Source organism: Sparus aurata, chromosome 1, assembly GCF_900880675.1.
Source record: "Sparus aurata chromosome 1, fSpaAur1.1, whole genome shotgun sequence".
In the NCBI taxonomy this organism is placed as follows: Eukaryota; Metazoa; Chordata; class Actinopteri; order Spariformes; family Sparidae; genus Sparus; species Sparus aurata.
The window spans coordinates 11,846,632-11,917,486 of NC_044187.1; the positions used below are offsets into that span (position 1 = coordinate 11,846,632).

The 70,855-nt window shown below is 42.9% G+C and overlaps 5 protein-coding genes across 5 annotated transcripts in view; 3 read left to right on the forward strand and 2 right to left on the reverse strand.

Annotated features, from left to right (window-relative positions):
• Positions 1 to 10,661: 10,661 nt before the first annotated feature.
• On the reverse strand, positions 10,662 to 40,349 carry dchs2 (dachsous cadherin-related 2). Its single transcript, XM_030423655.1, has 20 exons — positions 38,270 to 40,349; positions 34,884 to 35,075; positions 34,556 to 34,787; positions 32,384 to 32,620; positions 29,931 to 30,959; positions 29,569 to 29,756; positions 29,367 to 29,466; positions 29,098 to 29,267; positions 27,636 to 28,479; positions 27,268 to 27,507; positions 24,491 to 24,625; positions 20,777 to 20,986; positions 19,791 to 20,651; positions 19,590 to 19,703; positions 18,609 to 18,820; positions 18,356 to 18,507; positions 17,541 to 17,671; positions 17,168 to 17,454; positions 16,595 to 16,736; positions 10,662 to 14,762 (listed from the first exon to the last, which is right to left on the reverse strand). Exons 1-20 carry the CDS (start codon positions 40,013 to 40,015, stop codon positions 12,151 to 12,153), a joined length of 9,834 nt encoding a protein of 3,277 aa, XP_030279515.1. The 5' UTR covers positions 40,016 to 40,349; the 3' UTR covers positions 10,662 to 12,150.
• Positions 40,350 to 41,385: 1,036 nt separating this feature from the next.
• LOC115585359 (uncharacterized) lies at positions 41,386 to 44,193 on the forward strand. The gene is made up of 5 exons (XM_030423680.1): positions 41,386 to 42,112; positions 42,202 to 42,402; positions 42,505 to 42,710; positions 43,588 to 43,731; positions 43,949 to 44,193. Exons 1-5 carry the CDS (start codon positions 41,976 to 41,978, stop codon positions 44,155 to 44,157), a joined length of 897 nt encoding a protein of 298 aa, XP_030279540.1. The 5' UTR covers positions 41,386 to 41,975; the 3' UTR covers positions 44,158 to 44,193.
• plrg1 (pleiotropic regulator 1) lies at positions 43,779 to 49,035 on the reverse strand. The gene is made up of 15 exons (XM_030423668.1): positions 48,873 to 49,035; positions 48,550 to 48,656; positions 47,747 to 47,874; positions 47,401 to 47,454; positions 47,221 to 47,314; positions 47,001 to 47,091; positions 46,813 to 46,911; positions 46,605 to 46,697; positions 45,993 to 46,142; positions 45,800 to 45,901; positions 45,481 to 45,583; positions 45,264 to 45,372; positions 44,772 to 44,911; positions 44,429 to 44,622; positions 43,779 to 44,327 (listed from the first exon to the last, which is right to left on the reverse strand). The coding sequence occupies exons 1-15, from the start codon at positions 48,879 to 48,881 to the stop codon at positions 44,268 to 44,270; spliced, it is 1,533 nt and encodes a 510-aa protein (XP_030279528.1). The 5' UTR covers positions 48,882 to 49,035; the 3' UTR covers positions 43,779 to 44,267.
• Positions 49,036 to 50,945: 1,910 nt separating this feature from the next.
• Positions 50,946 to 55,535, forward strand: msmo1 (methylsterol monooxygenase 1). The gene is made up of 6 exons (XM_030434066.1): positions 50,946 to 51,030; positions 52,226 to 52,500; positions 52,597 to 52,745; positions 52,866 to 52,992; positions 53,106 to 53,260; positions 54,565 to 55,535. Exons 2-6 carry the CDS (start codon positions 52,246 to 52,248, stop codon positions 54,752 to 54,754), a joined length of 876 nt encoding a protein of 291 aa, XP_030289926.1. The 5' UTR covers positions 50,946 to 51,030; positions 52,226 to 52,245; the 3' UTR covers positions 54,755 to 55,535.
• Positions 55,536 to 57,400: 1,865 nt separating this feature from the next.
• Positions 57,401 to 70,855, forward strand: part of cpe (carboxypeptidase E) — a 16,333-nt gene continuing 2,878 nt past the window's right edge. Inside the window, exons 1-7 of the mRNA XM_030428692.1 lie at positions 57,401 to 57,820; positions 67,563 to 67,759; positions 67,984 to 68,151; positions 69,309 to 69,426; positions 69,793 to 69,975; positions 70,206 to 70,345; positions 70,834 to 70,855. The exon at positions 70,834 to 70,855 is cut by the window's right edge and continues 78 nt beyond it. Of these exons, the coding sequence (XP_030284552.1) occupies positions 57,580 to 57,820; positions 67,563 to 67,759; positions 67,984 to 68,151; positions 69,309 to 69,426; positions 69,793 to 69,975; positions 70,206 to 70,345; positions 70,834 to 70,855 (1,069 nt within the window). The 5' untranslated portion in view covers positions 57,401 to 57,579. The remainder of the gene's footprint in view (positions 57,821 to 67,562; positions 67,760 to 67,983; positions 68,152 to 69,308; positions 69,427 to 69,792; positions 69,976 to 70,205; positions 70,346 to 70,833) is intronic.

Consider the following 70,855-nt stretch of genomic DNA (forward strand, 5'->3'; position numbering starts at 1 on the left):
GGCTCTGCCTCACACTGCCAGAGGTTACGTATCCCCTATCAGGTGACACGCTCAGTGTATACGAGCTGGAATATAACATTTATTCTAATCCGTTCCATGCACGATGTCTGGGTTTTAACGCTGCCGTTACAGCTGAAATGGTGAGCAAAAAAAAAAAAAAAAAAGTGACGAATGTACTCAGTATCAAGACGATGACACTGCTTTGTTTGCTTTAATGCTGCTCTGCCAGAGGATCATAAGAGCAAAATGGCGACGAAATGTTTAAAACAATAGCTTCATTGTTTTCTGCAAAGTGATTTGTTGGCCTCCCAGATGATATGATATTCAAAATAAAGTTAGGTTCGGTGCATGTAAAATGGAGAATGAATAATAAAGTCATTGTTCTTCACAGAGAAGCTCTGGTGACCCACTTTTTTAGTTCGCTCTTAGGTTCAGACTTTAAGCCTGAAACGTCATAATAAAGGAGAAGTTAAACATTTTGTTTGATACGCTCATCACTTTCCGTTTGACACGCTTCAGAGTCAGGGCATAGTTACCTTAGCTTAGCATATAGAATGTAAGCAGGTGGAATTAGCTAGCTTGGCTTTGTTTCAGGTTTCAAGGTTTCAAGTTCAGAAATACACTTCTGGAGCTTTAAAGACACAATATCTCATTTATGCTGCAAAAGACGTCTGCTGACCTTGGTGTGTGTTGTTGCTGGTCAGCTTAATGTACAGTATATATACCACCCCCCCACACACACACACATGATCCTGCGGTCAAACTCACTACACTGGTGGTGAATACCATTAAACAACCACCACTGCTAAATCTCTCTGACGTGATTCAGGCACAATGTTAAGTTAATGTTAATCATGTTAAGTGTAGTCTCGTTCGCAGACGTCCCTGTCGGAAGGTTGAGAATGTTACAGACATGAAATGAGTCAAAAAAAACAACTAAAGTTCAAAATACGTGACAGCTGAAGAGTCATTGTTTTTGCAAATTATATTGTTTTTTTTACCTTCGACAAGACTTTTATTAGCTGCTGTCACTCACATGCAGCCAGTGTGTCTGCCTTTTTTTTTTTTTTTATGTTTTTCTGCACTGTATATAAGTACATTAAGAAACAGAGTCTACAATGTATATACCAGTAAACTAAATAGTCCAAATGCACACATGCTTTATGCTTCTACACGCTGCAGATTATCCTCAAAGTGAAGGGATAAAATGAGCTCCACATGGGACACTGTGCGTAGTCCTGCACGACCACTTTCATAGGCCTGGGAACCCCCAAACACACACACACACACACACTGAGCTTTTCCTTCTGTCTCCCACATCTGTGTCTATGGCCCTAATTGTTTAATACCTCTCCCCTTCCAACCTCCCTGTGCAGCCGAGGCACTAATAGGCCCATCAAAAAACCTGCCGGGGCCTCTGATTCCTGTTACCCTGAGCTAACTGATGGAGATTTCACTGGTCAGTGGATGAACTCGTGCTCCTCGCCACCTGTGTTTATGCCACATGGTTGTTGTGGCTGGACTGTGTGTCTGAGAGTGTGTAAAGGATGGTTGGGTGGTTGAAAAAAAACCCTTTGTTTGTGGCTTCTTGAGGGTAACTGGGAGAGAAAAAAAAAAGGTTTCGGTCTGTTTGTTTCAGTCTGTCTGCTCCTAATTTATGCATGATGTTGAAGTTCCCTTTGTTTCTGCTGTGTTTTTTTTTTTTTTTTGCACTGTACTTCATCAATCAACATCAGCTTGTCTTTGTTGAACAGGACACACACAAAGACTTAAAGCTGGCACCATGAAGTTTGACATTCTGCTTCGTTTGCTACCTGCACCGCTCCAGGTCGACACACGCTTGAGGGACAACCAGTGGAAAAAAAAAAAAAAGGAAAGACGACTAGGTTGGAAAAACTTGACCCTAGAGTTGTTTGAACCCCTTCATCCTCCTGACGTCCCCACAGACAAAAATGGATGGACTTCTTTTGGACATGGAAGGGAGGAAAGCTGTCACTGCCACTTCGTCTATGCAGTGTCAGACGCAGCCATTTGAACCTGAGGTTGGGGCATAAATCTCCATCCTAGGGCCGGCCTTGACATTCTGTTCCCAGATGGTGCCCCCCCTGCTGTGGACTCTGCCCCAAAGGGGCCTGGCATCCCAGAGAGTCCCATCCATCACAGGAGAACCAGGCCCCTTATACTGGGAGCGGAGGCCCCACTAGGGAGCACCTGCCCTCGTGTTTCCACCCTTGCGGCTAAAACAACTCCACCCCACCCGAGCGCACTTCATCCCCCGCTGCTTCCCTGAGGGGTTAGAGGTCGTTTGAGGGTGTGAGACAACTTTGCATGTCCAGAGACACTCGTCTAAGATGACATTCACACTCAGGTCCGTGGTTAAATCTATTAGGGCTCGTATTACAGGCAGGTCAAAGGTTGAGATATCGTTAATGTTAACAGGAGGCCACACAGACTATACAAAAAAAAACAAAAAAAACATGGAATAAGCAGCACTGGAGACAAACGTCGGAAAACCAGAAGGAGAGCAAAGATCAATCGCATTCAAAATAAAAAGAAAGGTACTTCTTCACTCCGAACAGCTTTTATACAAAAAGAAATGCACTCCTCCCATTTTTGGTCCATCTGTTTTATATATTGTGGCCAAAAAACATCACTGATTTGATTGGACCCAAATGTGATGCTTGAGGCTCCTTTATACATCCAAAGCCTGTCTGACCCTCCTTCTCCTGCCCTCCACCAACAAAGCTCCCTTTCCCTCTCCCCACTGGTCTCGTTCAAGGGGCTCCAGGCCTGGATGTGTGTGTGTGTGTGTGTGTGTGTGTGTGTGTGTGTGTGTGTGTGTGTAGTCTCGTCCCAGCTTAACTGGCTGCCAACCGTCTATACTGTGAGAAGTACTCGACAAAGAGCCTATGATTTAAGTATCAAGCCACCTGTTGAAAGGTGGCTAAGAGAAGTTTGAACTTTCTCATGCTTTCAACTAAATATGTCAAAACACGGCTAAATATGCAGCTTTCACTTGATGCAAGCACCGTTTGTCACGTGCAGCTACCTCTGCTAACATGGTGGCAGGTTATAGACAGAAACAGCTTAACTCCCTGGTGTCAAATAGAAGCTGTATATAAACATATTAAGGGGAATTCTTTTGATGCAGGTCATATATTAAACGTTTCTACAAAATGTGTCATATCTCGTCCACATCATATGTTTAAGACCTGACTTTAATATCGGGATGTGGAGGGGACGATGGTGGAGGTCCGGGGGGAGGGTCTGTTGAGCAAGAAAAGTTTGAGCTGCGTTTCACTGGATACTTTTAAGGAGACCACAGGAACATTTGTGGCGACCAAAACTGATATTTTAAGTCAAAACACCTTCTTCTCCTAACCCCAACCAAGCAGTGTTGTAAACTTAACCAGCATTTGTTCTGGTGATTGGGTTGCCATCCGATAGTTGTGCCGACCTCATGGCGGCATCAGAGGGACATGTCAGTGGATGGCTAAAATTCATTAGCGTTCATCCTCTGGGCACCTACATATCTGTACCATAATACATGACAATCCATCCAACACATGTTGAGATGTTTCAGTCTGGACCAAAATGGTGGATAAACCATTTTTATGTAGGTCTGGATATTTTTTAAAATACTTTTATGGCTGTAAAAATGGATCATCATTGCTATCCAGCTAATCCAACTCTAGCTGCATTCCTCCAGAAGCACTACAAAGAGGCACATTTTAAAGGAAAAGTTCACCCAAAAATTCAAATTTATTCATAATCTACTCAACCCCCGAGCCGATGGACTGTTGGGTAAAGTTTTGTAGTCCACCAAACATTTCTGGAGCTTTACAGCAAGACAGTGTTTGAACATTTTCCAAAAAAACAGAAGTAGATGGAGACTTGCTTTAAAACGTTAATAAACAACACGGAAAGAAAACCTCCTGGAGTCTCCGGAGTCTCATGACCCTAAATTGATCAGTGAAATCATCACTTTAGCCTCTAAGCTGGTAGCATTAAGCACATCCTGTCTGGAGCGTTTATCGAGTATGAAATTACCCGTATCTTCAGCATTTTGGGGCCAATACGTCGTGCGCAATAGAGACTTCCACCGCCAACCGAGCCGTCTAACTTGGGCGGTAATAAAACAATTTAATCTTGTGGCTCTTCTGGACTTTCCAAATGGATCAAATTACGAAATGAGTCATTTTGCGGGGGCTGTGAGGGTAAAAATAAATTCAGCTACCATTTTACAGATGCTTCTTTCACAATGTAAGCTTACGGGGGAATGTATTTTTGGGCCCGTGTCACGTGACGTTGTAATTTCAGAGGTTTGGCCAGTACGAAAGTTTGCTTCAAGGCCTTCCTGGGTTTGGAGCGAGAGTCAAAGGTGTAAATAATGTATTTTTTTCCAATCAATTTGGCATGTCTGTTTAGGAAAATGGCATGAGGTTGAGACTGAATCTGATATTTGGTTTTTCGGGTGAACCGACTGAACGAGCCTCGATAAGAGTCTGGAAGGAATTTAGCAAGCAACAAGTCACGCTGCATGTTACCGTCCCCACTTTAGATCCTTGTTCCTCGCTCTGCTCGGTTATCCCACATCATGTCTGTGTTGATTTCCATCAGGACCAGGCCCTGCACTGCACTCTGGCATATATCGTCCCACGCACTTGTCAAACATCTGAAAAGAAGATAGACAGGATGTCCCACATGGTTCTGATAAACACAGGGGTAAGCTGTAGTCAGCACAGTTTACTCATTCCTAATCTGTGATTAATTCTTTATGTAAAGTGCGTTGTGATTCGTCTGTGAAGAACGTATAGCTGAGGGAAAATGACTCCATTATAAATAATTGCTTAAATTGGTGCCTGTTATTAATAAATCACGATGGCTCACATTTCTTTCTTCGTCTGTCGAACGTGACCTCTTTTGTTTTGGGGGAAAGGAAAAGGTGGACGAGAGAGAAAACAGAAAACATTTGGATTGTTTCCAGCCTGCAAATGAAGCATAACACATGCTCTCAGTGTGACAATGTTTATACAATCTTTCAGCAACACAGCGTAGATGAACTTACAGATGTATGGAGAAATATCAGAACTCTGCACATATGTTGATTTTCTGGAGTCAAAGGACCGAGTGGTAATTTATGATTCTGAGCACGATGATTGATGTTTTCGCTGCAAATCTGCTGATAGACCATAAACAGATTGTGGCTCTGCTCTGAACTAAAGAAATGAATCTGAACTGTCTGAAAGTGCAGATATAATTCTCCTGCAACCACTTACTCTATAGTGACAAGAAACAGAACTGTAATTCCGTCGATCTTTTGTAAAAATAAATAAATTCAGTATTGGACTAAATTACTGAGTTGTGAAGTGGTTTCATTCAGTTCAGTCATAAACTGTGGCAAATCCCCCACTCAGCAAGTTTTTTTATTGTCACAAATGTAAAAATGCAAATCTAAAAGACTACTATCTTTGAAAAAGGAAACTATCTGGGTGTGAAGTTAGCTTGAAGCTATCTGCTCAAGGCTACATAAGATGCTAGTATGCGTGATTATCTGATTAAATATTATGATAATAAGCCAGAACGCCGCTACCACACAATGGGGACAAATGCTCACGATTTGGTGAGCTTGTTGCAAAAAATGCACAAGCAGAAAGATGAGGCCGTTGAGAATATCAACATTTTCCCCAGACTAATAAAACCCCTCACTGAAAAATGACTTCCATGGCTATTTCTGAAAACATGAGCAAACACAACAGAAGACGGGGGCGTTCATACGGACTCTTCTCAGAAATACTGGACTAAGAAAAGATATTATCGCCTCATTAACTCATCTTAAGACACACTTAATTCAAACTCGTCAAACAAAATAAAACAAACCAAAACAGTCCAAGTTTGTCTTTCCACATCACCTCTGGTTTGGTCAAAATAAATAATCAATTCACTGAATATGTGAAAATATATTATATATATAAAATAAAGCTCCCCTGCTAGCTGAGCTACTTGCTAACGGCAGCTTACATGGCAGCTAATCGCTACGGCAAAGAATAAATAGCATGTCCAGATTGTGCGTATGAAAATGTGCTGTTGCTGATCTCACTAAGATGCTAAACTTAGACCGTGAACAAGGTGAACAGTCCATCCGGCAAACTATCAGCATGCTAACATTGTCATCATGATTATCATCATCACTGCTAGCCTTTTTTTCTAATAAAGCTGGTTTTTATTTGACAAAAGACACAATTAGGTTCTCAAATATCAAAAGTTGTTTGAGCATAAAGTAATAGAAAGTCTTCATGTAATAAAGTAAATGGCAGTTCATCGAAATCAGGAATCTGATCAGAGAAACTATGATTTTGATGCTAGCTTTTGGTTCTTGACGCCTGGTGCACCGTAGTAGTAAAAGCACATTGAGGTTTAATATCTCTTCAGACCTGCTGTACAGTATAAAAACTAAATAGCAGGTAAAAAACATCTTAGTCCTGTTTTTCCTGGAAAAAGTTGAGGTAAAATTGTGATGGTTAAACATTTTCTTTTACTTAAAAAGCCGTAATACAAAAGAAATATGCACAATTAAGTGCTGTTTGAAGACAGGAACACCGCTGCTTATGCTGGTTTTTGTTTTCCAGTCTAAGTTCAGTCTATAATCTATACCATCTTTCATGAAAGGGAACTTCAGAGGAGTTTCTAGATGCGCATGTAGTTTTACTTACAACAGGTGGAATTTCTTATGAAAATCACATGCTACGAATCTGCATTACATAGGCCTACAAAAAAGGTTTTGTTTTACTGTTAGGTATAACAACCCGCTTTACCTCTGGCACCAAACATAACAAACCGAGATCAGACTGCTGCAATTACATTTAATTAGATTTTACATTTGTCAATGTTAAAATATGTGGGTAACACACAAGTAAACACAAAAAATGCTCTTCGTTTCGTATCTTCTGGTCCATCAATTCATATTTTTAGCCAAGAGAAGAATGAAGCATTCCATCACAACCGTAAAGACTGGATATGAAAATAGTTTCACAACAATTTATTATAAAATCAGTTGTCACCGCAACTACACTTTCCCGCTCCTCAACTGTTTCTCTGCCAAGCGAATGTAACCTAGATTCCTTCAGTGCATCGCACAGCCTCAAGTCCCCTGAGAAACAAGCCAGAAACCACAACGCAGAACGTGTTTAGAGGCCAGTACTTATCTCAATAGAATGCAAATAGAAATAAATACAAAATCTGATCCAGGATGAGAACACAGCTGCGTTTTATTTGCCACAAAGCCTCCTCTTCCAAGTGACTATCAGACTGAACTATCAGATGATAATCTCCTCTTCTTGTTCTGCAGGAAAATGCGGCTCAGGGCGAACATTGTGAGATCAGCCTTGACCAGATTTGACAAGTGATGATCTAATACAGATGTGTATTATTGCGGAGGATCTTTCATTGGACTGTGACTTTTTAACACTGCTCTTTACTGCAGTATTATCTGCTCACATGCTGACATACACGGGATCAAGGCTTGATTACCAACTGCAGAAGCAGGCAACTGCAGCTGGGCTCACAGACTCCACAAGTCCCAGGTGTGTCAAGTGATTTGTGTTCATTTAATCAACTGGAATTCTGTCGTCTCGGTGACATGACAGGTCGCGTGTTATTACCTGATCTTAATGAAAGGTCCCTGTGTTAGCCTGAAATTCAGCCCACATTCCACATTCAGTAATTTCAAGTTGTAGACACAGCTATACGGATTGTTTAAGTGAACTTACAGGTATAACAACTCTTGTTATTATACTTCATTTAAGTTTTGTGGGTGGCCGACAAGACCAATGTTATCAGCTTCTGTTTGGAACTGAAAATGACATTCACATCAACAGGTACAGTTGAAAACTTTCTGTGCATGTGGAGAGGCGAGCTCTGGCATTAAAATGGTTACGCTAGCTTGTTTACATTCTCACCGTTAGCGACCACGTTGGGAGCGTGCCTATGTTCCCACATTTCTAAGATTTTTTTCGAAATTAGGCCCTATGTTCCCACGTTCCTTTTTCATAAATTTACCCTAACCCTAACCAATTGCTCATTCATTCATTCATACATTCATTCATTAATTCATTCATTTATTATAAAGTGCTTCCAAATTGAAGGGAAATTTGGGAACACAAAACCTAATTTTGAAAATGTCCTAGAAATGTGGGAACATAGGGCCGACCCCACCAGTCGCTGCAATAAAATGTTGGGAATAAACATTTCTGCAAACCACTGATATGTTAAAACTTAAAATTTCTTTGTGAACGTCTGTGGTCTGCAGAAATGTACATTGCCAACATTTATTGTGGCGATTGTGTTGGCGTCACTTTCAATGCACAGGTTGCTAGCTTGGAGGTTGTTGATGGTGGCGGGGAGGAGAATGCGACCTGAAATAGGGGCCCGATGGTGGCGGGTTCAACCAACAATCTACATCTGGTGAGTCCAACTACACTGACACAAAACTGAGGATAAATGACCTCTTGTGATATGTAGCCTGTCGATGTAGACACACTAATTAATGAGGTGAATTAAACAACAATTCCTGCATCAAAATCTAGTGTAATGAGCTGCTTTTTCATACTGGAGATGATAATAATGGAGGGCATACCATACAAAGTGCACATACAGCGGGAAACCCAGCAGCTCATTTTTGCCCTAGAGCTCCCTAACAGGTTAATCCCACCATACTGGGGATTACAGTCAGTTTCCATGCCTTATTAAACTGTGAATAATCGCATTTATTGCACACAAATCCAAAAACATCTCCGTCCTCATAGAGCTGCCAAGGAATCTTTGTTGTACTTGAGACTTCCTGACCTCTCAGCAAATTGAGTTGCCTGACTGACAGGTAGTATCTGATAAAGATCCACTGAGCAGCTCTTTACTCCAGTTGTGTCGACTGGTGAGCGGCTGAGAACCAGAAGCTTGTTTGGCCAGCTCACCTGATATGGCGAGAGATCTCTTCGCTCACCGTGATCCCAAGGCCAAGGACCCGCTGAAATCACAAACACAGAGGAGCGCGGGGCTTGTCAAAACCCACTGAGGTGCAGAGGAGAGTCTGAACTGAGTCAATAAATAATTACGCACCTATCAGCGACTGCATGTAGGACACACTTGGCTGGTATGGTTCGAGGGCCAGACTGTTTATTATCTTTCATGAGAGTATCTGATAAAGACTTTAGCTCCTCAGCTTCCTCAGCTCATGTGTTCCCTGAGGGTAGCACATTTGGATTAACAGCAGACCAAGTGGAGCCATGTTGAATCACTTTGTATTTCTTTGCTGTTCTAAGAGAAGCACACTTCTGTGGTGTTCAGGTCACTTTTACAAGCAGCAAAAATAAAAACATTCTCTCTTCAGCTTTTTTCTCTCAAAACTGGGTGAAAGTGGTCGAGAGCAAATAATAATTAAATGACAGTTTATGTTAAAAATGGCTGCAATGATGGATACAGAGAAATAATGTTGCAATTAAGTGTAAAATAATGATGAAAAAATGCAAAATGTCTATTTGTGCATGTCAAATTAATATTTCATTCAAGTTTGAGTCTCACTGAAGCCTCAAAACAAGCTGATTGAATCAATTGAGATAGTTATGTTCTTCCACTTAATACATTTTATGATTTTATTATCAAACATAATAATGATAAACTGAGTAAGTATATTTATACAATTTTACTTTTTATTAATAAGCAAGTTTTTTAAGGGCTCTTTACAAGCCTGTTGTGGGACTGCTTACTGCTTTGATTTTGTTTGACTCGATTTTAATGTGAGGGTGATGGATTGATTGATTATTACCATTTTATTTAGCCACGAAGCTACTCAAGAAAATTAAGGAAAATGGTCAGATGCAATTAGTAGGGCATCACAACTTAACCAGTGTGGTTTCTGCGCTGTGACTGACTCTTACACCTGATTTGAAATCTTCATATTAAGTGACTAACTAGATATGGGTCTATGATTGGTTAAAACCTCTGGATCAAGTGCAGGCTTTCTATAAAGAGGTTTACTTACAGCTACTTTAAAAGGACTGTGGTACATTGCGTGTTAAATAGGAACAGATCAGTCATGTCGAGTAGACATGCTTACTAGATGTAGAGCTGCTTTAAGCAATTAAATTGGGATTGGGTTTGAGAAACTCTTTGTTAAAGTATGTTTTTAATCTGAAGTGATGAAAACCCTTGCTTCAATTAGGACACTTTAGAAAAACCACAGGAAAACAAGTCAAAATTGGAATCAGGAAGAAATGTCGAATTAAATTAAAATAGGCTTCTATCATTTTATAAAAAAGCCATCCAATTCTAATATTTAATGGGAAGCACGGCTGAAAAGTCGTGTGCGGTAAAAAATACATGATTTAATCAAACACATCATTATCTAATGATCATTGTCCTTGTTTTATTTTTGCTCCAGCCTGAAGAGTACTGTTTACATTACTGGTGCATTTTACTTGTGTTATATTCAAGGACAGGATTTCTTTAAGACATTATAATGGGCTAATAAATCACCATGAAAGGCAATTAAGTACCAAAACTTACCCCTTTTTGAATGCTGAACAGAAGAAAACACAGAACAAATTTTCTGTATTGCAAGTTTGTTTGCAAATTTATCAATATTTATCAACTCATACAGCTCTCGGGAAAGTGTACATAAAGTGCTGTTTATTAACAGGGTGTCCATAATTTACAGTCAGCACACACAAAAACAGTCATGAAGCGGAGAGACAATTTCTGTTCATGAGTCAAAATCAAGACTGTCAGAACCTGGAACTGGTTTATGAAAATCTCGCCAACACGCTGATCAGTGACAGCGGCAGAACACAATACCATCTCTTAAATCTGTACAAAATTAGTGTCAGTGAAAAATCCCCCATATTTCTGTAATATTTGGATGATGTCTCCATAAGCCTTGCCACTTATCTAGCTTTCAAAGGGTGAACAATATTATAATGATATTAAGAACTGTCCTAGATTTTAGGAGTGCTGCTCTCCACGGGATTTTATTGGCATTTTATTGGCAGAATATATTAAAGAAGAGGGAGGCAATATGGGTTTGTATTCAAAACACAGTTTTTTTATGATTCCAGGAAGACAGACCTAACCACAGAACAATGTTGCCTTTCTTTGGATATTAAAGTTAAACCAGCCTTGAAAACTTTCCATCTAGAAGCTGCAACCAACAGCAATAAGAAAGTGTTTCATTTTCTGCACATATAAACATGTTTACAATAAAGCACTCGATAATTAATTGCATACTCGAACATCTGCTCTTATTCAAGTGCTGCATTATAAGAATATAATGCAAGACTGAGTCCAGGTTTTTCCAGATATTAGTTTTATTACAGAAGCCGGTTATGAAATCAACCTCAATCTAAGTAATTAAATGACTACATTATGTTCAAATGACAAGTTTGCCCGGTATCGGCCCATTGAGACTAAACTCATGGCGCTCATGAGTCTATTACCATAGAAACAGGTACGACAATGGAAATAAGTCCAGGACTTTATAGTTCTATCTGAAAATAAGTTTGATATGATGCTTTTTATATATATATTAAAACTAAACTGTGCAATGTCACTTAAGCCTTGTTTCCACCAAGCAGTCCAGTTCAGTCGGTTCGTAACACATTAGTGTGGTTATTTTTGTGCTTCTATGAGGAAACTGGCGTACCTACCACACTGGTTGAAGGTGGAGTTAAAACACTGCACACCACTGATTGGTCGATAAGAACAACCAGAGTCCTCTCATCTACCTGCAGCATTTTCACATGCTCGGGAAAAGTCATTGACTTGCATGGTTCACATAAATGGCTACTTGAAATGTTGCTGATGCCACATTTTCCCCATTTTCTCTGAGCTTAAGTCTTATTTTACGTATCATTTTGATGTTAAACTGCAGAAGACAAGTTAGGTTGAAAGGTAGTGAGAAATGAAAACCATACGTTTTGCAGTTTCCCTGATGGACTGTAGTGCTGCTACACTCTGGAAACAAAAATCCCTTCTTGCAATTCAATAGGTGGGATGCAAATAGTACTTGAGTGGGAACAAGGATTTGAAGTCCCTTAAAATACGAGAGGAATTGCCTTCAGATGTCAAATGAAAGATGGAATTAAATGTGAAAGTTCATGTCTACACCTGGATTTCTGCCTCCAACAGGCTCGCAGTGAGGGGCCCTGAGTCAAGTCTTATACCCCCTATCCCGGTCTCAGAGACAACTGGTGAGGCACTGGGGGTCTTAATAGTAAGAGAAGAAAGTGATGGGGAAAAACTAGGCGTCATGGCTGACGGTGTAAGTCCTGTGTTCCTTGCTAAGGGGGAATATGCATATCTGCGGGACGAGTGCCTTCTGCTCAGGTTTGGTACACGCCCCGGCTTTCGTGGAGGCACAGTTCTGATGCCAGGCTGAGCCACTCCTGTTATAAGAGGCGGTGGGTGCATGAGGCAGCTTGCCTCTCCTGCCAAGTCCTCACGGCCACCCTCAAGCTCCTCATCAGGGAGCATCCCAATATCAGTGAAGACAGAGGCTAGAGATTGGTAGCTCGGCTCCCAGTCCAAAATGTATTCCCAGTTGTAGCTGCCCTGCAGCTGCTCCTCGGAACACATCAGTGAGGAGAGTGAATCTGCAGCACCCTGGGCCTCCGGGAGGGGAGCATACCCATTTGTCCTCATGCTCTCCTCCAAATCCCTCACTCTAAGTATTGCAGGAAGTAGTCCCTCACCTCCTCCCTCTTCTTTGAAGTGGTAGAGGCTTTCTGTGCTGGCCAACCCTGAGATTAAACATTTATTGACAGATAAAATGTGCTCTGGCCCTACATTGATAGAGTGGCAGGAGGTATTGTCCCCTGGTAAAGAAGGTTGAGGGATCTCAGTAGTCAGGTTGGCTTGCACAGGTTCGTCTCTTTTACGGCAGGGGTACTCATTAATCCACTTGATCTCCTGGTCCTCAGCGGTCTCACCTTCTGCTGATCCACGGCCACTTGAATCTGACTGATTGTATGAGTTCATTAAGTCTCTCGTGGTCACCAAGATGCCAGGCCGTTTCATCCGTTTTAGAGAGATTCCACTTTGCCTTTGGCCACTGGATCTACCAAACGAGCCTGTGCCGTGGTTCAAGTTTGCGGCAATGGCAGCAGCCTTTTTGATTGCGGCTTCCTTGATCTTGTACCTGAGAACCACGGCCACAAAAAATAGGAGGACAACTAGGAACATGATCAGTGAAACACTCAAACTGAGCATGTGTGCGGTAAGAGAGACCCCAGTGAGTGCCTCTGCTGAGCTGGAGATATTGATGAAAACTAGGCAGTTGCTAGTCTTGGAGGCCATTTTAGGACTACCTGCAGACACTACCAGCTTCACCATGTCCTCGCTAGCATGGCTGCCTCTTCTGCGGTATACAGGTTCTGATACAAAAATGGTGCCAATTGTTTTGTTTATTGAGAAAAACGGTGATGGATTCACAATGGAGTACTCCACCAGACCGTCCATCCCTGCATCATGGTCCATCGCCATAACATAACCGACTGTATCTCCACGCTTGGCATTCTCTGGCAGGAGGAAACGGTACTGCTTCTGGTTGAAGATGGGACTGAACTCATCCACACCCTTGATGGTCACCTGTACTCTCACTGTAGCTGCTTTGTCGCCTTTGTCCCTGGCCTCCACTACAAAGCAGTATTCACTCTCAAGTTCGTAATCAAAGGTCTGTCGTGTGTGAATGTCACCTGTAAGGGGGTCGATAGCAAAGGCCTCCTTCTTCTCAGGGCTGCCACTGCCGTAATCCATGAAGCAGGAGGACAAAATAGAGTAGGTGAGCTGTCCATAGAGGCCCAAGTCATTGTCAACAGCGTGGACAGAACAGGTGTGGGTAAACGCTGGAAGGTTCTCCAGCACCGAGCAGTTAACAGTCGGGAACATGAAGTATGGCGTGTTGTCATTTTCATCCAACACTGTGATGAAGACCACTGCAAAAGCCACCTTACGCTCTTCTGATGATTCACCACCATCGGATGCTCGGATGGTGAGGGTGTATTTTGAGTCCTCCTCAAAGTCAAGCGAGCGGTTGACGACCAGAAGGCCGGTCTGAGGGTCCAGCCTGTGGTGACCTTTGCTGTTCCCTGAGATAATGTCATACCGCAACAGACCGTTGGTTCCCAGATCAGGATCCTGAGCAGTGACCTGCACCAGCCTGGTACCTACGTAGCTGTTTTCACTCACCTGTGCGTGGTATTCTGTGCTGGAAAAGACAGGAGCATTGTCATTGCAGTCTGTGACAGTCACCATAACAACAGCGGAGCTGTTCAGTGGTGGCGTTCCTCGATCAGACACACTCACTGTCAGTGCGTAGCTCTCTGTGGTCTCACGGTCTAAAGGGTTACACAGGACAAGTTTTCCAACATTTCTCATCTGATTCTCAACCTGAACCATTTTTACTTCCAGGCAGAATCTCTTTTCCTCATTTCCCCCGATGATGGCATAGTCCAGATGGGTATTTTCAGGGCTCCAGTCTTGGTCCTCTGCAGACAGTGTCAGTAAGGTGATGTCTGTGGGTGTGTCCTCCGGGACGGTGAGCGTGTAGATGTCCTGGTGGAACACAGGTGAATGGTCGTTGGAGTCCAGAATCAGCACATCTATAGAAGTGACCGCAGACAGCACAGGATCGCCTTCGTCTTTGGCCTCAACCAGGAGATGAATCAGGTTGCTGTTGGTGATGGCCTTCAAGGGCTTATTGGTGAAAACAGACCCTACAAGACAAAAAAATAACAGACAGTTACAACCAATAAGCTTTATGGAGCTACTGGCTGCTTTTAGCTACTTGTTGTTGGGGTTCCATTGAAAGTTTCGGGCTGAGTAACATCGGTAATAACATCCAACGTTAATTTTAAGGTATCTGTACGTAAACCCTCATTTGGATTAAGAACAAAACAACAGCTATTTCTGTTGCAGGGATTCGATATGTGGCATTCTTTAACTGCAGAACTGGCATTTTTTAAAATGATTTCTTTCTGTCTGTATTTTCTTGTATGTATTTATTGTTGAGTTTGTGTTTGTATTGTCTTTTGTGTCTTTGTTGTTTTATGTATTTTAAAAGGCCCATCTGTATACGCTGTGGTTTGTGGCATCAGCTACACACCTGTCCATATACAAATACACATAAAATACGAAATAAATTAATTAAATCTACCTCAATAAAAGTACACAACTGCTTGCTTACACATTTACAATAAGAACTTTACAAGGAGATGATACTGTATATCAGATTTTAGTGGCCAACCCCAACCCCCCAATTTCTTAAATCTGTTTCCCCATTATCAAATCTTTATATTGCAGTCAGTCAGCCGACACACGTTGATTTAATCTTACACTGAAACCGCTTACAAGGTAAAGAATCTTTAGCAGACATCTGTTCTCGGCAATGTAAAACTATAAAACTCTCGTCAATTGATTTAACAGATGGTTTAACGAACACACAGATTGTTGGACTTGTTTCTCCTCAGAATAAGAACCATAAAACATGTCTGCCTGTATGACAACATACTGAGAGTTAAATCAAAATTGTCCTTGTCATTATGTGCTGCAATGCAACATCATTTCCTGTGAGACCATTCTTTAATGAATTCCATATGCATACTGTAAGAGCTTTTCTTTTTTCCAGTAAATGTTTGTCCATCCAATTTATTATTCCACTTCACTGCCACTTAAACTTTTCTACAGGACGACTATATTAATACTAAAGCTCTACTCCAAAGCGGCACTATTCATTGTTTGCGAAACAAATAGGCATTGAAGAATCTGGAAAGTTACCGCGCCGCAAAAAAGGCACCATATTAAATTTTGGGATTCCCTTTGGAGAGCTTTAGTCAACATTGATGCAAATTTCACTTTCCATTAGTGCTCGTCGCCACAAAACAGAGCAAATTCATTCCTCTGATATTAAACCTTGGAGTTCAAATATGATAGAAGCACATAAATCACAATGGAGTGGAAAAGACTGGCCAGAACTGAGGAGTGGTGGTTTCCTTTCAGCTCTGCAGGATTTATCTTCGTTCTTGGGTTGAGGGATTTTTAAAAGGGAGATAATAGGATAGGCATGGCTCCTCTGAAGCACTTTATCTCAATGACTTCTAATTACCACTCTGCTGTTTCTCTTTACCGCTGTCTGAGGAACTCACTGGCACATCCTAGACTACAAAAATATAAACAGAGAAGTGTACTGCTACTGGCAGACTCACAAGACTCTATAACTTCTGATCCTGCATGCTGAGAGAGACTTTCCCTGTGCCCTTTTCTTTGGCGTGTGCCCCTTTAACGATGCCAGAGAAACTGATTTTAATGGAGGGATGAATATGAAAATCAGCCCACCAGACAGCTATGAGTCATGAAACGTGTACAGCTTGAGTAAATGTCTTTTACAGAAGAGCTACAATACATTTTGGATCATTGTTTTATCCTTCTGGCGAATTCTTAACCTTTCTCTTATCAACGTAAACACAGACACAGCGATGGTTTGCTGTCAATGAGGCATTAACATGAGAGCACAGCAGGAAGTCTTTTCCATCAGTTAAGCCCCTCTCACCGTTGTCTGGCTCGATGTAGAAGCCTTGTAAAGGAGATGAAAGCAGTCTGTATGTGATCTTGCCATTCAGCCCAGAGTCTCTGTCGGTAGCGGACGCTGACTGAACTAATGTGTCTGCTGAAGCCAACTCTGACATCTCCACCTGAAACGAGAAAACAGATAATGAGTCACATATGCGTCTTGTAACAAAGGCTTGTTCACTTAAGAAACATTTATTGATGCTTTATAACTCATTACAAACATATGTATGAACAGCTTTTAGGTTGCCAGGTTTGAAAAATATCATTGGGTTGGATTATCTCTCAGCATGACTTGAGATCAGGTCTTTAGATAAGCCGTATTTTTACAGTTTAGCAAACAAAATGTTGTCCTCATTGATTATTTAATAATGCATCAATGAGAAATGTATATAATATATTTATTAAAACTCATAAATCTGGAATAAGCCCTGCCTTAGCAGAACTTTGTCCCTAGTAACAACAAGCCGAAACTGTTTTATTTATGGCTTGCTGACCCCAACCCGTTAACATATCGGCCTTCTACCCTTTTTATTGGTAAATATATCATCTGTACCTGGTAGGAGACCTTGGTGAAGACTGGAGCGTTGTCATTGACGTCAAGCACTTGAACTCTGACCTCTCCGCTGGTCTGGTGGAGGGAGTCGGACGCCCAGACTGTCAGCGTGTACTCCGTCTGCTCCTCATAGTCAAGGGCTCGAGTCAGGGTAACCACACCAGTGTATCGGTCGATGGCAAAGGGAACGTTGGTGCTGCTGTTGTCTGAAAAGCTGTAGGTGATGGTGGAGCTCAGGTCCACGTCGTTCGCAGTCACCTGGGTGACCATGTAGCCTGCAGGCAGATCTACAGACAAACGGAAGCTGTCAAAATAACTCACACAGACAAATAACATACAGAGCGTTTTTACATCCAGTGAGGGTTGGTCTTACTCTCTGCTATAACCACGGGCTCCATGGGGGGGATGGCAGGGCTGTTGTCATTGACATCCACCACTTGGACCCTGATGGTGGCGGTGCTGCTGAGAGGAGGGTTCCCCCTGTCTGCTGCCTGCAGAACCAGCCTGTAAGACGAAGTCAGGGAATAAATGACAACACTGACTCCAAATATTTAGTAATAGATAGCGTATTAATACATTGTTCTACAGAAGGTTGTAAATGTCATCTTCATAGGAGACTTGAGCAGATATTTTAGGCTTTTTCAGAACATCTTAAAGTCACTAATCCTCGTTTCACTTGAGCAGATTTTGTCTATCGTATTGAACATTAATTACAGAGTCGTCCACAGTTACGCAGCTACCAAAAAACCCCCAAAATAACAGGTTTTCCTTGATCTGTCATATTCTACGGGCTCCTGCTGACCCATCCTGGACTATAATGTTTCAACTCAAAACTGGTGTAAACGCAGACTGGTTAGCCAGATAGCACCAAAGTTCTGTGAATCTGGGACAGAATCGCACTGAGAACTGGATATAATTCAGTGGAAAAGGAGCTTTTGTGAAACTGGCCTCACATCGACTCTCCGACAGCGCAAGTTCACTTTCTATCTAAACTAAAATAAAAAGTATTCTTGCCTGAAGTTTCCACAAGGGTTTGCAGTGCGTCAGTGGCAATGACTCACAGGACATGTGTTTATTGAATGCTTAACAAAGTGATTGTTGCTTTGTGGATGGAACCTCCATTAGTAAAAAGGACTAATCTAGTTTTATCTCGAATAAACCCTTTGTTCATATGTGAGATGTGCTTACTTGTATGAGTGGGTGATCTCACGGTCCAGTACGACATTGGTGGCGAGAATCCCTCGAACAGAGTCTAAAATGAACGCTTCGTTAGGGTTGCCGGACACAATGGAGAACTCGATCTGCCCGTTCATCCCGCTGTCAGCATCAGACGCAAACACCTGCAGAATACGTGAGCACACATTACGTTATTAATACCATCTCATCACGACTAAATACACGATACACCTGCTGGGTATTTGAGAGTTTTAAATATTCATACCTGCATGATGTAGGTGTTGTGCGCTTGCCCCTCCCAGACAGCTGTTCTGTAGCCACTGTGTTCGAACACTGGCGCGTTGTCGTTCATGTCCAGCAGGCTGATGGAGACCCGGCAGTGAGCCGTCTGCAGCCCGCTGTCAGCCAGCACCACCAGTTGGATCTGAGGGCTTTCCTCGAAGTCCAGAGAGTTATCTTTCTGCACACGGATCTCACCTGGAGGAGAGGATTCAAAAACTGATGTATAACCCCAAAAGACTGAGACAACAGTCCCTCAGATTTTTATTTTACCCTTCATCAAAGTGTAATGTTTATTCAAATGATCTATCACAATTATAACATCCGTATTTTAATTGATTTTCCATTTTAGCTTCAGTCTTTTTCTAGTTGGCCTTGTGATGGGCTTTTTAAAAATCTGATCAGGGAGAGAAATGGAAAGAAAAGCTCAACTTTTAGACTTTTTAAAAAGGTGCTGAAAGAAGCTCTTTTAGGTTCAAGTTTTTGTGGTAACCCTACAAAAGAATCCACTATATCCACTGTCACTATAATATTGTGTCTCTGAGTCTGAACTGTGTCCACTTCATTGCTTTATGCAGACATGGATCCAGAAAAACAGTTTGTGGTGGAATATGATAAAATCAGGCAGGCAACGATCATAATTCTTTAGGAAATACTTGCATATAAACAGCCAGATGAACTTGATAAGCTGAAAAGGCATTTTGAGGAGAGACACAGGGCCTGAAATGGGCGGATTAGAAGCCCTGATTGATTTTACATAAACAATGGTGAGGACGGGAAGTCCAGCTATTTTTCTGGATACTTTCGTGGAAAATAAAACGGATGGACGAGAACGAGAATTTGTGCTATTAGCATAAATTAAGTGATGAAAGTAGGCGTGACGTTCCTGTAAATGAGAACCAGGGAACTCCGGTAACAGCTTTGGAAGGGGACAAAATAATGTTTCTGCGTGCAAAAAATGTGTTACCGGTGTGACGGTTGATGGAAAAAATGCGATCATCGTTGCCACTGAATATGGTGTATGTGATCCTTTGTCTGCTGTTGTTCTGGTCACTGGCCTCCACTTTTGCAATCCAAGTGCCTGAACAAAGAGAAAGTGGAAAAGTTAGCGAGGTTTTTAATGATGTCACTGAAAAAAATGAGAAGTGGAAGAGGAGGTTAAACGCACCGGCTCTACTGTTCTCCTTGACAGTCGCGTTGTAGACCTTGTTTGTGAACTGTAGCCCTTCTTGTTCACCCTTCAGGTGGATGAAAATCAGGCAGGTGGAGGTTAAAGCAGGGTGTCCTTGATCTGAAACCACCACCTGCAGCTTCCTCCCGGAGAAACCGGCTCTCACGCGCCTTCTCAGTGAAATCTCTCCTGTTTCGCTGTTGATGTCAAACAGATTTTCCTCATCCGTCAGCGTAAACCGCATCGTCCCGTTCTCGCCCTGGTCACCGTCTGTTGCCATGACCGTGGTAATGATCTGGTTCGGTAGAGTCCTCATGGAGACCCACGCATTGAGGGGATTCTGGTCACAAACCGGCATGTTGTCGTTCACATCCTCCACCTGTATGGTCAGCGACGCCACAGAGCTCAGCGGTCCCTGAGTGCAGCCGTCAGTAGCCACGGCTCTGAGGGTGTACTGAGCCCTGCTCTCTCTGTCCAGAGACCTGGTGGTGCTGATCACTCCTGTGACGGCGTCTATGGAGAAGGCCCCCTGGCTACTGTCCTCTGTCAGAGAGTAGGTCACGTCCCCGTTGGAGCCCTCGTCAGGATCCGAGGCGCTGACGCGCAGGACCTTGGCTCCTGCAGGTAGGCCCTCGCTGATGGAGGCGTGGTAGCTCTTACGGGTGAAGGAGGGGATGTTGTCGTTCTGGTCCAGCAGCAGCAGCTGGAGCTGGGTGGAGGAGCTGAGCGGGGTAGGGCCATAGTCACGGGCCTGTATGGTGAGGGTGTAATTCTGCCTTTCCTCGCGGTCCAGGACCTGAGTGGTGCTGACAACACCTGTGTGGCTGTTGATGGTGAAGCGACCTCTGTAGTCCTCACCTAAACACAGCGGATAGACATTAAAAGGATAATTACATTTTGAATTTCTCTTCTGAATTAGTTTGGCTCAACCTCAGGGATTATTTAGATAGCTTGACAGACAGAGCTCTTCCCTGGTTTCCTACCTAATATGGAGTAATGTATAGTTCCATTTTCTCCGTGGTCGGGGTCGGAGGCCTGGGCAGTGTGGACGACCCCGGGAGGCAGGTTCTCTGGCAGGCTGATCTGGAAGGACGACTGCATGAACTCTGGAGGGTTGTCATTGTCGTCCAGCACAGAGCACAGCACTGTGGCCGTCCCCGACAGAGGCCGCGTGCTGCTGTCACGAGCCTGGACTGCAGACAGGAAACAAAAGGATTGCATTCAATTTCAACAGTCATGAGAAATCTCTAATTCAATCCATTTTATAGTGGATGTACACCGGATAAACTGAACTATAGGAAGGCCACCCATGGGAGAACTAAAGAAACTAAATTTCAACGGTTAGTCACTGAATATAATGAGAAAAGAGTGACGTTACATGTAACATCGGCTGTCTCGGTCTCTTAGCAGCTCAATGAGCAGATCTTTTGACTTTCTAGACTTTTAAAAGCACGACAGGCCCTACAAATGACAAGAAAAATCCTGTCAACGCAAAGTTTCCACTGGCGGCTTTTAATACGCGCTGAAAACGACCGGGTATTTTACGTCTTTCCAAATTCATCGGCAGCCAGAGAAAACTGTCCCCACATATTTCAGTGTTTCCCAATACGCTCCGTGTGATTCTGGAACAACTTCAAGACACCCAGGCCGTCCTGTTATTATATTTTGTTATTAGATTTAATTGTTCGTCACTCTGCTGACTGTACAAATATTACGATAAAACATCTGAAAGCAGTTTGTGCCTAAACACTGCTGAACAGTTTGAATGCAATTACAGCGCGCGCCCACGAGAGAGTGAAAGCAAACACTTCAAAAGGCAGAGGGAGCAGTCGGCAGAGGTTAGATATACTGTACCTCAGCCCTGTAAAAGTCTACTGTTTCCTTTACATAAATCAATCCGCCGAATAGCGTCGCCCTCATACGAGAGGCGGACCTTGAGCTCTTTATGACTTTGGCTGTGAAGCATGACAAAAGAGAAGGTAGAGAATGAGAAACAGAGTGAGAGAAACGTCTGTGTTTGATGGAGAACTCTGTGCGTTTTTGTTCTAGCAGGTTAAGACTTTTCTTTTTCAGATATTTTCATAACCCTTCAGCAGGAAGATCTGAGCCAAGTGTCGACGTAAATGTGCAGCCGAGCAGGAAAGCTGTACAAAGAACAGACTCACAGGGTTTTAGAAGATATAAAACGTGACGCTTTTGCACTCAAAAGTCTAAAAACGGCAAGACCTTCACAATTTTTCAAGTGTGCGCCCAAATGTTTCCAACAGAAATCCATTCCTTAAGTCAACGGGGTCTTTCATTTCGTTGTCTTTCTCTATGATCGCTTCCGGGGGAAACATCAGATAAGTGAGGAAGGAAATCTGCAAACTGGACTTCACATAACCTGAATACAACCTTTTAAAAAATGTATGTTTCCCTGAACGAGTCATGTCAGATAGATGCAACGGTGGTCGCTACTTCAAGACATCATCAAACTTCAGTTTGTTAGTATGTTCCTACACAGACCCTCGGTGGCAGAAATTCCATACTGTGTGTTTAGACGTCGGTGTGCGCTGTCGCTCGCTAACGTTAGCTTACGGCTAGTGTGCAGTAAACACTGTGCGGGTAACGCAAATAAACACAAATGTTCCCGCCGTCAAACTCGCTCCACTGTTGATGTGTGCACCATTATAGAACCAACACTGCTGATGAAAGTCTGTCTGATGTGATGAAGGAACAAATGTTCACACATGAGTGAATGTTTCAAAGTTTCATTCACCTTAAATTCTATCTTGTATGCCGACTTCCCTAATGCATCCCGGAAGGACTGGCTTGCAATCTACAGTATCGAACGGCACCGTTACCTTCAGTAAACATGTGGATTTCTCTGGTTTGAACATTGTTGGATAATTTAAGTGCACAACTCAACAAAATATATAACAAAGGTCTAAGGGTTTTATCACTGGAAGCTATTTAATCAAAAGTAGTTTCTCATTCAGCAAATCCCATCACAGTCATTGTATTCTATGTATTTTTATGTGGCAGCCTTTTGTCCAAAACAAATCTCCCACGCGACAAATAAATGAATTTTGAATATTGCTGCTGGTACGAGTCTATCACGTCAATGTGAACTTTAAACTTACAACCCTGATTCGAAAAGAGCTGCAACGCTTTGATATTCAACGTTTTTCTTCATCATCTTTATTGATTTTTGTTAATAAATGCTCATTCAGAGTTTGATGCCGGCAACAAAAGACTGAAATCCTCCAAAAACACCGGTTTGGAACGTCCCACAGGTGAACAGGTTAGCCGTTAACAGGTGATGGAATCATGACTGTATGAGAGGTTCATCCTCCTCAGTCGCTCACAAGTAAGGATGATGTGTAGAGGATCTCACCACATGGGCTCGGGAGCAACTCTCTGAAACACAGTTCGTAGGCACATGATTGCATTCTGTTTGTATTTACATTTTTTCGCGGCGTCCCAGACTCTCCACATGTGCACATCTGGTGATTACGAAACCAGCCTCGGCCTGCTGTCTGACCCGCAGTGCAGTTGTGAGTTATTTGTCTCACTCATCAGCACCTGATTGTGACTGATTGCACTGTTTGTTTCTGCTTTTCCCAACTTAAAAAAAAAAAAAAAAAAAAAACTCACAAGGTTTTATTTCCCCTCTGGACGCTGCAACATGCCGCTCTGATTAATTACGGCCGAGAAAACATACAACGAGACTAATCACTGAGCCGATTCCAGAAATTCCAAATGTCCGTACAGTTTAACAGTCACCTCACTCAAAACATGCTGCGAGATGCTGCGCTGCTCCTTGTTTTCAATGAAAAACTGTGGTTCAGAATATATTCACAAATGTAAAAAATCTTTCTGAGTGTTAATTCAATGCGTGACATTAATTGAACAAAAAAAGGCGGAACTAAACTGCGAGGGTAGTGCCGCGACCACACAGTTTACAGTGCGCACATGCCTGAGTCACCTTGAAGTTGATTTTCAAGCATTTCTTTATTTAACAACTAGAGAATTACCTCTGCAAGACGAACACCAAACAGTTCAGGTTTGTATCCGCTGCTTCACTACGTTAATGTTACATCTCATCAACACAAAACTGGAGCAAAGATACTGAAAATAATTCCCTTTTTCTTTTCATTAAAATGATAATCAATTTTGAATCAAGAATCATTTTGAATCGAAAAGATTCACACCCCTACTTAACAATCTTAAAATCATATTCATAAAAGTTCATTAATCTTTCAGACGTTCATGTGGGCATCATTTATTTCAGACACTCTTTTAAACACTGTAATAAACCCTGTTATCTCAACATCCGTGTGTTTTTGACACGTTGTGTTTAAGCAGCCCGGTCACCAGGACGTGATGTACGTTCACATTAAGACGTGTCATCGGCCCGTTCACCATACTTTCACAAAATGTGTCATATCGTGTCCAGATTACTTGTCTATGACCTGATTGTCACAAAAGAAGGAATCTGCCAAATCAGTTCCTGCAGTTTAAGGGAACGTTTCAACATTTGAGAGCGTGAAACCACTGGATGTCTTTAAAGAGCTCCCGGGACGATTTCCAGCTGTGTTTGTGGCGACCACAACAGGTATTTTGAGCCAAAACATGATCTTTTCCTGATGCTAACCAAGTGGGTTTTAACCACATTAGAAGCACGGCGTTTATATAACTGGAAAGTTGCAACATACCTCTGAGGGTGAAGTGCTGCTGCTGCTCTCTGTCCAGGTAGGAGGTGGTGGTGATCAGGCCGGTGTACGGGTTGATGCTGAAGAGCTCGTAGCCGGGGCCGGGCAGCAGACTGTACCACACCACGGCGTTCTCCTCTGGAGGAAGCACACAGCAGGTTCATGTATGTTAACAGGCTCTGGAGTAATGTTAAAACGTGTGAGGAGATGTAACGTCCTGGTGTTATTAACACAGTCACTGGTCGACAGTGAATGTAACTCTGTGGTTGAGGTACCTTGAGGACAAGATGACTCACGATGTCTAAAACGAGCTAATACTTTCCAAAAAATCTGCAGATTCTCCATCAAAACCCTGAAAAATTGTTTTCTGTCTTTCAATCTTGGCATTTCTGTCTGTCCTGAAGGTTGAGTTTAGCTCATGCGAGTTCTGCTTCCAGCTCAGACGGGCCTTATCTGGAATTGGAAACAGAACCCGTCATGTTCGAACTGACGGGGGGAGCTAAGCCTTCATCGCTCGCCGCTCCAGTCTGGCTCCGCTCGAGTTAGTTCTCATGGGTTTTCTATCGGCAGCCACACATTGACCAACACAAACTGTGAAGGTGAAGCTCGGCAGTATGATGCAGGAGTTTTAAATCATTTGATATCAGAGAATCTCTGCAGGCGCTGTCACGAGTGTGACTGAAAAGTTGGACCGTCCTGTCTGAACATGTGTTCATGGACATCAGATGGCGTGTTTTGCGTGACTTGGTGGATTTTTGCTGGCAAAAGAGTCGGGGGGGGCTCTGTGTGCTGCAAGATGGAGAGAGCTTACCATCGTTCAGCTGCAAAAACTACCAACATTAAAGTGAAAATCACCAGGGTTCCTGTTTAATTATCAGCCTATTTTTTATCATCCACTAGATTTAAATGTATTTTCTGGATCCAGCTGGATATTGAATGAAATACATTGCAATTCTTTAGACTTTTGGTGCAAACATTTAGCAAAAAATGGGAGAAAACTACGTGATTTTATAGCAAAAAGGAGTGAAATAGTAAAAATAAACACAACAACCAAGCATTAGTTGACCTCATACGCGACGAGTCTGATATTGTGCTCAAATCTTCCCATCAAAGATCTCTGTGAATAATAAAACGGTTTCTGGTTTTCCCTCCGAACAGACGAAACATTTGCGCAACAAAGTGAAATCCAGGACACGCACAGTAAGACAAAAAGCTAGCTGTCAAACTCACTGATATCGCACATCTCCTCTGACTGACTCCAGCACATGGAAACTGTCTACGGAGACCAACACGGACACGAAACAATGGTCACCTTTGGGGAGCGTTGGTGGGGAGGGGGAGACAGCAGCGCAAATGATAATCAAATAAGACTGGTGGGAGAGCGGGCGGCGCTGCCAGACGAGCCGATTCGAGGAGACGGATGAAAACACGGCGCCTATTGGCACAGATGGCTTGGATTATAGAAATCATCATGAGAGAGGACCTTTCAGATCTCCCAGAGGAGCTGTGTGCTTGCTGTTCTTGGACAATTCTCACCCCCAAGAATGTTAGTTCACATTGAAACCCCCCCCCCTCAACCCCTACACCGATCCACCCGCCACATGCCCTCCACCTCCACTATTTAAAAGTACTGTCAACAAGACGGGGTGAAAAGGGATTTGGGGAGGCCCCGCGCACAACGTGTTAAAATAAACAGGGCTGATGTGTAGATTTGTGAATGTGATTCTGGGTCAGACGGGTGGGATTTGCCGGGATGTACAGTGAATGTATAACACGTGAAAAAGACACAAACGGAGCGACGCGGGAGGGAAAAAAGGGGGGCAGGGGTTGGTTTCAATTAAACTGCTAATGGAGTGAAACAAAACAGACGATAACCTTGATTCACTGCAGTGCTGACGTTTAACCAAAACACGGCAGGCTGAGCCGCTGCCCCGACTGCTTTTTGTCACGTGCGCTACTTCACTTTAAAATAATAGGAGAGAGCTGTTTCACTGCAGTTGAGAGAAAAATGCTGTAGAGGAATTTTCTCCTTTTTGCCATTTAATGCCTCAAGTATTTTAAAACAGATAGAAAAAAAGCCAATTGTCCTCCATAATTTATAACACACAACATTATCTAGGAGCTCGGATGCTTTGTTCTTGTGTTGAATCTTATTTCCATGTGTCACTGTGTGGTTTGATGTATATTGAGTCTATGGTTTGAGGCTCTTTGAGACTAAAAAGACACATGCTAGTGCTGCCACCTAGGCCCTTTTGAGGCATACTGCCACCTCCACTTCCATAGACACGCAGTAGGTACCATGTCTACGTGCAAAGACACAAGTACACAGCAGGCGGTTTGGTCTCTGGATCATGATGAGTCCACGAGTCTGCTGGGAATCTAATGCATCAGGAGCTGAGGTCATCCCGATTCTTACTTCAGTCAGTTTATTCAGTGAAAAACAACCACGCGTGTGTGCGTGTCTAACAAAACCCATACTGGAATACACAGTAAGTATGTGTGGAAAATCACTGTATTAAAAAGCAGAGGTGCAGCTGCCCTGTTTGAACCCAGTAAAAAGCTTTTGTTTCTTCTTAACTTTAAGATTATTTTGTCAAAACAAAACCGTTCACACGGCCAACGATCAAATGTCAAACGTGTGTCTTTGAATTTTCTCTCACAAGAAAATGTGACGAGGTGAATAATGAGATCTAAAACAAATTGACTGCATTTCCCCATTTTATCTATTTTGTATAACACCAGCTTACTCAAACGGGATATTAAAAGCTGATGATTATTACCTGAATCCGTATCGGTGGCAGACACCCTGATCACTGGCTCCCCGGGGTCTCTGTTCTCCGCCACACTGGCGTTGTAGACGCTCTGACTGAAGACCGGCGACTGGTCGTTCACGTCGCCGACCTCCACCGTCAGAGTCTGGGTGGAGGAGAGCGAGGGCAGGCCGTGGTCCACAGCACGGACGGTCAGACGGTGTAAACGTTGGGTCTCGTAGTCCAGAGGGGCGGAGAGAAACAGGAGGCCTGTGGGAGATGGAAGAGGATGGACTATGAGTATGATCAACAGAGGGAACGGTAATTATTATTATTTCATTTTAACCCAGTACAGATATAACAGCAGTGAGCTAATACCTGCTGTGTTAAATTCCCACCTGTTTTCTCTTCTAGTGTGAAGAACCCATTCTTGTTTCCAGCCAAGATGACGTAAGAGACGACCCCATTTTCACCCAGATCTCCATCTATGGCCACAAAATGATGCAGCAGACTCCCCACCTCTGCGTCCTCCATCACCTGAACCGAGTCGGCTGATATAAACACCGGCCGGTTGTCGTTCACATCCAGCAGGAAGACCTGAGCCGTCACCGACGTCTGCTTACGCTCGTCCTTCCTCTTCGCCTGGTCGGTGGCCGTGACAGTGAAGGCAAAGCTGGGCCTGGTCTCCCGGTCTAATGGTGCAGCTACAGTCAGACTCCCCGTGTAAGGGTTGATCTGAAAGGGGAAGCGTGGTGAGGAGGTGCTGAGGTCGGGGTCAAAGGTCAGAGAATAGCGGAGGGCGCTGTTGGGAAAGGTCCCATCAGCGTCTCTGGCATGGAAAGCGAACGCCAGCGATGCGACCGCGGCGTCCTCCGGCAGACCGAACGTCACCAGTTTATCAGGGAACCAGGGCGTGTGGTCGTTGACGTCCTCCACCATCACACTGACCAGCACCGACATGTTCACCCCAGGGGCCATTGCTGCATCTTCAGCTCGGACCAGGAGGAGGTACTGCTTGGCCGACTCGTAGTCCAGCGGCTGGTTGATGTATATGTCACCGGAGGAGCTGTCGATGCCAAAATGAATGCTGCCGTCGCCCTCAGAGATGGAATAATGGAGTCTGCCTCTGTCTGCGACACTGGCAGAGCCGATGACAGTCGCCGGCTCCGTGTCCTCCTTCACAGTAAAACGCCTCAAAAGCTGATGGTCAGAACGGCCGTACAGAGCCTCCAATCCATGAACCTGAGGAGGAAACACACACAGAGGGATATCATTTGCAAAATATGAAGGTTTTAAAAGTCACAGCACTAACACATATGATTTGGCACTTCTTTAAGAGACAGGAAACAGAAACTCTTCATAAAAAAACAGTAGATGTCTCCCCCTGGTGCTAAACTTGTGTTACTACTACTTTCATTCTTATAAATTTACATTATATGTAGTTCAATGGCTGAAGCCTATTTTGGACATATTTCTGTCGCATGATATACCAAAGGCAAAGCTGTTTCACGTTTTCTGTTTTCTACAATCTACAATCTACAATATTCAGGCTCGTTCTGATGACAAAAAGTATTCCAAGCACTCCAAATGTCAAAAGATATCAGTCCTGATGAAGACCTACTAGTCCAAACATGTTGGCTTCTTACAAAATGATTTAGCCACTACAATAAAAGCAATTTAACGTTTTTGTCCTCAATTTTTTTTATATTTTCTTTGTTGGAGTGCCTGGTAGCGCAACTGAACTGATCACCCTTTTGTCATATTTACCGAGAGCACCCAGAAAATAAATACATATGCATATCCAGCAGGACCTGCAAAGAAAGCTGTGGGTCACAGTATGAAGTGGAGGACTGACTGTACCTGTACATGAATGACTGCTGTGTCCTCCAGAGGTGAAGCTCCGCTGTCCTTTGCTTTTATTCTCAGAGTGTAAAACGGTTCAGTGTTCTCGGTGAACAGCTCCGTTGTTCGGATGTCTCCGCTCTCACTGTCGATCTCAAAGTGTCGGCGACCTTCCTCCTCTAAACCGACTGAGAGAGAAAAAAAACAACATGGTGATACTCAGGACCTCAATAACAAAGAGTGCACAGCATGACTCAATGTGTCCGATCACAGTGTTCATAACTGACCTGTGACCATCGAGAGGATGACTGTCCCATTCTCTCCCGCATCGAAATCTTTGGCAAACATGTTCGTCACTAAGGATCCTGCTGGTAGACCAGCCCAGATCTGAGACAAAGAGAGGGACAGAGTGAGTTACACACTGGATATAACAACAACAACAACAACATCACACTCTTATAGCACGAAATAACATCTCAACATGATCACCTGAATGCTGAGCTCCTTGCTGGCGGGCAGGTGGGTGAAGTGTGGAGTGTTGTCGTTGATGTCGGTCACCAGGATGTGAACGGTGGCAGTGGCGTTGAGACGAGGGTGGCCCTGGTCCGTCACCATCACCTTCAGACTGTGCTGGCTGTGCTGCTCCCGGTCCAACGCCACCCAGTTGATGATTTCACCTGGAAAGGGTAACGAGAAGAGACAGAGGGGTGAGGAGGATGCACGGCTGCACGGAATCATTAAAGACTATGAGATTTTGAATGAGTGTTTTGGTCTGATACACTGCAGCTCTGGAGTCTAATATCTAGTGGCAGTGAATGTTGTGTATTTCACCTTTCATTTTATTGTTTTACCTGTTTTAGTGTTGATGCGAAAGAACTTCCCATCTGTGAGCAGGATGTAGGACAGCTGGGCGTTTTTCCCAGAGTCCTTATCGGTGGCGGTGACCGTTCCCACCAGGCCTTGAGGTGACGAGCCCTCCGACACAGTGAAGTAGTAAACCTCGCTGCTGAACACCGGGGCGTTGTCATTGATGTCCAGCACCAGCGCGGTCACTGTGGCCGTGGCTGTGATGTTGGCCAGCGAGGCCTCCCTGGCTGTGGCCACCACCCGGAAGCGAAACGTGGACTCTGTCTCATAGTCCAGATTGTGGGAGAGATACAACCATCCCGTCTTTGGGTGAACCCGAAAAGGAGCAGGAGGAAACCCGTCTTCTGCCTCCAAGGAGTAGGTGAGGCCCGAGTTGGACACGTGGGCGCCTCGGCTCCGGTGCGCCCTCACCTGGATCACCCTCGAATCTTTCCTGTAGCCCTCACCGATCTCCACCTGGTAGACTAAAGTCTCGAAGGCCATGCTGTCTTCAGCAGCGGTGCGGTCCACGTTGACTGTGAGGGTCAGTGTGGAGCTCTGCGAAGGTTCTCCTTCATCTTTAGCCACGATCTCCAGGCTGTACCTCTGCTGATGATCCACCTGTAAGCTCTGATTCAACGTGACGGTCCCGAGGTTCTGGTCGATGACGAACGTGCCGTTTCTGGTGCTCTTCAGGTAGTATTGCACCCTCCCATTGGCGCCGCTGTCATAGTCGTGTGCGTGAGCGATGAACAGCACCGTCCCCGGGAGCGTGTTTTGAGACACTGTGATGGCATCGCTGAGTTTGGGGAAAACCGGAACGTTGTCGTTGATGTCGGCGATGGTGATGTTGACCTGCGTGGTGCTGTAGACCGGAGAGGTGTCGGTGTAGGACTGAAGGACCAGCAGAGCGTACGGCTGCGACTCGTGGTCCAGAGGTTTGACGTTGCTGATCAGGCCGGACTTCGGGTGAACGGAGAACAAACCCCGAGGGTCTCCGGACGAGATTCTGTAGGACACTGACTCCCGAAAGTCTGCGACGACAAGAAGAGACAAAACATTACAGGGTTGGTTTTTCATAAATCATAAACTCATACTGATGAAAAAATATATATATCATTATTATTATAAGACTTTATTATTTACAATCATTTATTTAATACAAAAATGTAAACAATTGTGAATTTTACAGGAATAACAAAATTAATATAGTAAGAGTTTATCATGAATACATTTAGATCAATACGACTGCTAAATGTAATTTGCCACTTTGCCACACACACACACACACACACACACACACACACACACACACACACACGCATTAAGCCACATGAAGTAATTACAGTGCAGGTCAGAAGATCTCATTAATCTCCTCCAAGTGTTTGCTGCGCTTCAACAGTAACTACAAACCACCAAATCACGCAGGAGAGCTTAAGCGTGCCCGACCCCTGTCCAACAGGCCCAATCCTGTTGTTTCTGCTTTAAGTTGAAGGTTTAATCTTTTAATGGATTAGACAACCTTAAATGCCTGTCTAGTGTAGGAGCTGCTGAAGAGACGCAGTGGAGTTACAAATGGACTACGATGGGAAACAGAGAGAGAAGAGACTCTGCTCAGTGTCACCGCAGATCAAATATGACACAGAACACAAGCTGATGAATCTCTGCCACTCTGAGTAATATTGTAATATATAAGTAATATATAATGTATTTATAATAACATGTGCTCGCTTTAGATGGCAGCTACATTCAGCGGCTTCTCACAAAACAAACACTGTTATCATATTTAGGAATCACACTCCAGCCCAGGTGTGTATTTATGACAGGACTATCAATGCTGTGTCCGTCCGTCTGTCTGTCTGTCTGTCCGTCTGTCTGTCTGTCGTCGACACTTTATCATCTGTACATGTGGCCAAAGAGGATTAAAGATTAAACTGCAGCCCTCCTCTTTGCCGCTGCCTCTTCATGTCTGGAAGGAGATTTGAACAATGACAAAGATCGCTCAATTGTGTTTGTCACGGCCGTCTGTCAGGACAAATCCTGCGTAAATGCTGCATGTCGGCAGCATCCGACGCAAAGTGATCATCGTTTTTTGTATTTTCATTATCAGCTTTTATTTCTATGCCAATAATAGTTTCCAGGGAGGGTTTACTCGTTTCACTTTAGCTTTTATTGTTGAAGTTGTAGCAAATGTCCGATTTGCTGATTTACTCCTGTTTATATCCTCCAAACCCCCGTTGTTGGGGGACAAAGTTATCTCAATTCTTTCTAATATGGGCTGTCCACAGTGTCAGACACAGCAAGCACCTTTTCAGCTGTATTTCATGATGAATCCATCACTTGTAGCTGATATCTGAGGGAGATTTCTACCTGCTTTTCCTGTTAAGTAATCTGATTTCTCTCAAACCCATCTGTGGTAAGAGCCGCTGTCAGACCTGGATGTAGGACGCTCACTCACCCGCTGGGTTTATGGCCTCCACCGTCCCCACAGAGGTCCCCGGCGGTGCGTCCTCGACCACTGTGAAGGAGTAGCGCGACCTCTGGAACACAGCTGGAGCCTGAGCGCTGCGTAAAACGTCGATGGTGACCTCCGCGGGTCTGACTGAGGTCAGGCCCTCGCCATCCTGCGCTGTTATTGAGAGCTTCACGCTGGCTGCACCCAGGTGGGTCAGCGTGGAGGTCAGGAAGAGCATTCCTGCATGGACACAAGGAAGTATACTCAGTATTTACTCAATTAATAAATGCTCAAACTTTTATTTGAGTTTTTCATACAGGTCATGCAATCATTTCATTTGTTCTTTCTTTCTTCTTGGTCAAAGTCTCATTAAGATTAGCAGATTGGCTATCAACTATCTTTACAATGGCAATCAATATATAATGTGAATCATTTTTCAAGCAGAAAGATTATTGGTTACAGCCTCTGAAATATTATTAATAATATTTTCTCTATTCTATATCAATAAAAATTATTTTGCACTTATTTTGCAATTAATCTGCACTGTGCATATTGTTGTATTTTGTATATACCTATGTTTTTACTGCATTTTTTAGCCTTATTTTATTTTTATCTTCCTCTATTTTATTTCATTAATGTTATTTTTATTTTTACTCTCACCCTGTATTACTTTCCCACCTTTGTATTGTAACTGTTGCACAGCATTTTCCCTCGGGATAAATAAAGCTTCTTGTATCTTGAATCTTGTTATTGTTTTGTTGTGTTAATTGGAAAAAATGAAATATCAATATGTCACCTTTGGCTCTTGGATTTTATAAATAAATGATTAATCAATTAGTATTAGAACAAACAATATCTATTTAAGATGTACATGCAGGTGTTTTAACAAACTAGGGATAAAACATTTATTCATCTGATCGGTCACACTAAAGTTATCAAATAAACATAGAAGGGTGGAAGGTGTACGGTTGAGGGAACATAGGGCCAAAGGAAATGGTTGTTTAACAGCAACATAGAGCGCCAGGTGGACTTTTTTTATGTCTCACTGCTTGTACAGTCTCATCAGTACAATGCTGTAGTTCCTGCCGGCACTTCTGGCTGCTTCTCAACACCGGCAGAGTGCTAACAATCATCTACTGCAGGTAACACACTGACTAGTGATAAGTACCTCATACAACCGCACAGCAAAAGACTTGAACTATCCCTTTAAGGAAAACCACACTGACCAAACGTGCTGTTTTCCAAATTGATTTAAACAGACTTCCAGACAAATGTTGCATCAGTAAAACCACTTCTACATGAGCCAAAAGTTAGTTTGCTGCATTGCATCTGCATCAACGATGACAGATGGCTCAGAGGGAACGTGACTCATTTTTATCACCTGAAGTCACCAAACAATCCCACCTACAGCGGCAAACATTGTCCTGGAAGCACCACCAGAACACTACTGCTCAATTAGTTTGGAAACAGGATCCACGTGCAAGTTGAATAATTAAAAATGTTTTTCTGTTTATCACATATTTCATGCAGCATCACACTGTGAGCGCAGATCTGATCTCACACTCACCACATGAGGATATAAAGCTTTGGGCTTCTCTGTGCCGCCCTGCTGAGCGGTGACACTGGCAATCATATCAGAGGGACTTACACAAAGTAAGTAGTGGTTTATCCCTGAACACTGGCACTGCCCGTCACACAAGTGACTTACAGAGCAGTGAGTGGATCTGTGACAAGTCACTGCAGCTTGAGAAGTCAAATAGAGTTTAAAGACCAAATTCAGCTGAAACTAATCATCCGCCCAAAAAAAATCACAATGCGTTTGTGCTACTTTCTGTGTGTATGATGTGCAAACAGTAAGTGTAAGCGGTACGGAGGCCCTGAGGGACAAAACACAACAACAACACTTTTCAAAACAAAAGAATGAATCAGAAAAAATAACAAAACAATTGGCCAAGTTAGTCAATCACAAAGATAAAATGTTGTTTTTGTTTTGTGATATGTGACGTTTTTTTTTGTTTTGCATCTTTTTTTATGCATTTTTCCTCACAGGCCGCCATAAATAAATTAGGAAAATAACTTGGCTTACAGCACATTGTCTTTTAGCGCTTTAAACTTCAACACATTCACTTTCACTTGTAAACGAAGCCGTAAAAGAGTCTTCTTCTGCCTGCCTACCTGTTTGCTTATCCAGTGCAAACAAACTGGACATGTCACCAGGTACCAGGTCGTAGGTGACCTGTCCGAACCTGCCGGAGTCTCGGTCGGTGGCGATAACGTTGAGGATCTCTGTGCCGGGCTGAGCGTGGCTGCTGATGCTCATGGCGTACTGGTCAGGGTTAAACACTGGAGCGTTGTCATTCAGGTCCTCCACCTCAATGTGCACGTAGGTCTGAGCGCTCTGGCCTCCCTGACATTTGAAAAGTGAGAAAAGAGGAGAATTTTGTGTGATCAACACATGTAACTTTTTTTCACAGCTTTACAACGCACACAGTTCATGACTCACTGGATCTTCAGCTTTGATGAGAATGTCGTGGACCGTCTGTCCCGAGTCTCGGTCGATGTCCTCAGAGACACACAGCTGTCCGGTCTGCGGGTGGATTCTGAACAGAGGGTGTTTGTCCTGCTTGTCGAAGCCGTCCGACAGAGAGAAGAGCAGCGTGCCGAACTCAGGGCTGTCTGCATCTGTGGCAACAACCTGAATAGAAGGAAAATACAGTTTTATGAGCCTCCAGACACCAAATTACTGCCATTACCAATAACAACCGGCTGATCATCCAGTCAACAATGTCATGCAGGTCAATAGGTGTAATGCAGGCCTGGAAACAAGTACTGCAGCAGGAAATACCTCAGAAGTGGTTTTAAGTACTGCAGTCGAGCCGCACAAATAAAATTATGGCAGACAACCTCTAATCTGTTCACATGTGTACGTGTCATAGGCTATGTACCATATTGACATTTCTACAAAAGAGTGCCATATCACGCTCATATTACATGTTTATGACCTGACTTTAATATCTGGAGGTGGAGGGGATGGTGGTGGATTTACAGGAGAAAAGGCTGTCATGTCACTGACCCAAGATTGAGGTGTTTGTACACGTGACACCCCTGAATATGTTGAAGAAGACCTTAGGACATGTTTGGCTGAGTTAGTGGTGACCAAAAAAGATATTTTAAGCAAAAACTAGATGTTTTTCCTAACCCTAGCCAAATGAGCCTTCACCTAACCAGAGCATAAGGAAAATAAAATTGAAACGTCAAAGAAACGTCAAAGTTGCAACAAGATCCGTTCAGCGACAACACATCTGGGATTTGCAGAAACGTACTTTGTCAACATTAATTCTGGCAATTGGTTTGGGATTTTATTGTGATTATGTCAACACTGTGGAAGATACAGTCATGAAACTTCACAGATGTGTAGATGAGATCAAAAAAAAGATCATGTTTTGAAGATGGGTGTCGTCGCCTCAGTGGGCTGCCCAAATGACACCCTCTGTTCTTGACCTACAAACATGGTTGGACATTTTTAATAAATCTGGCACAGTTTAACATGTGTCAGGAAACTAACGTGTTATGTCACTTATTCTACTGCTTTTTATATTGCAGGTGCTGTCGTCCCATCACATGATGGTTTCTTGTTTGTTCCTGCTGCTCCTCTTAAACTTGTAAAGCCTTATTCGACGGTAATCCTTTGTTTGCACGTGCACTCACTGACAGCCTTGTCTGTTACCTACCGTAAGCCTCGGGGTGGTATATAAACCTACAGACCTTGATTAAGTGTCAGTTAAGAAAGGGATAATGTTTTATATAGGTAAAAGATTATTATGTTTTTTGTCTTCATTTTGTTCTGCTAACCACTCCTACGGTGGCTCTGAGGGTCAATCACAACAACATTTCACATAACACAACATTTGCAGTGTGTTTTGCAAAATGTTGCTGTGTTTTCTGATATGTAATTGTGTTTTGACCCTGCAGGCCACCGTACACTCCCCCTTATATGACAGTCCAACTCTAATATCCAATACACAGTTTACAGTATTTCTTGTACAATGTCTAAATAAAAATGGATGTGTTGTTCAGCCTCTGTAGCCGCAAATCTGTTCCCAACAGCAGTGCTGCCGCAGTCGGCGTCGCGTCTCAGGTGTCAATGTTTAGTCAGAACTGTGAATCATAATACTTGTTCTGCCGCAGAAGGTCAACGCAATAAAAGCATAAAAATCCCAACAATCAAAGGGTGAAGAGTTTCATTCAGGTGGAAAACAAAGACGGCGGAGCCAAACCGCCGAGTAAAGACACGCCTCAGACCCGAGCTTTCATGTCCAACTGTGCCCGTGACAGGAGGCACATTTTACAGAGAGAGCGCCTACTCTCCTGCCATAAACATGATATCACCTCAGGCTTTATGAACTCTGATTGGTGGAACTCTAAGAGACAGGGGTCAAGGTCTGACGAGACGTGTAACACACCCGCCAACCTTTCATTTACAACACATTAGTGTGTCCATGAGTCATTAGCTTTTCTTTTGAGTGTTAACTGACATCATAAAACTCTTACTCATTCTAATCATCGGGGAAATTGTGATGTGTTGTGTGTGTGATGTGTCATTTTTTATTTTTGGGCCGAAACATGTCTGCAAAACAACACACACACTTTTATAACTCAGGCTGGTGCTTCATCCATCTACAGCGAAAGATGTCACTGGAAAAAACAAATTGAAAAAAAGCACCTTCTAATCAAATTTAATGCCAAACATCACTCATGTTCTGTTAAAATGAACTGCTAAATAAGCCGTCTTTTGTGATGGGCTTCAGCTTGTGGTACCAGGCATCACATCTGTCATATCGAAGCCACAATGCTGAACTGGACGGAGTGTGTGTTACGTTGGATGGATGAAGGACGAACACTGACGTCTTTGTGCGTGCGCACTGAAGGCTACTTTTGTCTAATGATACGTAAGAAAGAGGCAGCGAGACAGAGAGCGAGCGTGAGATGCTGACTGCTCACACTCGTCTTCGGCTGCATTTAAATCGTCAGCTGTTTTTGTGAAAAAAACAAACTGACAGAATTGTTGAGCGTAGCTGCCCACCAGAGAGTGTTGTGTTGTTGTTGTCCAAAATAAAGTGATGTCTACTTGTGTTCTTGTCAAAAATCCAGAGTGAGTTATGTGAAAAAAGAGAGATTTTCTCATCTCAGACTTCTATTTTGTGTGTTTGTGCTGACGTGACCTGGCCAGTGATGAAGAAAAGAAGCGATTTATAACAAAGAGTGGAAACTAGCGAATTTATCTGCTTGAGAAATGACTAAAACGATGAGTTGATCATCAATATAGTTCCAGATTAATACATATATTGATGTCGATTCTCAAGGTTTTCAGATTTCTGCCTTCCCTCCGTTATAATAAGTAACCTCTCTGTGATGCTCACTCGCGATGCAGTGTGATGCGAAATCTCCTCACAGGAACACTGTCATGGTCACTCTGGATAATCCACAGACTTCACTGCCAACAATGTTTACTGGAACTGCTCTCTACCAAAGAAATGGTCTCTAAGAAATCAGCTTACAGTGTGTTCTGTGGATTATCAGGAGTGAGCAGGACAATGTTCCTCTGAAGACGAGTTACCTCTGAACACTCCAAAAATATACTCATGACCACTAAAGTTTGGCAGCTGAGGGGCATCGTGGTGCACGAAGAGTTTAGACACTGATCATGTTATCAGTGAAAATCTCTCTCTGCACTTCCTGTCAGTTCTCGAACACCTAACCCAAAAAGTGCAGCGGGGTGAATGCAGAGATTTTAGGGCCGTATATCTCAAACACTGGACAGATAAACAAAACTATGTGGATGGAAAGATGAAACCTAAATTGTAGGTGAGTCGATGTTCTCCAACATACTTGTAAAAAGCAGCTCCCAATGTCGCTGTGCTCTGGTATGGACACGTTGTACAGCTGATGCTGGAACACTGGCTCGTTGTCATTCACATCCTCCACCAGCACAGTGACGGTGGTCGTGGATGACAGAGCCGGGTCCCCTCCGTCAGCCGCCACCACCAGGAACCAAACCTCCATCTGTGTCTCTCTGTCCAGAGCCGCAGCTGTCGTGACCAGGCCCGACTCCGGGTCGATGCTGATCAGGCTGTCCTGGTTGGACCTGAGGATGGAGTATCTGACGTCTGAGTTGACGCCCTCGTCCGCGTCTCGGGCCTGAATCTGGACGAGGGAGCTCCCCTGAGGAGCGTCCTCAGAGATACTGACGATGTACACATCCTTCTCAAAAACTGGGGAGCAGTCATTAGTGTCGGTCACCTTCAGGAGGAGGACCGTCTCACTGCTCAGGGGCGGGTTCCCAAAATCTGACGCCCGCACCTTCAGCTCATACAGATCCTGCTCTTCCCTGTCTAGCTCTGCGTTGACACACAAAGCATACAGGAAGTCATCCGTCTGCTTCAGGGTGAACTTGTCATCACCTCCCTCCAGCGTGACAGTGACCCTCTCCTCCTCAAAGTCCGGATCTGACACCGAGATCCGAGCAACGTAGTCCCCGACCCCCGCCGCCTCTGACACCACAGCATCTCCCGCCTCACTGAGGAACAGCACACTGATGGTGGGGCTGTTGTCGTTGATGTTCAGCACCTTCACGCCCACGAAGGTGCTGCTGTGCTCCGGCTGAGCCCCGCTGTCCCTCGCGCTGATGATCAGCTCGTGGAAAGCTTGGGCCTCGTAATCCAGCAGCTTGTTGAGGTACACCACCCCACTGGTTCGGTTGATGGAGAAAACCTCGTTGGGGTCACTCTGCCGCCTGTTGATCTCATATGTCACTCGGCCGTTGTCGCCCAGGTCGAGGTCGTAGGCGTGCACCTGACACACGGAGGACATCAGTGGGGTGTCCTCAAGCAGAGAGGTGTGATACTCAGTCTGGTTGAACACGGGAGGGTTGTCGTTCTCATCCAGGACGTGGATGTTCACCTTAAGCCTCCCCGTCCTGGCTGGGATGCCACCGTCGAAGGCCTCGATGGTCAGGGAGTAGAAGGCCTGTGTTTCTCGGTCTAGTTTGTTGGTGAGGATGAGATCCAGGCTCGGGTGGCTCTCAGATCCACTCCTATACTCCAGGTGGAACAGCTCCCCCATGTCACTCTCAGTGATCCTGTATCCCCGGGTACCAAACTCACCCTCATCCTCATCTTTAGCTCCCTCAAGCTGAAACCGGCTCCCAGGGGGGCTCAGCTCCGATATCTCCAAGTCCACCTCCTCGGAGGGGAACACAGGCGAGTGGTCGTTCACATCCTTCACTTCTATTTTCACTTTTATCATCTCGCCTGTGAGAGTGGCGGCCACAAACTCGTACCTCTCTCTGCTCTCTCTGTCCAGGACCACGGCGGTGGAGATGATCCCCGTGTCCGCGTCTATCTCCAGGTCTCTGAACACGTACGAGTCTCTGCTCTCCGAGATGAAGAATCCGGTGCTTGGCCTGCTCAGCCCCGCTGCCAGGTCTCCGACGATGGTTTTCGCGGGCAGGCCTTCTTTGACCGACAGCGTCAGGTTGAACACCTGCCCGAGCGACTGCGCGAAAAGCAGCGACAGGACGAGCGTCCCGAGGAGCCGAGCTGCGGCACTTTTGCGACCCATTCCTCCTTTACGCATGGCTTCCAGCTCTTTGGTTTGAGGGGCGAAGTTCTCTACATAGTCCCGTGTCAAAAGTCACTCACCAAAATCAACATTTTAGAGCTCCTCTCCAAACAGAAACGGGTAAACGCACTGTTTTTGCGCGCCGGAGCTCAGCCAGCAGTCATTCTCCATCACGACACCTCAGCAGCTTTTCTTTTTTTTTTTTCCTTGCGTGATTTTACAGACTAGAAATCCACACATCAAGCGGCGTAAATCCCCCTGGGCTTCTTCACACATCCCGGCACGGAGTGGCCACACAGCTCAGTGCGCACTGAGCACACCTCCTCCTGGCAGGCGGCGCGCCCCACGCTGATCGCCTCCATCTGTGGCCCTGATTGCTTCAGATTTAATTAGGCCGACAGATTACTTACAGTGCCGCGTGCTCACAGGTGGCATACTATGTTTCACCTCCTGACGTGATCATAAAGTGTGCGGGAAGCGGAGGCGCGTAAAGGTATGCAGGCTGAACTGTGGAGAGGAACCTCAGCTGATACAGTCTGTGATTTAACTATGCTGATTTTTCTTAAAGAGGATAGAAAATCTAATTAAATCAAATGAATTAAAAGAAGTTTAATGAGCTTCAGTTTTGGCACACGTCCATATAGTGTCGAGGTGGCGCCCTCTACAGGTACAGACGAGAACTGCGGGGACTTTTCACTGTTCAAAGCTTATTTGAGTTCAAGTTTATCCGGTCAAATCCGGGCTGAGTCAGAGGGGGAGGAAGCGTTCAAATCCTTTACTGAGGTTAAAGTTCTAATAAGGCACTGTGAAAATACTCCACTACAAGTAAAAGTCCTTCTTTCAAAAGCAATACGTTCAAGTGTTCAAGTGAAATCAGCTAAATGTCCTTCAAGTATCAAAAGTAAAAGTACTCAGTGTTCCTTGTCAAGTGTTTAAACATTATATTTGATGTTTATTGATTCATATCACAGCTGCATTAATGTGTACCTTTAATTTCACTGCTCTAGATGCTTCTGGTTGAGATGATTTTAAAGGGTAACTCCACCAATTTAACACATTAAAGTGTAGCTACCGCATGTGTGAAGAAAATGGGATGGTATCAAACTAAAGTAGTAGAAAGTCTTTTGTGGCTCCAGAGGAAGCTGAATTTAATCTCAAGAATTGCCTCCAGTGATGTCACTCGGTACCTAAGTTGCATTGTGGGTAATGTAGGCACCAGGTTATGAAATAGCAGTTCACTGGTCTATAGCGTTGCACTCCTGGACAGTTAGAAAGCCTGTCGGTTTTCTATCAGCTTTTTAAAACCTGTGAAAGATTTGTATCCTTAAAGAACCTGCTTGTTACAAAAACTGAGTTTTGAGCTTAAGTTTTAAATGTGCATAAGTTTCACAAGAACTCTGAGGAAATTTTCAACTTTAACCCTGCGCTCAAATTGTTTTATCTCGTACCTCCACCAAGGCCCAACAGTCCCCTTGTGCACTCACTCATATATGCCAAACACATAAAACATACCTGTTTTTAGTCATCCAGATTCATGTGCTGTATCCTAAGAAATGAATGAAAGTGTCTGCTGTGAGTGTTATGTCTTTAAAATCAAAATAAGCTTTGATTAGCTCTATATTCCAACAGTAATGACTGTTATTGAGTGTTTGGTCAGTAGCACGTCTCTTTCCTTCCATTGCATTTATAATTACACCAGACGTTCAGTTTTCACATTTCTTTAGTCTCGTCGCTCTATAAGTGCCTTTAGTGGAGCCCACAATGGTCCTGCAGGACTTTGTCCCATCGTGCATCCTCCCATCGGTGCTGTCACCAAGCAACAGATGTAACCTGAGCTGTGTACCTGAGCAAACAAACAGCCTGACTACTGAGTCTGCCTTTGTCTGCCTCGCTTTGTTCAGCCACTCCACAAACTGTAAAAACTCCACCACAGAACCTTCACTCAGGATTGTTTCTCGCTGATGTTTTAGTGACAATGCCGGCTCACGTTATGCTCTCCTACCAGTGGGATGATCAGGCTCTGGTGAAGAAGATATACAACCGGCTCAAGGATCACGGTCTGCCAGTGTGGATGGATATCGAGGGAGGGGTGACGGGGAACATCAACGACTCGTGAGTACAGTGGAGTGTGTTTGGACCTCCATCACAACCTGTGACACAATGTTGGAGCTGACACGTTGAGTCCATTTGTGTGTTTTCAGGATGGCTGCAGGCGTGGAGGAGGCCGTGGTGATTTGTCCGTTCATGACTCCAGCTTACCAGGCCTCCCGCAGCTGCAAGAAGGAGCTCAACTACGCAGACACCAGGGAGGTCATCATGGTGCCCGTCATGCTGGCCAACAACTGGGAGGCCAGTGAGTGGCTGGGACTGATCACCGCAGGCCTGCTGTGGGTGGACTTCAGGTGAGGAGGCCTGTCAGAGGACACAGGTGACACACTCTATTTTTGGTATAAAGAGTGTTTGTGCTTAAATTTGATGTAAAATCGTCAGGATTTCGTTTTCAGAAACGCAGAACAGGATGAGGAGCAGTTTGAGATGTGTCTGCAGTCTCTGGAGGAGGAGATCATGTTTAACGCCGGTCACCTCCTGGCAGTCGAGGAGCCTCAGAAGGAGGTGGTGGATGATCCCGAGCCATCGAAGCCCCGCCTGAAGAAGAAACCGGGCCGAGGGTTTCGCCATGCTGTCTCGGAGCTCTACATCCACGAGTCGGGTAGATATAGAAGACTGAACCTGAAGTTTTTAAAGTGAGGCTTTTCAGGGAGGCTCAGTAAATGGAAGTGAAACATATTACAGTAGTAATCAAAAGGAGATCACAGAAGAAACTACATGTGTTTGATTTGGTTAAAGAGACAGTAGTTTTGGAAATTGTTGCCGTTTTTCCAGGTATCCATGAACTGCACCAAACTAAGGAAGTAAATCAAGGCTTTTTCCAAACTTTGTCTGAGGGGAAGCTCACAGTGTCAGACTATGAAATAAGTTCCCCACTTAACAATACTCGTCCAAACTTTTAATAACAACTCTTTGTTCGGTATCAAATTCTTCTAGGGACAACTGTTCACTGGGTTAAGTGGGACATGGTGAAAATGTTGCTGTCATTTTCCAACTGCGTGGCAAGATACCATTCAAGCCAGAAAATTATTTGTAATTGAGGTGAACCCTTTAAATTTAATGGCAGCCTGATAATAATCTGAGACTTCATACAGCTTTATAAGAGTGGAAATAAAGGCACCCAAACCAAAGATTTCCTTATCATCTAAATTGTTGAACTCTAAATGCAACTTCAAAAATCCTCAACCCTACCCAATCAATAGCAATCAATAAAGGCTACTGTCTGATCATATAAAATTGGATTATATGTTTGGATCATACTTGTTATGCTCTCTGATTTTGATTTCATGCCCAGGTCACAAACAAATAGGATAACAGGATTGTTTCATTACAAATACTCAAATACGTTTCGTTTACATCAGTGATTGTGTAGATTAAACACCAGATAATGTTAAAACTCAACTGTTTTCTGAATTCAAGCATATCCCTGAGCTTGAAAACATCACACATGTACAAATCCTGTTTTCATGATTTCACAGGTGAGCAGCTAACCCCCCCAACTGGTGATGGCAGCAGAAACACAGTGGAGCTCAGCGACACACCTGGAGATCATTGTTACTGGGAAGAGATTAAGGGTAACGGCTGTAAATACTACAGGAACGCCGTCACCAACAGATACCTCGGTGAGTAAAGAAACGGATCTTTACTGAACAAAAGAAAACGGCAAGGATGTGAAAAATGTCGCCTTTATTCAATGGAGCAAAATAAACTTCACATTTCTGCAAGCCAGAAGAAAAACGGGCAATATTTGTTCATGTCTGTACAACCGGCAATTCTGTTGAGTCAGTACAAAAAAAACAGATATTTTTTTTTCAAACATTTTTTTTCTGCCCTCTGCAGGGTTTGACCCCCGCAGGAAGCAGGTCCACTCTGAAGCCAGTCCGTCCCAGTCTGCAGAGTGGGTGCTGCTGGTGGATCAGACTGACCGGAGCCATCAGAGAGCCGTCATCATCAAGAACAAACACTCCGGGATCTTCCTGGCGGTCCAAAATGGCCTCTTGGTCGGAGTAACATCGTACAATGAAGACTGCAAATGGATCTTAGAATAAAATGAACAATTCATTTCAGGAGTTTGCCTGATTCGACGGCTGTGTCTAGAACATTTTTGTAGAAATAAAATTGTTACTGTGAGAAGATGAACAAATAAAAATAAAAATCATTAGAATCTTTTTCTCTTGAGGATTTCTGGTTTCCAGTTGACGGGGTGGCTTTCTTCCGTCTGGAAGAAGAAAAGAAAAAGAAAACAGGGTGGTCAGATTCTTCTGCCCGGAAACTAAAACTAAGATCGTAACTGGTTTCAAACATAGCAGCATTACTTACAGCTGTGTCGTCCTCTTTGTACACTTTGATGGTCTTATCAGCCTCGGCGGTGATCAGCCTGCTCTCAGAGTTGTCGAACATGCAGGCAAAGATGCCCGACTCGCTGTCCAGAGATCCAGGCTGCACGGCTGCATGAATCCTCTGGAAGTTGTAGCCCGTCCTCCAATCCCACATGTGGATGGTTCCATTGTCGGCTACAGAGGGAGCAATAAATTAGTCAAGAGTTTAAGGTTTGTTCTAATCCAATACTGTTCTGACCTGGATTAACAATCAACATCAACCCAAATCAAAGAAATTAAAAGCTAGACATTTTCTGTAGACAAAACAAGCTGCTTATGATTACCTCCAGAGACCAACACGCCGTCAGAGTTAACAGCGAGTGTGTTGATGATGGCGTTGTGGCCCGACAGGTTCTGGATGAAGTTGCCATCTGGGAACATCCACTGTTTGATGTTATCAGCAGAACCAGAAGCAAACGTGTATCTGTACAACACAGGAAGTGAGATCACAACATGTTGAGCATGTTGACCATATAACTCTTAATTTGCTGGTATAAACGATGTATTATTCTCCCACTGGAGCTTAATTTTATATATCGTTGATTAAATTTCCAATGTTGTAGCCAAACCAGACAAATATTTATTCAGTTTTAAATTATACAAAACTAAAAGAAGCAAAACAAAAAAGATCAGAACCAGTGTAAGCCAACTAATTAGCAATTAACTAGCATGTTTCCTCAATAACTGACAGTCAATCAAATATTCAAAGTTGTCTATTACTATGAAACCAATCATTTCACACTATACAATATATGTTGTGATTTGAGTTAACTCACTGTCTGGGGTGCAGCACAACAGTTCGGACAGACTTCTTGTGGTTCGTCAGAGTTGCTCTGGTTTTTCCAGCAATCAAATCCCACAGCCTGATGGTGGAATCGTGGCTGCCTGCAAGACGTTAAACCAGTGAAGTTAAAGACAAAGCTATCTGCTAGAACATCAACACAACTGCAAAATAATTTGTTTGGTTTTCTTTAGACTTAGAAAAACAGTTACCAGTGATGATTTGTGGTTCTGCAGCCTGACATCTCACTGTGGCCACAGTGTTGGTGTGGCCGGTCAGTGTGTGCACGTTAGCTTTGGTCCTGATGTCCCACACCTGCATAAACAGAGAAGAAATGCAATTATTTCAGCTAATAAACCATGAAGAGAACTAGTTGCTTACACGTCATCTTCAGCTACAGTCCCCTGACAGAACAGAGAAAACTATAAGAAAGCAACAGTGTGAAGCCTTTCTTTAAACACAAGCTGAACCTGTGAAGTTGAATCACGTCATTTTCAGGTTATCATTCATACATGCAAATCATGAGCTCACCCTCGCTGTGGCGTCTCTGCTGCAGGTCACCAGCACGTCGATAGTCGGATGCAGGTCTAAATCGTACACAGCACTAAGATGTCCGTGGTAGTGCCTGATGACCTAATACACAGATTAATATTGTCAATAAACACACAGATAATTAATATATTAACTCTACTGCGTTAAGCTCCCTCTTATCATCATGTCATACCTTGTTGTACTCCAGATCCCAACACTTGACTTGCTTGTCTTCTCCACAGGAGAACAGGTAGGGGCTGCGTGTGCTGACCGCCACACCTCGCACTGTACTGATGTGTCCAGTCAGGGAGAGTTTCAGTTTCCCGCTGGCCAGGTCCCAGATCTGTAGAAGCAAGCAGCCTCAAGGTCACATAATGAGCATTTCAGAAGATTTCCTGAAATAGCATCTTCACGGTGCCATCCTGAAGTGGTGCGAGGGACATGATCATTAAATCTGCAGCGACAGACGCTTTAAAAAAAATGTATCCGGTCCAAAAGAAAACAGAATGTAATAAAGCTGCTTTCAGCCTGTCTCGCAATCATACACTTAATAAATGCTGCCTCAGTTTTCAGCTTGTAAACATACTGAGATGACTGTGATATTTGCTGATGATGACAATCAGCAGCAGTTTTAAAACTCGGGAGACAGAAACTTCACCTTATTGTACACTGTTTGGTAAAATTGCTGTTCTAAAAATAAAAAAAAGTTTTCATGCTCATAATCTTCTACATCTACATAAAACTTCTGGAGAACATTTGATCATTTTTTAATCGCCAATTGTTGATTATTTTAACGTTTACTCACCTTTATGGTTCTATCAGCAGACCCCGTGACAAACCACTGATTCCCAGGCTCCACAGCGATGGACCTCACCCAGCCGAGATGACCACTGATGACCTGCCAGATAAAGTAAACTACTGTTAAAAAAAAATGCGGGCTTCAAATATGATAACAGAGTGTCAATTTTATCCATAAACAAATGAAAATAGGGGTCAAAGCGATTTGTAGTTACCCGAAACAGTTTCCACGGTGGATGCCACTGAGGTTTGGGCATGGTTGGTGCTTTCCTCATGAGTGAAGAATTTCTGGTGCCGCCTCCTTCCATGAGCGACTAAAAAGAATACATTGATTATCAACGCTGCACTTCTTTCAGTGATGTTACAGCGGTCGCAAATAAAAAACACATATAAAGTGACCTACCAGAGCACTCGACGGAGGGTGAGATCTTCCTGCTCCTCCCGCATGGTGATGGATATCACCCACGCTGGCTGCTGTGCGGCTAACGTCTTGCCTAAAAGTAGAACAGAATTCACATTTTTTATTAATAAATTGTGTCAAAATCCTGAAAAAGTCCTGAAAATGTACCTCAACTGGGTTATTTCTGCCATATTAAACATTATGGAAGAAAAGAAAGGCTCACCTTGCTTGTGAGGGCGGCAGAGCCAACGCCATGGAGTGGATTCCTCCCTCGCTTGGATTCCTGTGCAATTTTGTGTCAGCAGTCAAAGCCACTCCTGTTGAAAGAAAATTACTGGTATGACCACTATAATGACCCTGCTAAAAGCACGCAGTTTGGTTCAAATAATAGTATTGATCTTACCAGGTCCAGAAGGATACGCGTGTGTTCCTGTGATCAGGTAATCTGGGTCGTCCCCTGGAGGAACACAAATACTTCAGTGTCATAAAGAAACAACAAGAACATTATCTTCAAATCAGTCCAAATCAGTTATGTAACATGGTTAAATACTGGGTTTTCTGTGGGCAAAAGATACAATTTCGTTAGAGATTTTTTTTCCTCTGCATTTCCTTTAAATCAACTGTAACAGTGGAGTAAGATGTACAATATTGCTTCTGAACGCTACTGGAGTACAAGTACTAAGCGACATAAAATGGAAATACAGTCTTCACACTGAAGGATGTGCATGCAGTGTTTGTTTCATCCTCACCAGGCTGTGAGTAGCTCTGCTGCAGGCCGCCAGGATGAGAGACTCTGTCTTTCCCTTCCTTCAGCACAGGCATGTGCAACACGGCACCGTACTCCGTTTTCAGTTTCACATCCATCTTAATCTTGTGGCTGCAAATACAGGGAATATAAGGAAATGTTACAATGCCTGTTAGAGCTTCGACAATTAGCCTTTTAATCAATCAGTTGTTTATTGTTGTCCACTATTTTAATTATCAATTACATAACAAAAAATATCTGATTCCAGCTTCTTAAAACGTTTCTAGTTTCATGACACCTTTATGATATTACACTGAATAACTGGATAGTGAACAGAAAATGACATTTGAGGATGTTATATTGAGCTTTGGGAAACACTTTTTAAAGGCGTCTGACATTTTATAAGCCAAATAACTACTCAAGTCATCAAGGAAGCAATCAACAGGTTAATCTATAATGAAAATAATCATTAATTGGAGCCCTTGTGCCTATTCTTCATTTATATACAATAAATATACAATTATTACAAATGTTCACATAGCTCATAAATATAATATTGTCCAGTCTTAAGATCTGTGTGCAGGTTAATCATAATAACGACAGCAGACATAAATTCACTGTTCAGTTTCTCTAAACTGAACACAAACATCTAATCTGCAGCAACAACTGCTCGGACTAGACTAAGACTGGAGGGACAGGATGGTTCAAGCTCAGTTAAATATTTGTGAATCCCATAATTTACTTAAAACACAATTAAGTACAGTTCAAACACAGACATTAATGTCAGTAATAGTTAGCCAGACTAACCTCTCGTCGTCCAGGGAGATGGACTTCGCATGGTCAGACACAAACATATCATGCGTCCTTTTGAGAGATCTGAAGACCAGAGTGTGGACAGAGTGCTTCTGAACATCCTGTAGAAGAAAAGCATCGTGTTAAATATACTATCCATCACTATTAACAAATACGGCAATGTTTATAAATGAGTCTGTTCTCTATAAAGACTAGAAATCGTATCGTTAACGTAACATGATCCAGCAATTAGCCGGGCCCGACGTTGAATACGTTAAGTCGCGCCGGAGCGGGAGCGAAGACAAAAAGCAGCGAGAAGACTTCAAACCTCGACTTACCTCCGTCATCTTGGTGGTGTACGTCTGGACAAACCAGCACAGTTGAGGAAAATAAGGTTTTTGATAATTACTGCTTGATCGCACTCAAATATCTATCACAATCCTAAACAACATGTCCAACACAAGCACAATCCGACAACTCTGCGACCCGGAAGTAAACAGAACCAACAGCAGCTGGTGTTTTGTCAGCGCCACCCAGCGGTCAGGCGGAGAACGACACTGCAACACCAATGCGCAGGCTGCAGAGGTACATAGTTGGGGAACTTGTACCCTACTTTACCTCACTTCTATTTAATGCTAGGCCTACTTAACCCTCATTCAACTGTTGATACATTTCATGTTTCTCATCTATCTTTTTTGGATAATTTTATCTGTATTAATGCATATTGCATACATTCTGACCAAGGTTTATTTTTTTTCTTTTCTTTTAATTCACCCTCAGCTTTTATAATATGTCTATAACACACTGTGTATGCTACAGACAGACGGCTAAAAATGTTTTCATATTATGCACCATTTATTATTATTTTTTTCAATCGACTGCCATCCCAGCATGAAAACATGCATTCATTGTCTCAGGCTTTCAATCTGTGGTCCTGGATGAGTTTTTGTAATTTTCACTATTTTTCACCAGATAAGGCTATTAACATGTATTTTGGCCCATAGGCCGTGTACATACTACTTCCCTTGTGGCCTATAGGAGGCTTTAGCTAATAATAAAACTTAACCCTCATGCAACTGTTAAAACACCACATTAAGTACGACAAAAATAAAATGTTCCATGTCAAAAACTGCCAAAAATACTACCAAAGAATATACTATAAATAAAGTATATGGAAAATGAAATATTTTTGTATTTTTTGTTTTATTCATTTTTAAAAAGTGGCATCATATGAACAAACTGGTATTTAAAAGGTTAGAACCCCAAAAATGTATGAATATTTGGTAGTTATTAGCAGAATTATGAAATAATGTAACCAGGTAAAAGTTGAAAATAATATTAATATTTTTTTTTATGGCTGTTTTTTTATTTTTATTTTATTTTACTAAATGAGGTTTGATGTGTGATTTTTCCATTTTTTTCCTTTTTAACAGTTGCGTGAGGGTTAATAGTTCCACTTCTACTCCACTGCATGTTTTTACTCCACTACATTTATCTGACTTTATTTACTAGAAACTTTTGGCATGATAAACCCAGATATAAACTGAAAGCAACTGTTAAGGAATAAAAGTGGTTCCTATAACCCTTTTTTGTTGTCTCAGATGGTTTAATCTAAATAACTTGAAATGATTTGACAATTTAACAAAATGCAAATATTAGAGAAAAGGTCAGAAAAAAACTACCAATTCATCATCTTACAACCCCTCAGATAACCCTTTGAGAGGCACTACATGGACATTATGTAGTTTTGGTTAAGACATGCAAACTCAGAATTTTTATATTCAAAAGGGTGAGGAACATCAGTCAAGATGACTTTAGGCCTGATTGGCTGTATCTGAGAATATATGCTGATTTTTTGTGTGTGATTTGTGAAAAGAAAAGGTAAACAAAGAAGGGTTGGATTATCTTTTTGTAATTACCACAGAAACTAGTACTAAAATTTGAGATGATACTCAGCTCTATAGAACTGAAGTACAACACAGACACACATGAGTGGGATAAATATAGCCACATTTCTGAAAAGATATTATCAACCACAATAAAGGGGATATATGATTTTATTTCTATAAAAGAAACACATCAGAATCAGGCTATAATTCAAGTTGTAAATAATTGGACTGATACCACACTTTATATATAGCTTTCTGTCTGAAAGCCTGTACAACATTTCCAGTGTTGACATTGGAGTTACAGTCATTTAAATCACAGATAAAGGACTCACGTATGATTCAGAGGCTCTCTGAACGCCCCATCTCCTCTCTCGTAACACTTCAACACTGCGAACGTTATGAAAGACAAAACTCGCCTCTGATTGGCCGTTGCTTTAGAAACCGACAGTCTCACTATCATCACTCCATCCCGCGGACCAATCAGCGACGCCGCTCGGCCCCCCGACGTCAGTCTCCTCTCCCCTCGGCCAATCAGATTGTTCTATATGACTGTACTTCACCCGGCCGGCCGCCTCTCGCCCAGGTAGACGGGACGTTCAGCGGGAAGGTGAGACTTCAGCGTCGTTTGTGGCTGGAATTGAGACAGTTAGCTGAATTTAGCTAATGTGAATCTGTTGTTTATGTATTTGAGCGAAGAACAGAGGCAGGTGTCGGGTTGTGAGTGGTGAAAGAACATTTATTAGGCCTGTTTTGTGATCTGAATCATAGAAGTTGTTCATTAATAATGAGCCAGTGTCAGGTGTCGGTGATGTGTTTGAGCCTCCCGAGTCTCTTCTGTGAGAGTTTAATGAACTCTGTGGCAGCTGTGAGAGTGTTTGTGGTGTAGTAAACGTTTGTAACAGGGAAAAATATGAACGTGGACGTGAGGTGATTTTATTTGCAGCGTCTGTTGTTGTTTTTGTGGAAGTTCAGTGCACATTTAGCTCTAAAAATGAGCAAATTCTTGTGAGTTAAGTAGGTTTTACTTAAAATCTAGTCTAAATGTTGCAGTTGTGATGCGTTACACTTACTCAAGTATAATTTTATGGTACTTTTACTTTACTTCGAGGCTTCCATTGTGCATTTCAGGGTACATGTTGTACTTTTTACTGCGCTAAATTTATGTGACAGCTGAAGTCATCAGTTGTAGATCCAGATATTAAACCCAAAACCTTTTAATGCGTTTATAAGATATGATGCATGATTATAGATTCATCTACCCAGAACAGTATAAAGTTGATATCCCTGCAGCAGCTAGCTGTAACATTAAAATGTTGCCTCTGTATGTATGAACCAGTAATTATTGTGTAACAGTAGCATACAAATAAAAAAGGTAATTGTTCATTATAAGTTCTTTCACTTTTGATGTTTGTATAATATTTTGCTGATAGCTCTTCTCAACTCTTACTTCATTTACATTTTGAATGCAGGACTTAAAACAGAACCATTAACCTGATGTTACAGCAGCTTTGACCCCAATTAAATGATCTGAGTACCTCATACAGTCAATAAAAGTGTCTGTGCATGCTTATAAATAATATTTATTGTTTCATGTAGTGTTTTTAGGTATAAAATGTGATTGTATGAGGACAAGGCTGATTGAGAAATGGTGTAAACTGAATAAAAATAGTCTTGAGTTTTGGTGTAGTTTTGATTAGGGCACATTTAATGTTATGACTAAAAGACAATCTTGGTATGATTTGGCAGAGAATATAAACTGTAATGATTACACGTACCTGTGACACAGTGTTCCTGTCCTCCAGTCTTCTCTCTCCAGACCATCATGGCGACGAACGGCACAGCAGACATCTTGAGCTCGGCCTACCTGGCGGTGGAGTACGTCGATGCAGTGCTGCCGGAAAACCCCTTCCAGCCCTCCCTGAAACACGCCTGGGGCTACATGATGGACAACTACACCAAGTTCCAGATTGCCACCTGGGGGTCGCTCATCGTCCACGAGTTCATCTACTTCCTGTTCTGCCTGCCAGGATTCCTCTTCCAGTTCATGCCCTTCATGCAGAAATACAAGATCCAACAGGTTTGTGTGGGGGTTTTTTGGTTGTTTTGAATTTTGAAAATCTAAGACGCCATTCCTCTTAACAAACCGTCTCTCTGTGCGTGTGTGTGTGTGCAGGACAGGCCTGAAACCTGGGAGAAACAGTGGAGATGTTTCAAGATGCTGCTGTTTAACCACTTCTGTATCCAGCTTCCTCTGATCTGCGGGACTTACTACTTCACCGAGTTCTTCAACATCCCCTATGACTGGGACTCCATGCCACGCTGGTCAGTGGAAATACAATAAGACACATGTACCGTCGACACACACTCAGTGGGCTACCCAACAATGCTTTTTACAATATGATATCAAATAAATGACCCTCTTCTTTGGCTCTCCTCCTCCAGGCCGTTCGTCCTGGCTCAGTGCTTTGGCTGTGCTGTCGTTGAAGACACCTGGCACTATTTCCTGCATCGCGCGCTGCATCACCGCAAGGTCTACAAATACATCCACAAAGTCCACCACGAGTTCACCGTGAGTACAACATGCATTAATAATGACAATAGATTCAACATGAACGCACCGTTTTCCAGTGAATCTGTTTGAAGCAGAGTTTCTCATTAACCCGCGTGTCTGCTGTCCCTCAGGCTCCGTTCGGCATGCAGGCAGAATACGCTCATCCTGCTGAGACTCTCATCCTGGGTGCTGGTTTCTTCATCGGCATCATGCTCTTCTGTAACCACGTGTTCTTCCTGTGGGCCTGGGTGTCCTTCCGCCTGCTGGAGACCATTGATGTCCACAGGTAGGAATCAATAACAGCTTCTACATTTTCCCTGCCATTTTTTGTTCTTCCACCCCCCTTTCCTTCCCTCTCTCTGCTACGTTAGATTGATTATTGCCATGACTCTGTGGAGAGCAGGATGTACATTTCTTTAAGCAAACAGAGCAGCAGTTACATCACTGGTTACAGTGAGAGTACAGTAAGAGGACGGTTACATGTGGAGCGGCACGTTTCTCATCGTGTTATCCGAGTCAGTGACTTGTGAGGTCGACCACTAGAGGGCCGCAGAGAACACCAGATGTTACTATCACATTATTAGCTGACATGACGCCTTTATTTGAATACTAAGACATTTATATTTTGCCAATCTTTTTTTTTTTATATTTTTATAGTTATATTTACATACTGTGGTGGTATTAACAATACCACAAATTCTAGATTCATCAAACTAGCTTTTTCTTTTTGTTTAGATTCTTTAATTGTGTTACACGTCATGTCTCGGAGCTTTGGTTTGGATTTTCATTACATTTTTGTTCACTTTTATAAAATGTAATATCATCTGGAACATAATTAGATTTCAAACATTTTGTTGAATTTTATTTACATTTAGTTTCACTCGGATCCATTCATATTCCTGCTTTTGTGTTTTTTTGTTGAGGACTTTACTTTTACATACTTTTGAATTTTGCTTTTAAAACATTCTCTTAGAATAATGTTTTATTGATCATTATCGTATATAAATAACACATTATTTTTTCATAATTCAGACGACATATAGAGTAAATAATTCATCACAGCTACTGTATAGTAAACATGAAACTTGCAACAGCACACATAAAGAGAGAGAGAGAGAGAGAGAGAGAGCTAAAATCAATTTAGATTCTTTTTTATACGGATAAACATGAATAAGTAATGTTTTTTCATTCTTTGCTGAAGTAAACACCAGTTTCTCTTCTCGTGTAGCATTTAAGAATTTGGCCTTCTAAGAAAAAAGAAAGCTCTTGAGAAAAGACAGACTTTATTTCATCTTCATGTAAATGATTAATTAAACATATGAGTATTAAGTATTAAATATTTTCATTTGCTGGAACATTAGAGGAAAGAAGCTGTCTTTTTTTTAATCTAATCACATGGCAGATAACCAAACTAAATTAACTGCGTTCTTTCTGAAACATCACCCTCATAAAAAACAAATTGTATGATCACCTTCCATCCGTCTCGCTGGAAGGATCTTTTTAATTGTAAATACTGACTCTTAAAAAAAGGGTTATTTTTTTTTAAACAAATATCTGACAGACTTGATTTCTTTCCTTGCTCCCTCTCAGTGGTTACGACATCCCCTGGAACCCTCTCCACCTGATCCCGTTCTACGCCGGCACCCGCTTCCACGACTTCCACCACATGAACTTCGTCGGGAACTACGCCTCCACCTTCACCTGGTGGGACAAGCTGCTGAAGACCGACAACCAGTACAACAAGCACATGGAGAAACTGGGAGACAAGAAGGAGCAGTAAACCACTCTGGATCTCTGTTTTCACACCTGTTCTGTCGGGGAGAAGGAACAGGAACCCACAACGAGAACACAAACACTGCTGCTTTTTCTCTCGATCCACGTACTGAAACAGACACACACACAATCTAAAAGTGTATTTTAAATGAATCTGGACCAAGAAGACGTTTTTCCAAAATTTACATTGCAAAAAGAAGTAGATCTATAAACGGTGGATAAATGTTTTTCGGTGTCAGAACTGCAAAATGACTCATCGGACTGTAATCCATTTGATCTCAGTGTGCATTTATCCAGGTCATTTCTTCACATCAGGAAGTGGCCTATCCAGTTCTAATCAAACATCCGTGATCAGGACTCCTTCGATTTGATTCTGACTTTAATCGGACTGCCTGCTGACTTCAGTCCGCCTCGTGTGCCTTTCTGCAAAAGCAGTATTGTTCTTCTGTCAACAGCTGCTGGCTAAATAAAAACCGTCAACATCCTCATTTTCATTCGTTGCTTTGCTCATTGAATGAAAAAAAGCTGTATCATAGGACTCTCTTGTGAAATTCTTCCGTTTATCTCTGAATGTCTTGAGCACTTTAGCGCTTCCTCTCGAGCTAAACTGGGTCACTCGGTGACGATGTGTTTTAGCTGCAACTTTTGAAACAATTTAGGCGTGTGCAGTCCCGTCTGAGTTTCGGATGGGATTGGCTCATATGGCACTTGCAGGTTGTTATAGCCTATTTTGTTTTAAGACTGTAATAATAAATCAGTTTTGGTTTGACAAACAGAAACCTTGAAAATGATTTGTTTTTGTGTTTTTGTTATATTAGAATAAAAATATATGAACAAATTTGGACATGAGTTTGGTCGTGTTTAAGCATTTTAATGAGAGACTTTGGATGATAATTGGATAATGATACTGGGATCACTGACAGGTCCAGCTTTTTAAGATTAATATCACAGAATCTTCAGAGTGAGTATGTTTTATATAATTGTTGTTAACAGTTATTGAGTGTGGGTTGATGGGGAACTGGGGTAATTTCGTGACTAGATATTCTCCACATCTCCTCTCTGCTGCACTGTGGACACACCCCTGCTGCCCCAGTCAGCTGCGTCAAGGCAGCGAGCAGCAGCAGCTACCAAACAGGAAGTGAAGCAGTTTTATAAAAGGAATGATTGAGTGGATAACAAGCTTCAATTAAGAACTTTATTAGTTTGTATTCCGTGAGCAGAAATGATTTTTTACTGCAGGGATTCATTTTTTATCAGCTGTATTTACTTTAGCACCTAGAAATACATAGTTACCGTTGTTGTTTACAGTAGGACTGCAGCTGTTATATTGTTATTGTTATAAATTCATTATTGTTTAATCTGTTGATTATTTTTTGCCAAATAATTGCCATAAAAGACCAGAACAACTCCTCAAAAGCCAAAATGATATATTCACAGTGCAAAACTCAAATATGTTCGATAAAAAGAGATGCAAAGCAGACAAAAGACAAATCTTTGGATTAAGTTGTTGCAACCAAATTTACAATCCACAGAAAAGTGTTGATGAAAAGGAAAAGGAATCGAATTTAATTAAAGAAGTTATGAAGACAATAGCCCTACCAAACCATATTAAATATTAACTAAGTAAATAAAGACAATAAAACAAATATACAAATGTGTAATATGAACATGACATTGAGAATTGATTGATATATTTAAAGAAAATGTGTTTAAGTGTTATTTCTTCCTGCTTTTTTGCACAGTTACCTAATTTAATCTTTTGTGATGCAATTTTATTTTATTTTAACAATTTTGTCCTTAAAAGTGTTTTTTTACACATGTGATCATTTTTAAATGCAATCTGTCAGAACCGGAATAAAAGTTGCATTAGACCGTAACTGCCAAAAAGCAGGAGAAATAACAATAACAATAACAATAATAATGGGATGAATTTTAATAATTCATTTGATTATTTCACATTTCATGATTTTTATTATTAATATTTACTGATATATAACACTTTCACATAGACTGACTTCCTCCAAATAGTCCCTGGATTTAAACTTTCACAAGTTCATTACGGCCTTTTGTCTATTAAAAAAGAACAATACATGTAAAGGAGACTGAAATATTGATACCTTTAAACATAAACTAAAAACATATCTATTCAGCCTGGCTTTTATTTAGTGTCTTATTATTTTCATGGTTTACATTTTCAGACTTATTCTAACTTTTTTTTTTTATCATAGCCTTACAATACAATATCATATTATATTATATATATAAAATATTATATTTACATTCACCTGTTGTTCTTATTATCATATTATATTTCATTAAACTTTTAAAATCAAATTTTATGTGCAGTATTTTATCTTATTTTCTGCTATAATTTTAGTGCTTGTTTTTATCTGTAATTATTTAATCTATTCATTTTGTTGCAATTGGTTTTCTTTAGTCTCTAAACATGTTTTTATATCACGTGCTTTTTTTGTTCAATCGCTTGAAAGCACTTTGAATTTCATTTTGATTTGCTGAAGTGCAACATCAATAAAGTTTGATTGATAAATCAAGAATACATATAGAAAAGAATCGACACCATCTGCTGCTGCGTGCTTGAAGAAACCCCTTTATTTTGAAAGCCGTGGCCGGATGTGCTGCTGCTCTGCGGGGCTCGACCGTGGAGGCAGTCTGAGCTCAGGTACGGCAGCGCATCACACTCTGATAGAGGGAGAGCGAGCGAGAGCAGCGCAGGGACAGATATTTATAGCCTGAAGCGAGGCTGCAGCACAGAGATAAGGCTTGCGGGCACACACAGACAGACAGGGCTTAGGGAAACGAGGACGCGTCAAAATGAAACAGTTGTTGTCGGTAGTTTTATTCGGGGCCGCGGTGGTCGCCCTGGTCAGCGCAGCCGGTACCGAGGGCGAGATCTCCTTCGAGTACCACCGCTATGAGGAGCTGCGGAAGGCGCTGGTGTCGGTGTGGCTGCAGTGCCCGACCATCGCCCGCATCTACACCATCGGGGAGAGCTTCGAGGGCCGCGAGCTGCTGGTGCTGGAGATGTCCGACAACCCCGGGACGCACGAGCCTGGTCAGTTTTTACGCATAAGTGTTGCTTCATAATGCGGTGAATGCGCAGCCCCGCAATCCCCCCGCATCCCTTTGTCCCCGCTTATTCCCTTCACGGTAGGAACTCCTAGTGATGATAACACAAACACATCACGCACTATTGCGCATTCTGGACCGGTGGCTCTTATTATCGTGCCAGCGGGAGGGTCCAACTGAGACCCGTGCGGCTGTGTGATGCTGAGAGGCGTTGGAGGTGGAGCGCAGGTGTGTCGGTGAGCGCAGGGGCCTGACTGCAACACCTCAGAGGAGTCTTAGATGATAGATTGTGGGGGATCAGCCAGGCAAAGCCGCCATTTTGCTGGTTGATAAGGATCTCTGCGCGCTTATCTCGAGTCGTGATTCTGACCATCACGTCCCAAAAAAAGGGCTGTGGATCGCGGGCACGGCGCACACTGGGGTTTTCAGTTCACATCCGTCCAAATCAAAAGCAGATGTGTCAGCAGTGTGGCTGCAACACATCAGAGAAACAGAGTTCACTGAAAGGAGGGAGCCTTTGACTGAATATTTAATGAACCAGTACAGTTGTGATGCTCCTATAGTAGACCCGGGCCATGTCAGGGCTTCCCAGCATCCCCATCCCTCTCCTCCATACTGTCAGGACCGGACAAGACCATAGGGAAGAAGAAGTGACGTTGGAGGTCTTGGTTTTAGGATCTGCAAATATGGGGAGTGACCGCCGCTGTTTTAGATGCAATGCACCTTCTTCTTTAACTGAAGTCTTGTCTGAATATTTAATTTAAAGGCGCAACATCATTTTCAATCTCCACATATCTCCACAAGTTTCACTAATAAATATCTTCAGATGTTTGTGTGATGGAGGTGAAGAACAGTAAGAGTCGATTTCTCCTGAACGTTCCTTTATTTCTTCCCTATTTTGTCCTGTTACTGCTGCGGAAGAGGTTGTGTTTTCCCCAGCAAACCCAGTTGGTTTGTTGGTTTGTGAGAAGGATGAAACAAAAACTACAGAACGGATTTCCACAAAACTTGGGTGGAGGTTGGGTCTCTGCCCAGATTAGACCCCATTAACTTTTGGTGCAGATCCCTTAATTTATTCTGACTTTCTTTAACATTGCGACATGGGGCGTTTTTCAACATTTTCGATGATTTCTCAGGGAATAGTGCTTGGATTTTGATGAAAATCTGTGAGTTAGTGCAGTTTGATGATGATCGTAGGGTGAGTTTAAATTAAGTTTTATATTGGGTCTTGGCAGAGGTAGTTTCAGACTGGAATTAAATCAAAACTTTAGCATTGTCTTTTTCTCAAAGTCAGAAATTAAAATCCTGTCTCCGTCTTTGTTGTTGGACAATGATGGAAATAAGGACTTTATCCTTCGATCCCTAACAAAGTATGACACGTAAAAGTTTTAAAATATATCACAACACTGTTTAAAGGCTTGAGAGACGATATGAAACTTTCACGTCACGGTCATCCTGTCGAACACAAGTGTTAATCACGATTTTATCCCGACAATCATCAAAAATATTCTTAAGCATTCAAATTAAAAGTTAAATTGCACCAAAGCCTTCTGGAATCACGTAAATCTGACATTTTGCACAGAAACAAATGCTGTTTTTCCATTGCAAATAGGACACAAATCTTATTGTTTGGTGAAAAACAAACACAGAATCTGAGCCTTCAGACAAGGAGACAGATGCAGACTATTCAAAATAAGTCGGGAAACCAATCTAGGACTGTATGTCAGCGAGCTAGGCGGATCTTTCAAGACTTGTGGGGAGGATATACACGATTATTCCAATCATGAAATTCACTGTGAGAGTTTTTTTTTACCGCGATACACGATTAATCTCCTAAAGTTGAGTTCACCAGCCTACTGAAAAAAAAGTACACTTTGTATTCCCGATACCGAGAAACAATGTTTTTGCTTACAGAGCAAATAATGCAACGTAAATGGATTAACCTGCTGTTGGAACATGTAACCTTATTAAACGCCTGGAAAGTGTCAGTGGTTCCTGTCTGATCAGGAGACGCAACGGTGACACTGCAGGAAGTGATTACTTTCACCCGAGTAATCCTGAAGCAGAGTCCTCAAGAGAAAAACAAGAGTCTCCCTGTAATTACTGTATATATAGTTTACAGTCTCGTTTGTGGTGCTTCAGCTATATGTCTCATGTATGTTTATGTCATAAAGGTGTATTTTCTTCTCTGTGTGGTCTCAACGGCACACCACGGGTTCTGTGTGTTTTGCAGCTCACATGGTCACTGAGTCTAATGACCGCATGGACGTACTAAATAAGCCTGTAATAGTCCGGTGGGCGTACGCAGGCATGAGTCACGGTAGCGTCGCGGGGCACTTATTACTACCAGATGAGTTTCCAAGCTGCTGTTTCACCAACGGGGGCAGCACCTCCTCCTTCCCCCCCCCCCCCATCCTCGCCTCTCCCCCCCACCACTGCCGAGCAAAACATTCATGGTAAGAAGGAGGGGGATGAAACAGAGAGGGAACCAGGGAGAAGAGCTCCAGGGGCCGATGGAGCAAAGATGAGTGGAGGCAGACGAGAGAGATGATGTTTTCAGAGTCAGGGATAGAAAAGATGGATGTGTGTGTGAGGCAGGAAGGATGAAATCTGCAAAGACAGGAAGCCTTTTTTGAGCTTCCCTTTTATGTCATCCTACCAATATTTTATCTGACCCTGCAATGTGTTGAAACTCTAAGGTGGAGCCGAAATAGCAGTTGCCGGGGCAACAGATCGGCTTAGTGCACTGAGCTGTTCTTCAGCTCCTGGTTGGCTGGCTGGCGAGCTCCGGAGGACGAGAGTCCTGAGCGCATGCATCTGTCAGTAAGCAGCCATCTGTCAGACTCTGCGGCACAGGAACTGCCCATAGCCAAGAGTGTCAACACGCTGGTTACATATTAATACACAGTGCAGGAACACAGTGTATAGGGCAGTGGTGGAAAGTGCAGTTACTGAGAAGGACTTGCCTAAGTAAGCAGCTATAATGCTTATTTTTATATCAGCAGTGGGTTACATGAGTACTGATAGGGGTCACTAGTAGAGATCAACTCAAAGTCTGGGGTTCCCCTCAGCTCTATAGGGATTTATAGCATCTTTAAATGTGCAATATGTAAGAATTTAAGTTTAAAACATTAAAAATGAGCAGAAGCTATGAACAGAATGTGAAGAAATAACAGTTTTTACAGATGTCAGTGACATCTACATATTATGTTGCAGAGATATCTACTTTAGTCAGCATCGCAACTAGCTAGCCTCAGCCCACCCTGCCACATAATCACATTTTCTACCTCAAGATGCAATAGTCTCACTAGACTCCAGTTCTGGTGCCCATTCTGGCACCACTTCTTGCAAGCATTACCCCACGAATCCCCCTGAAAACCTCCTCTCGATGGTCTAAAGATCCTGTTCTAGAGGTGCTAGCAACACCAGCACTCCCCTGGTGGTCCAAGCTGCACAGCTAACTGAGCTAACTAGCTAACAGCAGCTACATTTAATAGAAGTTAGTGGTTACTCTGGCGATACGTTGCCCCCTATCCGATTTGTTTGGTTGCCAAATTTTAAATCCTTTGTTTTACAGCTGCATATACACTATTTATGTTCAGCGTTGCTAGCATCAGGCAGCTGTTTCAGCGAAAAATCTCTAGCTAGTAGCGCTACCTGCCTAGCGCCCAACAGTTTGCGACTAGCTGCTGAAGAAAGTGGGACATTTGGCTGCTACACAGTTAGCTAAAGAGCTGATTAAAAGTGCGCTAAAATGTTTAATACTGGACTTAACTTGACATGACTCCAAATGAATGCTTATGTTGCGTGTTCACTGGATATGTAAATGGGCAACGCCTGGCTCTGTCCATTTGTGTTCACGAAATACGTCCGCCGGCACCTCTTCTTCTTACTATTAACAAAAGCGAGGAGTAAAAACCACAGTTTGCTGGCTCACTGAAGTGATGTGTTGGACTATTTCTTGGACAGGACAGCTTGTTGCTAGGCAACTGATCGGAGCCAGATTTGTTCTGAATATAACCCCTCATAAAACAACAAATTGTCTTGTTTTTCACTTTTATTTTTGTGCTGAACAAACAAAACATAAAATGAAATGTGTAAAATCGTGATCTTCAGTGGAAGGCGTTTGTTGTTGCCCAGCTAAATGTTTCCCCCCGTTGTCCTGTCCCATAAGCTAAGCTAACCAGCTGCTAGCTTTATGTTTAGCTTTATGACTCTTGTTATTTAAATGTCTGCCATAAAATATATAAGAGCATTTCCTGTGATGAACGTCGCTTCAAGTAGGCCTACAATTGTGTCACACTTATGCAGTATTACTTTTTTTTACTTAAGTCAAGGCTCTGAATAGAAACTTGTTTGCTAGCAGCTGGGTCCTATTTGAGCGACAAAGAGCTACAAAGAAGGGTTTCTCCTCAGTGAAGTGGGCTCAGGCCAAACTCTTTCGACTCTCATGTCTGGAACATATTTACAAGCTTCTCTTAGTATGAGGAGAAACTCTATCTTGTAATGGGTTTGCCTTTCTCTGAAGGTGCAGAAAAAAGATCATGACAGTATGAGGCCCTGCTTCACCCAATACGCTGCACACCATCTCATGTGGCGGAGAACTCTGGACTGTTTTATCAGATGACAGAGGAAGTATGTAATCCCCCATGAGCACGCACACAGATGCCCCATAAAACGGTATAGCAGCCAGGCACGCTGCTGGATGTGGTCGTATCAAATGACACATGACATAATGAATATAAAATGAGACGCAGGTGGACATGAAATTAATAGCGGGCGTCACAATGGCGGAGAACAGAGGAGTAAAGGGTGTGAACTCGGTGCATTGTTTTGGACATTTTTAAGCAGCGAGGAGCTTCTCGGGGCAGAGATTACAAAAACAGCCGAGAGGAAGGAGGAAAGGATGAGCCGCGGAGATTAAAGAAGAAAAGGAATGATGATTGAGAAAACGGCAAATGTAACAGGAGTGCGAGGGGTGTCGAGGGAGAGGATGAGAGGTGGTCCAAAACACGTAGAGGGAATAAGGGAGAGGCAGGAGAGGAAGGAGGATGAGAGGAAAGGCCTAGGCATCAGCCAGAGTTCATTTATTATACATCAGACAGCGGCATCCACCCTCCTCCTCCTATCTGCCTTCATGTGCTTCTTCTTCTTCTTCTTCTTCTTCTTCATGTTTCCAAATTCTGTTCTCTGTTCTATTGCTTTCTTCACGACACATTTTTATTTTTCGTTCTCCTCCTTGGTTCCTTTTTTCTCTCTCGAATTTCATCACAGTTTCCTGCTGTGCAGTTCATACTTGGGTTATCTTCGTGCTTCATCTTCTGCGTGTCATCGTGCTGCGTGACGTCACTTCATGTCACATTGTGTATCGGCCATCCAGTAGACAGCCAACCTCATGTTATTGTTTTATTGTTTTTTTACTGAATAAGCTGATAAATATTTGTGGAGGGTTCTGTCAATTTTTGTAAGAGTTTGATATGTATCTTTTTGTTCACCGGGATTCAAAAAAGCTCCCTTAAAGCTTCTACTGGCTAAGAATTGTGTGTTAAGTACTAATCATTGTTTATTTTGGTTAAATTAATCATCGACCAGATACGCTATAATGTAGAATATGGACGATATCTTTTTAATATTAAAACTGAGATGAATTCCCCCAAATTACCAAGAATTTTGATTGTAAAAGTCAGCTGAATTCTTTTGGTTTTGGACTGTTTGTTGGGCAAAGCAGGACATTGAAAGACGTCATCACCTCGGGAATTTATTAACAATTATCTGACTTTACGTTGAACTATTTTATGCACCAGACAATCAAGAAAATAATCAGCAGATTAAGTGATAGAACAAATTATCATCACAGTAGTATTTGCCGGCTTCCTTACTCCCCTGTGACATTAAACTGAATATTTTGGGGTTGTGAACATCATCTTGTTTTATGGGGAAACGATGATCAGCCTTTGTCACCGTTTCATGACAAGTTACAGACCGAAACACATATTGATTAACCAAGATGTAAAAAATGATGTAACCATTAGTTGCAGTGCCAATATGATCCCGCCTCTCAGCACATTTCTCCACTTCGGTGCTCTATCTGTTCCTTTATGTGTGTCTGTGTGATATCAGATGACAGAGCCGGCAGTCATTCAGAGCTGACATACTGCCTGTATATATGTGTGTGTGTGTGTGTGTGTGTGTGTGTGTGTGTGTACGCCAGCATGAGACAGGCAGAGTGTTTACTCAACCCCCGAGTAGATTTGTCTCCCTGAGCACCTGCCTGTGTCAGCGTTGCCACGATGACCAGGAGCACTCTAATGTGGTGCTTCCCTAATGACGTGGCAGCGACAGTCATTATTACGCCGTCGCCTAGGAGACCGCATCGATCACCTGCCAGTCGCCTTTGACAAAGTGTAGGATGATGCAGTGGGCTTTGTTCGCCTCGGATGTATTTTATCGACCCCGGGGCGGCAGAATCCACCTGCAGCCGTGCCACATCACACTTTGACACACAGCTCCCCACAGTTCAGTGTCATTTAAGAAGCCTCACCTATGTTACATGTGTGTTTTCCTTTCAAATGTAGAAATGAGGAAAAGGATAAGTTGTCCACACACAGAATCATATCAAGGTAGCAAAAATGTAATGAAACAACCCTCAACCTTCTTCAAGGAAACACATGTTTTGGTGTCTGGACCAAACAATACATGGATTAAACAGATTTGTCTGTTGCCGCCACCAAAGGACAGCTCGTACAATTTGAATGGGCGGGGTTACAAAAATTGAGGACAAATCAGGGAACACAGGGAACACACGACGACAAGAGACACATGGACGAACACAGAGTCACAACAAACCACCAAAGACTAAAATACAAAACAGACTGGGGACGAGGACAGGAGCACAGGAACACAGGAGGGAAACAGAACGTTGGGAACACTTACGAGCAGGAAGTGACAACAAGAGGACATAACTACAAAATAAAACAGGAAATATCCAACCAAAAAACCAGAACCGTGACAACCTCCCCTTTTCCTTTCACTTTTGTCCTAATCTGGTCCAATTTTTATTTATTTTGTTGCTTTAGATATTGTGAATTCATCTGTTTCCATTGGAAATCACAAATGGGAAATTGGTATCACATGTGGGTTTATACATTTCAAAAGTGAACTGTCCAGAAACCGTACGTACCCATAAAGTGAAGTCATCACAACTGAAATAGTGTTTCACACGCACGCTTTTTTCTTTCACTGCGAGCGTGTGGTTATGGGTGTGCACGAGAGAATAAACGCTCAGAGAAGCACAGACAGTTGCATGGAGAGGAGTCATAAATTGAGATAAAAGGGGAAAAAGACACAGTTGGCTGGAGGAAAAAAGGGCAGTTTGATTTGTTCCACCTACGCGGTGATGCGTCATGCTCGCCTCTGTGTAAAGATGCATCCTCTCTGTGTCTGTGTGTCTGTTGAAAGAGTAAACAAAGCTGTTACACAAATGTGAGGTTGCGAAAATGATAATAAATATTATTACAAAAGTTTATAAAAATGTATGCAGTAAATCATCAGTAGCTCTCCTTCTGCCGGGTCAACATCAGCACTTCACCCCAACACATCCTGATTCATCATAACCTACATGTGGTGGAAAGGTCTCAAGATACTGAGCATCTGTGTGATAGCTTGAATCATAGTAACTCATTTAGACAGAGTCCAACTTCAAAGTGTGTGTGTGTGTGCGTGTGTTTGACAGCTCCGTCAGGCCTCCGAAGCCTGTAAAAAACATTCACCAGCGTCAGGACAGAAAGAGTTAATTGTAGTCTTGAAATCATTAGTAGCAACTCAGAGAAAAACCAGCATTTAAAAATAACCTGAGTACCAGATGTGTGGCGGTGCGTGTGTGTGTGTGCGCGCTACTCACTCATGAAGCCGCTGGGAATAATTTACAGATGCATTCAAAGAAACACTCAAAGAAATTGCGAGGGATCACATCTTGAAAGCGTTATTTTCATACAGTTTACCAGCTCGACAAATTAATTTTAGTAACGTAAGAAGTGCAAGTAGAAAAACAATCTCTGAAAATGGTTTAAATCAGAGGTAAGAAACAATAAAAACACACACACACACACACAAAAGCCCCCCTGTACAAACAGGACCCCTGCTGTGTTTTGGCTTCGAACACTTACACACACACACCTACACACACACACACACACACACACACACACACACACACACACACACACACCTCACCATCTGCTGGTCTTGAGCTACGTTTTTTTTTTTTCACTCCCAACCGAATTGTTTTTTCTCAGCACTTTGAACAGCTACAGAAAGTTGTCTTGAATCATCTTTAAGCTTAATATAGCTCCTTTTAAACACTTGCAGAGAAAGAAGAGCTTATTGATACATAATAAACAGATGGCCATTAAAACAAAAAAACGCTTTTAAGCAAAGCAAGCAGAGGTGAAGCAGTCTTGTCCGGTTTTCATGCCCACACACTGACAAGGAAACATATGTAGAGTCAAACACACACAGAAAGCATCGTCGCATGAGAGGTTCCAGTTTTCAACCCTGACGTGACGTCACAGTGATTTGGTCTAATCGTGGTTCATCAACAGTTTATCACTGTTGGTCGGATATTTAAGATGAAAACAAAGTGCCAGACTAAATGGTCCCCAGGTATTTTATATACTTACAGACAGTAAAATAATTGATTCATTTGTCCTCATTTTATTTGAACAGTACACGGCTATTTTTATTGATATATTTATCTTCTCTTTTTGTGTTTGCGTCCATGGATGACTGTCACTATTCAGCTATTTTCAGGTTTTTTCTTTCCCCCTGAGAGCAGTGGAAACTAAATATGGACAGTAAAAAGATGCAGTAGAAGAAAAGAGTTGCATCTTTGAACGTATGACGGCACTGTATGATTGCAAGTGATAAAAGGAAATAAAAAGAAGCAAAACAAAAATACTAACAATCACACTGGTTGCAGTCTGCGTAAAGGAGCAGCCATCTTGAGGATGAACGCCACGTGTTTCACATGTTTATCAAACGTGAAGCACCATTTTCCATGAGAATAACTCACCAGAAATCCATATTATTTGGACATAATGTTTATCACACACATGAAACAGCTTTTCAAATATAGAAAAAAAAAATGTCTATCTATGGCAACAATTGTGAAATATTATATGTAGCAGCTGAAAACAGGAGTTTCATATTTCCTTTTCTTGTGAAAGCGCTGACCGCCTGAGGGATGACTCACTGATTACAAGCAACAGCACAAACAGCATGCGTGTTGTGTTGCAAAATATCCCAGAGGACGGCTCATTTTGTAGCATCGTGTCCCGGGGTCAGACTTCCTGTGATGCAGTCGAATCTGATCCCGGACCTGTCACTCCAGCCGGCCGCTCCCCGCCAAGACGAAACGGAACAATCTGTGACAGCGCCGCTCAATAATCTCTGGCCATTATTCCCCAAATGGAGTTCCTGGACTGCGACGTTGAGTTCAGTTTAACCTTTCAGCTGATGAGTCAGTGTGTTCGTCACTGCTGGAGTGTGTAGATCCAGTGTTAAAAGGCTGTGTGTGTGTGTGTGTGTGTGTGTGTGTGGCCCATCTGAGCCATTAACAAGGTTGTATGCATAATGTCGTTTTATCTTATCTATTAGCTCTGTATGTGTGTGTGTGTGTGAGAGAGAGAGACGCAGTAACACAGCAAGTGTCTCTTTGTTCCCTCCTGCAGGTGAGCCTGAGTTTAAGTACATCGCCAACATGCACGGCAACGAGGCCGTGGGCAGAGAGCTGCTCATCTACCTGGCTCAGTACCTGTGCAACCAGTACCAGCAGGGCAACGAGACCATCATCGACCTCATCCACAACACGCGCATCCACCTCATGCCCTCCATGAACCCAGACGGCTTTGAGAAGGCCGCTTCTCAGGTGATTACACAGCACGACAAAAAAAAAAAAAACACCACACACACAGAAACATGACCCCGAGGATTTGCCACCAGACCAGATTAAGCTGAGAAGACTACAAACACTGATTTTAAACATTGGCCTCGCAGCACACATACACGGCAACATGACTAATTATTAAGCTCCAGAGAGTCTCGCTCGACGCCCGTGAACGTCTAAACATTGTCTCCTCTTCCCCCGCTAAGCCCGGGGAGATCAAGGACTGGTTCGTCGGTCGCAGTAACGCGCAGGGGGTGGATCTGAACCGCAACTTCCCCGACCTGGACCGCATCATCTACATCAACGAGCGGGAGGGCGGAGCCAACAACCACCTGCTGCAGAACATGAAGAAGGCTGTGGATGAAAACACCAAGGTACCAAAGAGACACGCAGATTCAGAGAGAACAAGCGATTAAATTATAATCGTATTTCTTTTTGGCAGCAAATCACGTGAAAACACCAGAACAATACAGCATCTCTGACACATCAAACTTCAGAAGGTCCTTTCAAACTAAGTCTATAAAATTATAATCTACCATCTACCAAAACAATTTTGCCCACTGCAGTTTACGAACACCCAACCCGGTTTAAACAGTGTGTTTGTTAGGGACTATTTTTAGGTGCGTATAGATAAACGTACAGTTTTCTTGTGAGTATAATGGCTATAATTAACTTTTTTTTATTTAATGATGTTTCAGATGACAGTTTGAATGTGCAAAGTAGTCGCTCCCACGGATGACGCCTCTGAGAACTATCACCTGAATCTGCAGCTTGCCTCCGCTTTATGTCATCCCAGCTGTTCGGCCCAGAACTTAACTGTCTGTTCACTCTCACCGCTGTCTTATTATTCACAGCAGGCAGCTGTTTTCAGTGAAACATAATTAAAGCCCACTGTACACCACTTGCTCAGGAAACAAATGAAATATTTAGCGACCAGCTGGGGAACAAAGTGGAGAATTTAGCAGCTTAAAGAGACAGGTATTCCCCAGAAACAACGCAAAATGAATGAATGATGGAGCCCAATCAATACACAGCTTGGCCAGTGTTATGGGCCAGTATTGGCTAATCGCAGAGATTGGTATGAGTGTATGAGTGGTCAACATGTGCCACATATTTATGAAATCTTAAAGTGTAAAATATCCTGCCTCTGTTACATGTCTTTGTCAGAAGTGTGCTTGTGTGTATCAGCCGATATATCGTCATCAGAATTTTTAAACCCCTAATACCGGTACCAGAATCAGCCCCAGAGTATTCATGGTGATAAAGAAATATGTCACCCAGTGGTAATAGCTTTGGAGGTCTGTGGCAGGAAGGAATAAATAACATCAGGCTTAACTTGTCAGTAAGATTGTTTTGCTGTTGGTTTTGTTTGTTTCATGGACAAAAATATATAACTATATATTATCAATATCACCAGACTTATCCTTTAATCCTTTATTCGACATCTGGAGTATGTATGTTAGAAGTGGAAATATTTATGTGAGTGTGTATTTTGAAGTGTTGGTCATTTAGGAGTTATTTTTCTTTGCAGCTGGCTCCAGAGACGAAGGCAGTGATCCACTGGATCATGGATATCCCCTTCGTCCTCTCGGCTAACCTGCACGGCGGAGACGTGGTGGCCAACTACCCATATGACGAGACCCGCACCGGTACGTAAACACATACGCGCAGTCTCAAACACACCCTGTTTTCCCGTTTTAGGTGTTAGATTCTATAAAAGCTGCCCTGGCTGGCTCTTCATGAGAATGTTCCACTGATTTAATGATGCACAGAGTTTGACCTGTAAACAAGAAACATTTTATCCCTTTTCCTCAGAATGTCGTAACTCTAATTTAAATCAGATGGAAAATGTTTCCCTCTCTGGCTTCCTGCGCATTATTACTCAACGTAAACAAAATGTGTTTGTGCGGGCCCGCGATTAATGTGTTGCAGATGCAGGTGTTCTGTTACGGTAACACTTTATCAGAGCCGCTGTCTAAACATCCTGCACTTGCTTGTTCCCTTCTTCCTCTCAGGCTCCACCCACGAGTACAGCGCCAGTCCCGACGATGTGATGTTCAAGTCCCTGGCGAAGGCCTACTCCATCTACAACCCGGTCATGTCCGACCCTCACCGACCCCCCTGTCGTAAGAACGACGACGACTCCAGCTTCAAGGATGGCATCACAAACGGAGGGGCGTGGTACAGCGTGCCAGGAGGTGAGAAACAGCGGAGGAAAAAAAAAGGAGGAGAAGCTTGTTTTGGCCCCGTGTGTCTATCCTGAGCTTTATCAGGCAGAAACTAGCAGAGCAGAGACAGATAAGCCCGATAGCGGCCAGAAAAAAATGCAATATGTCGTCTGAAACTCACCAAAACCAGACAGCATCTTTACTCCCCCCCCACTTTCTCTCTTTAATGTCTGCCTCCCCCTCTTCGCGACCCATTACAGGAATGCAGGATTTCAACTACCTCAGCAGCAACAGCTTTGAGATCACTCTGGAGCTCAGCTGTGACAAGTTCCCCAACGAGGAAACGCTCAAGAACTACTGGGACCAGAACCGCAACTCGCTGGTCAATTACATCGAGCAGGTAGATGTGACTGTTCCAGATCACTCAAGATGTGTTTTCTGATGTTGGTCAATGCATGGCTGAGTTTAGGTGATTAAAGCTAGATGATTATCATCGGGGAAAGATTCCCTTCATGGTAGAGAGAAAGCAGTGTTGACCATTGTTTGGTAACGGGACATAAACCAGACATGACGCCACTGTGTCAGAGTCACAACCATCTACACTAACAGTGTTTAACAGCATTCACCTTTCACCACGTCGTCATCGACCTTTGCTATTTCGAGATGTCAGTTGTTGTCAGTGTTGCCATTGTTTTTCTGGTTGAGGACTGTGTATATTTTAAAACAATAGTTCATGATTGGTTACGGTTAAGTCAGAGATCCACAATCTCCATTTTGAATTTTAGTGTATTTCCCATTCAAAGAGCTCCGTCCATCCCCAAATTCCACTCTTTCCTCGAACCAAGCCTCAATTTTGCCTCAACCAATCTTTGATTTTTTGTTTTGAAGGTTCACCGTGGCGTCAAGGGCT

Coding starts and splice junctions, on each gene's coding strand:
- msmo1 (XM_030434066.1), top strand. CDS start 52,246: ATGGCGACGAACGGCACAGCAGACATCTTGAGCTCGGCCTACCTGGCG. Junction 52,993..53,105: donor AAGTCCACCACGAGTTCACC/GTGAGTACAACA, acceptor GCTGTCCCTCAG/GCTCCGTTCGGCATGCAGGC. Junction 53,261..54,564: donor GAGACCATTGATGTCCACAG/GTAGGAATCAAT, acceptor GCTCCCTCTCAG/TGGTTACGACATCCCCTGGA.
- LOC115585359 (XM_030423680.1), top strand. CDS start 41,976: ATGCCGGCTCACGTTATGCTCTCCTACCAGTGGGATGATCAGGCTCTG. Junction 42,711..43,587: donor GCTCTACATCCACGAGTCGG/GTAGATATAGAA, acceptor ATGATTTCACAG/GTGAGCAGCTAACCCCCCCA. Junction 43,732..43,948: donor CGTCACCAACAGATACCTCG/GTGAGTAAAGAA, acceptor TGCCCTCTGCAG/GGTTTGACCCCCGCAGGAAG.
- dchs2 (XM_030423655.1), bottom strand. CDS start 40,015: ATGCGTAAAGGAGGAATGGGTCGCAAAAGTGCCGCAGCTCGGCTCCTC. Junction 27,508..27,635: donor CACACTAGAAGAGAAAACAG/GTGGGAATTTAA, acceptor CATCTCCCACAG/GCCTCCTGTTTCTCTCCGCC. Junction 24,626..27,267: donor TGCCACCGATACGGATTCAG/GTAATAATCATC, acceptor TGCTTCCTCCAG/AGGAGAACGCCGTGGTGTGG.
- plrg1 (XM_030423668.1), bottom strand. Junction 46,143..46,604: donor CTGCTGATAGAACCATAAAG/GTGAGTAAACGT, acceptor TTGCTTCTACAG/ATCTGGGACCTGGCCAGCGG. Junction 44,328..44,428: donor ACAAAGAGGACGACACAGCT/GTAAGTAATGCT, acceptor TTCTTCTTCCAG/ACGGAAGAAAGCCACCCCGT.